Source organism: Euleptes europaea, chromosome 8 (assembly GCF_029931775.1).
Source record: "Euleptes europaea isolate rEulEur1 chromosome 8, rEulEur1.hap1, whole genome shotgun sequence".
NCBI lineage: Eukaryota > Metazoa > Chordata > Lepidosauria > Squamata > Sphaerodactylidae > Euleptes > Euleptes europaea.
In genome coordinates this window covers 1,612,185-1,680,869 of record NC_079319.1, presented here as the reverse complement: position 1 = coordinate 1,680,869, position 68,685 = coordinate 1,612,185, and the positions used below count along the sequence as shown (strand labels likewise).

The following is a 68,685-nucleotide window of genomic DNA, read 5'->3' as shown; positions in this document are numbered from 1 at the left end:
GCCCACTGCTTTTCCTCGAGCTTGCCAGGTTTTTTTTTTAACAAGTGGTCCTTGGCCTTTGGAGATTAGATGGGCTGTGCAGATTAAAATAGTGATGCTTTAGCAGAAACTAGCTGCAATGCTGGTTCTATTCTCTCCTCTTTCCCAGCGTATTTTTAGCAAATGACTCCTCTTGTCCACTGCATTTCAGCTTCCTCTGGGTGTGCGCACAGGCCGCCACCTAGGATTGCCAACCTCCAGGTAAAAGCTGGAGATCTCCTGCTATTACAACTGATCTGCAGCCAATAGAGATCAGATCACCTGGAGAAAGTGGCCACTTTGGCCATTGAACTCTATGGCATTGAAGTCCGTCCCCAAACCCGGCCCTCCTCAGGCTCCGCCCCAAAAACCTCCTGCTGGTGTTGAAGAGGAACCTGGCAACCTTACCACCACCCTGTGTCTCAATTCAGAAGTGGCCAAAGGCTCAAAAATTTTGGGGACCCCAGATCTAACCACTGCATGTATGCTGGCTCTTTATTGATGGGAAGCTGATTTTTTTTTTTTTTGAAAGGCAGGTATAAATGTAAGTAACTAGCACACTGGGCCAAGTTGTTACTCCTCGCCAGGCTACTTCTCTGCCCAGCAGGACTGGCTAATCATTGATGGGCACATCTTTCCAAAGGCCTCTTTTTGCTCTTGCCAAGCCATCCCCCCCACTCCCAGCCCTGAAGTCCTCTCTGCTCTGGGGCAAGGATCTTCTACCTCTAGGCCTGTGGCAACAGCCCCTTCTGAGGAGAGTGCCTCCTTTGGGTGGCCCTTGCAGCCCCCTGGCTTCTGCTTCCGGACCTTTGGAGTCCTCTCCACCCTCTGCACCAAATGCCAGGGTCTGGAGAGGAGCCCATGACCCTTCGGCAGCCAAGGAAACAGGGTCTGGTTTCAGCTTCCCAGAGAGGTGACAATCAGGGGAGAGAATTCCCAGCCGCCCTTGGAGCTAGAGGGTGGGAGCACAAACTTGACAGTGATAGCCAAGTGGATGGAGCAAGATGGACAGACGTCTCTGGGACGCATGCCCTGCTGCTGCACCTGCTGTCCCGGGCCAAGTGGTCTATGCAGACTGGTTCAGTTACACCCAGATAGGGTTGTCAGCTCCAGGTTGGGAAATACCTGGAGATTTTTGGGATGGAGCCTGAGGAGGGCAGGGTTTAGGGAGGGGAGGGAGTTCAACGCCATGGAGTCCAATTGCCAAAGTGGCCATTTTCTTCAGGGGAACCAATCTGTATCAGCTGGAGATGAGTTGTAATAGTGGGAGATCTCCAGCTAGTACCTGGAGGTTGGCAACCCTACACCCAGGCTGGAGGGGAAGCTGCGGCTTTCCCCCTAAGCAGAGGCAGTCTGGTTGCTTTGGCTCCAGTGGGACTGAGGCTGAGAACATTAACTAGGAGTTGGAAGCGCCTGGTTAAAATAAACATAACTCACTTTGCCAACAAATGCAAGAGGGTCTGGGGGGATGCTAATCCCTCAGTGTCCTCCCCCCATCTGCAATAGGGGGATACTGGCCTACTTGATAGGTTGTGTGGTGTAGTGGTTAAGAGAGTTGGACTAGTGTTTGGGAGACCCAAGTTCGAATCCCCACTCATGCCATGGACGCTCTCTGGGTGACCTGGGCCCAGTCACACTCTCTTGGCCTAATCTACCTCACAGGATACAATGGAGTAAGCATTGGAGAGAAAGGCAGGGGACAAATGAACTAAAATAAAACATAAAATAAAAACAAGAATGGTCATGTATGTAAGTGCAGCGAGCTCTTAAGAAATGCTAAGCAGACACAGCCGGGCCCTTTTCCCTGGGATGAGTTTTCCCTGGACTCCCAGCCCCCACCTGGCTCTGGGGCCACTTTCTGCAAGTAAAAGGGGTGACCTGCTGCTTGGCCCCCTCCCCTCCCAGCGTTCTGAGTCTCTGGCTGAGTGATTTGGCTGCTGTTTATTTATTTATACATTTATGCATTTACACCCCACTTTTCTCCCCAATGGGGACTCAAAGCAGTTTACAACATTCTCCTCTCATCCATTCTGTCCTCACAACAACCCTATGAGGTGGGTTAGGGTGAGTGTCCGCAACTGGCCCAAGGTCCCCCTGCAAGCTTCCTTGGCAGTGTGGGTATTGGAACCCGAGTCTCCAAGATCGTAGTCTGACACTCTAACCACTACACCATGCTGGCTATCGCCATGCAAGAGAGGCAGTGGGCTGAATAATGCTATGCAAAAGCAGCACAAATCTGGGGTGGTCCCAGGAGCTTGGAAGCTGGTGCAGGGGGTGGGGGCAGCCTTCTTCATGCTGCTTCCTGAGCTGTAGAAGGGATCAAACTCAGGTGCAGAGTTTGGATAGGAAAGCAGGCCAAGCCCAGCCTGGTCAAATGAGATCATAGAATTGCAATGCGATTCAACAAGTATAAGTGCCGAGTTCTACATCTGAGTAACAGAAATGAGGGACATGCCTACTGGATGGGGCATGCAGTGTGTGTGAAGAAGATCTTGGGGTACAGGTGGACAGTAAGTTTAACATGAGCAGCCAGAGTGATGCAGCAACAAAAAAAGCGAATGCGACCTTGGGGTGCATCAGCAGAGGCATAACATCCACATCGCAAGATGTCATAGTTCTGCTGTACACGGCATTGGTCAGGCCGCACCTGGGGTATTGTGTGCCATTCTAGAAGCCTCAATTCAAAAAAGATGTGGGCAGAATGGAGTGGGTGCAGAGGAGAGTGACGAGGAGGATCAGGGGCCTGGAGACCCGGCCCTGCGAGGAAAGGCTGAGGGAGGTGGGAATGTTCGGTCTGAAGAAGAGGAGGAGGTTGAGGGGGGATAGGATTGCTCTCTTGAAGTATCTGAAGGGCTGTAATTTAAAGGAGGGCAGGGAGCTGTTCCACTGCGGTGTAGTGGTTAATATCAGTGGGTTGGAGTGGTGGACTCTAATCTGGAGAACTGGGTTTGATTCCCCACTCCATGTGAAGCCAGCTGGGTGACCTTGGGCTAGTCACAGTTCTCTTAGAGCTCTCTCAGCCCCACCTACATCACAGGGTGTCTGTTGTGGGATGGGAAGGTGATTGTAAGCTGGTCTGAGTCTTCCTGAAGTGGTGGAGAAAGTCGGCGTATAAAAACCAACTCTTCTTCTGTTGGCAGCAGAGGGTAGAACTCACAATAATCGGTTTAAATTATGGGTGGAAAGGTACCGGCTGGATATGAGGAGAACATTTTATACAGTAAGAGTTGTTCGGCAGTGGAACCGGCTGCCTAGGAAGGTGGTGAGCTCCCCCCCACTGGCAGTCTTCAAGTAGCAGCAGGACAAGCACTGGTCAGGGATGCTCTAGGCTGATCTTGCTTTGAGCTGGAGGTGGGACTAGATGGCCTGAGCGGCCTTTTCCAACTCTGATTCTATGACCTTTGCTTTGGGCTGCCTGGCCCAGTCTGGTCAGATAAACTGCTGATTGCCCCGGGTTTTGGAGCCTCTTCGGTCTACCTGCTTGCGACATCGAAAGCCTGGAGATAAGGGAGGGCGCCTGGGGAGGGCTTGTTGGCGGGACCCTCAGCCAGCCTTCCGGAAAGAGCCCCGTGCAACCAGCTCCCCCTGAGGTGCTGCGGCTAAGGTTGCCAGCTCTGGGTTGGGGAATGCCTGGAGCTTTAGGGGGTGGAGCCTGTGGAGGGTGGGGTTTGAGGAGGGGAGGGACCTCAGCAGGGTTCAGTGCCATAGAGTCCACCCTCCCAAGCAGCCATTTTCTCCAGGGGAACTGTTCTCCGTCCATTGGGGCTCAGTTGTCATTCCAGGAGATCTCCAGCCCCCCCCCCCTGGGGGTTGGCAACCCTGTGCCGGGTCCTGACTCTCCCAGAGTGCCTGGCTGGTGTCATGGTGATGTGGATGGAGTAGGCTGAACATCTAGGGCAGGGGTGGTTGTGGGGACTGGAGGCTGGGTTGGCCCAACTGCACCGGCAGCCCTCATGGGGAGTGGTGGTTTGGCAACAGAAGACTGTGTGGGGTGAGAAGAAAAGCCAGAATTCCCTGCATTGCAGAGGAAACTGAGAGATTCTTTGTGTGGTGGCAGTAGGGATGCCAGCCTCCAGGTGGGACCTGGGGATCCCCTGGAATCACAGCTCATCTCCCAACTGGAGGTTTTTAAGCAGAGGCTAGATGGCCATCTGTCAGCAATGCTGATTCTATGACCTTGGGCAGTTCAGGAGAGGGAGGGCATCTTGGCCATCTTCTGGGCATGGAGTAGGGGTCACTGGGGGTGTGGGGGGGAGGTTGTTGTGAATTTCCTGCATTGTGCAGGGGGTTGGACTAGATGACCCTCGTGGTCCCAACTCTATGATTCTATGACTACAGAGATCATTTCTCCTGGAGAAAATGGCTGTTTTGGAGGGTGGACTCTGTGGCCTTGTGCCCCACTGAGGTCCCTGCCCTCCCCAGGCTCCATCCCCAAATCTTCAGGAGTTTCCCACTCTGAAGCTGGCAACCCTACCCCCCATCCCCTACCAGTGGCTGGGATGGGGGGAGTTGGCAACCCTAGGCAGAAGGGGGCAAGGGATCTGGGATGCTCCGCTGCCCCTGCACGGCCTGGCTGTGTAGTGCCCAGAAAGTGACCCATCAAATTGTCATCAGTCAGGACCAGCCAAGGGTACCCTGCTGGCCTGGCACTGGATAAGCAACCCTCTTCATTTGCTAAAGGCAAGCAGTGGGCATAGCTGTCTCTTGAAAAAGCCCTAAAGCATCTCTCTAGGCTTCTCCCAAACTCTGCTCTCAGGCTGGTGTTCACAGCCAGTGCTAAGGCTGCTAACCTCCAGGTACCTCTGCCCTTGGAACGTGCCCTCATTTAACCCCCTGAGCTCCTGCTTTGGAAGCATATCCAGATGACAGGAGCTCCAAGATGACCCGTCTGGGGTAGGAAAGGGCCACCCCCTCGCCCCCGGCCTCGTGGCTTCGGCCTCGCTGAACCATTGAGACACCTCCGCGGCAGCCCAAAGTCTTTTGATGCAATCTGGATGGAGGCAATCGCTGGATCGGGAGCTCCTCCTCGCTGGGAGAGGCCTCCGCCTGCCCAGCCCACACCTTCCCCAGGGACTAGAAGCACAAGGGACTCCTGGCCGTCTTCCTTCCACAAGCACCAGGGCCACCCCGCTGCTCCCGTGGGCTCTGAGTCTCTTCCTTCGCCTGGGCCACAATGAGCACCAGAGCAACTGCAGAACACCCATGGGCGTCCAAAGGGTGAGCAGCACCTCCGCTTTGTCTGCTTTCTGTCCAGGGTTGTGCTCTTTCCGCAAGCAGACTAGAGGCCACGGTGAAGGGATTCCACCCCAGCCCTGGCTGGGCTAATCTTGGGGTGGCTGTTCCAGAGCAGGAATGTCTTGGCCAGCTGCTGACATCTGAGCCGGCCGAAGGACAGTTCCTCCTTTAGGCCGGTGGCTGACAGACCTCACGGCTCTGCTGCCACCTGTCTTTTCCCGGTCCTCCCTCCTCCTTGTGACCTACCGCTGATCAGGGGAGGGTGGTGGGCTTGGGAGGAGGAGGAGGGGGGTGTCCTGGCAGTGACGGAGCCCTGCTCCCCGGGCAAGGCTTCACAGGGCTTGGCCACTGATGCCCAGGCGTCATGAGCTGGTCGGCACTGACAGTTATTCAGGGAAGGTTGTGCAGGTGAAGCGGAGGGTCTAGCCAAGGCAAAAAGGGCACGTTGCACAGACCGGTTCCCAAGAGGTCAAAAAGAAAGGGGAGGTTTGTGCTGCCTTAAAGACGAGCAAAATTGGCACACTGGCTGGAGAGGAAGATTGTGGTGGGGCTGCAGTAATGCTGTGAATGCTTCTCTGTATCTTGGAAACAAGCCTTGAAATAGTCACTTTTATGTGCTCCTGAGGACCAACAAAATTTTATTTCAGCTGTAGCAGCAAATATGATAATTTGGGGACAATCCTCTGCTCCGGTGACCTGTGTTCACTCAACACATTTTTTAAAATTAGGGGGTTTTTTAACCAACCCTACCTTTATTGCCTCAATCTGACCCTCTTCCAGTTTCACTCCTAACCTTTCCTGTGGGACTATCTTGCTGAACGTTGGCTCTGATTTGGGTAAGAATCCTGTGGCAGGGAGTTCTACAGCTGTAGGGCAGCCACTGACCGTGCCTTTGAGGCTCATTCAGGGAGCTGCAGCGATTGCAGCGATAGGAGAGGGTCAGAGGAAGCCGTGGCGAAGGTACAAAGGATCTTTTCAGAGCCCTTTCTGGCAGAAGGTCCTCAAGGCGGTTAAAAGGAACACACAAGAAAAATGAAGCTCTGGGTATATTCATTTATCTCCTGTTCCTTTGCCCGAATGTACAGTCCTTTCATGCTTGCCTGATAAAGCTCCACTCTTTGTATTAATCCTGAACTTGAAAGGACGCAGTGAAGGTTTCTACTGAACATATACTTTGAATAATAGTTCATCATCACCTCCTCAGCTGAGAAAGAATATAATTTATCATCTAATAGTTTGACTCTTGTGTAGATGTGGCATCCCCTGCACAGGAGATCATAGAATCATAGAGTTGGAAGGGACCACCAGGGTCATCTAGTCCAACCCCCTGCACAATGCAGGAAACTCACAACTACCTCCCACACACACACACACCCAGCGGCCCCTACTCCATGCCCAGCAGATGGTGAAACAACATTATAAAAATCTACTGGAGGTTAAGGACCTAAGAACACCAGAAGAGCCCTGCTGGATCAGACCCAGGACCATTAAGTCCAGCAGTCTGTTCCCACAGTGGCCAACCAGGGGCCTCTAGGAGGTTGTTTGCAGCATTAGAATCAGCCAGGGTGAAGGAGAGACCGGGTGACCTTGGGGGGTCCCATCCGACCTGTGTGAAAGCAAGCTTTTAAACTCACCCTGCCTGAACATTTTGGCACGGAGAGCCAGCCGATCAGCTGCCGATGCCGTCTGCACCACCATGCCTTACCAAGGGGCAAGGGTCTCACACGCAGCTGGCTGAGAATGTCTGTGAACTTGTGTGGCCCAAAGAGGCAAATGTTTGGGTCAGGAGGAGGAAACAGTCACTAGGGAGGCAATACTAAATCCAGGCTAACAGTTTCAGGGGAGCCGCACCGCACTAAGAGCATGTGCAAAAGCAGATCCGACTCTCACCCTGCAGGAGCGGGAGAGGTTGGGTGGGAGAACCAGAACTCCACACACGAAGTGCGGGAGCAAAGAGCCCCCCTGTCCGAAATGGTCCTCCTGCTTCTCCTACTAGGGAGAAGGCATTTCCTCCGAGGACTGAGGAGGGCAGAAAGAGATTAGTCTTAGACTATGGAGCCCCTCATCCCTGGTCTAGGAAGGGCAGGGATGGGGGACGTGGGGAAGGAATTGCAACAGAGGGTCAGACTAGATGAAACCAGAAAGGGAGCTATGAGCCGCAGAGGAAACGTGTGACCATTCTCCTGGGGTATCTGCTAGAGGATTATTCTTTTCTCCTAAATTGTGAAATCTGTAGCCGGGGCATTTCCTAAGCAGCCCTTTTGAAGTGGGAGAAAGGTCTTAGCTACCTGGGAAGTGAGCTTTGCACAGGTCTGAAATCAGTGAGGCGGAGTGACTCTTTTGAAATCAGTGAGGCGGAGTGACTCTTTTGGGTTGGCGCATGACAGATTTCCGCCTAGCGTCCCAGCTCGGTTTCTGGAGCTCAGCTCCGAGAACGGAATTCAGTCTTCTTCCCTGGAGCCGCGTGGCCTCGACATTCTCAACCAGCATTTTAGGCAGACGCCTTGTGACTATTCCGCACGGCTCTGCACATGCACAGGAACATTCCTTGCTCTATTGCGAGACCCAGGAGGGCAGCTGCCAGTCAGAGTAAACATGACTGACCTAGATCGGCAGTGTGCTTGGCTGGCGTGTTCTGGGGCTGACTCACAGAGTTGCAAGCAAAGGTCCCAGGGCTGATCCCAGGTAACATTCGGCCCTCCCTCCGGGGTGAGAGGGTTCTGGTCTCTGGGGCAGAGGTGTGCCTGTATGTGCTCTAAGGCAGCGGGGGCCCAGGGAGACACCGATCCAGGGGCGCGAAGGGGCGGCGGCCGTCCTTCCCCCGGTTTCCAGGGAGCTGCAGTTGCCCTCCTGCCGCTGCCTGGGCTTCCGCTGAGTGATTGTGCTGCCTGGGGTCTGGCCCTGGAGGCAGCTGCTCCAGCAAAGGTCAAGCCTGCCCGTCAGGTGACACCCACGCCTGGCTTGGCCCTCCCTTGGCCCCGTTGCCTTATTAGCAGGAGGAGGGGACTGGCAAAGAGGAGGGCTGCCTGGGCCAGCCGGGACCCCTGAAAGCGCTGGGAGAACGAGGGAGAGAGAGCGAGAGCGAGGGGCACGCAGGAGCAGGAGGGGGGGGGCAGTGCTCCACAGCACCCCCTGCAGTCTGGCACAGGTAGGGCGGCCCTTGCCTTGACTTGAAAGGAGGGGGGCATGGGAGAGGATTGGGGCCCCTGCAATTGCTGGCTTGACTTATTGTTTGTTTCTTGGGACGTGCTTACAAGTCCTAGGTGCTGTCCAGTAAGCGCTCCAAGTCCCAGGGTCATATTCAAAGATGCTCCCTAGCCCTCAAGCGCTCCTGCTGTTCAGATTCCCCCCCCGCCCCCCCCCCCCCCGTAGGGCTGTGCAGAGCATGCTGTGCTATGGGGAGGGGAGGATGTTCTAGTCTCAGAATTTTTCTTGGGGTGGTTGACAGGTGTGGGGTGATTTTTGTGGCACTGTTTAGGTCCGCAGAGCCCCTGCAGGTCTCCATGGGGCCAGGAGGCTCTGGTCTCTCTACCTGGGAAACAGCTGTTCTTTTGGACTTTAAAAGGCATGGGGCTGCACCCCAGAGGGCTGCGTGTGTTTGGGTGGGATTTTCCGCTGCAGCGCCCTGAGAAATGAGTCCGGCGTCTTCTGCCCCATTGCAAGGGATCCTTCCCGGGTGCCCTTCTGGGGTCAGTCTACGGCTTCACTGGGGCCTCTACCATATTGCCACTCCAGGGCAACTGCCTGGGCCATGTGTGTCTCTGGGAGGACCCTAAGGGGAGGGGAGCCCCTGGGGGTTTGGGGGCATGGGGTGGGCCCGTTGGCTTTCTCTGGCAGCCTAAGGGAGCTTTTGGGGCTCTCTGGAGACGGGGATTTTGCTGTTCTTGGTGTGTGTGGATGCTTTCAGCTGCCTCTTGGGCTGCATGGGAGGGGCACAGAGGGACGCTCAGCAAAAGGGTGGGGATCGGGGCCTAGCCTTTGGCAAGGTCACCTCAGAATCCATCTTGCAGGCTGGCAAATCCCTGGACGGCTGAGGGAAGACGGCTCTTCGTCTGCCCACGAGGGCCGGTGCGCTTCGCCTCTCCCCTTTCTCGGTTCAGCAAGGGCTGTCCCACCCCATGTTTTACTGCCAGGACCCATAGGTGGGCACCCTCCGTGCACAGATCCTTGCCTCCTCCAGTGAGGACCTTTGTTGCCCTGGCAACCCCACAGGGCCAGAGGCACCGCCTGGGACCACTGCAGCCCTCTCTCGACTTGGCCGGCCCCCCGCAGCCTCGCCACTGCAGCTGGATGCAGACCTCCCTTTGCATGTGCCTCTCTCGTGCCTGGATCAACACCTTTGGGTGGGGAGGGAAGAGGGACCGGTCTTCTTCCTCTGTCCTGGAGCGGTGGGTGGGGTGGGGTGCAGCTCCTGCCATGTTTCTGTCACTGGAGAAACGTGTTTTTCACTGGGGTTTTCCTCTTTTGAAGAGCCAGCGTGGTGCAGTGGTTAAGAGCGGTGGTTTGGAGCGGTGGACTCTGATCTGGAGAACCGGGTTCGATTCCCCACTCCTCCACATGAGCGGCGGAGGCTAACCTGGTGAACTGAATTTGTTTCCCCGCTCCTACACATGAAGCCAGCTGGGTGACTTTGGGCTAGTCACACTCTCTCAGCCCCACCTACCTCACCGGGTGTCTGCTGTGGGGAGGGGAAGGGAAGGTGATTGTCAGCCTGTTTGCTTCTTCCTAAGTGGTAGAGAAAGTTGGCATATGAAAACCAACTCTTCTTTTTCTTTTGATCTGGCTGTATTTCCCTGTGCTGGGCACGAGATGTCCCGATCCAGAGAGGGCACTGCTTGGAGAAGGCCACTGTTGCTGGCCAGATCCCGGGCACTCCCACCAGTTCCGGGGTGGTGGGGGCGGAGGTGGCAACTCTGCTGCCTACACAAGGTACACAAAGCTCACAAAGGGAGAGTGCAAATCTCCAGGAACTGGCACACAGAGTCCATGCCACGGCCTGGCATCGCGCCTGGGTGCAGGATCGGGGCTGAGCCCTGCAACAGCCCCAGCAGAGCCTATCGGAGCCAGCAGGGAGGCACCGCCCATTCCTGCAACTCCCGGGGCTGATAAGAGCTGGCTCCCTCCTGGATGGGGGGGGGGTGAGCCGCCCCCTCTTCTCTCAACCCTTGCAGTGTTTGGTCCCTTGGGTCTCTCCCTCAAGGCACCAGATGACTGGAGGAGCTGGAAAATCCCCAGGTGAGTCCTTGGAGCTCCAGGTAAACAGGGCAGGAGGAGGCGCTCACGGCTGCCTGGTGGTGTATGGGTTGGAGCTGAGCTTTTGAACCCACGTGCACTCACACACAGGGCAAGGGTGCTGCTGGGCTCTTGCAAAGCTCAGCCTGCAGAGGAGGAGCCCGTGGCTGAGTCTGCCTGCCTCCCACGCTGCCTTCTTCAGTGGCAGCCCAAGCCAGCAGCCTTCCTTGGCCTCTGGAGAAGGCTTTCTTTGGAGCAAGCAGAACAAGAGGACTCCCCAGTGCTGGACACACTCACCACCCATACACACCCCATGCCCGTGGGCACCTGGAGAGAGCCCTTGTAGGGTTGCCAACTTCCAGGTGGGAGCTGGAGATTCCTGGCATTCCAAGTGAGCTCCAGGCTACAGAGATCAGTTCCCCTGGAGAAAAGGGCTGCTTTTTTGGGGGGGGGGAATCTATGGCATTGTACCCTGCTGAAGGTCCTCCCCAGGCTCCAGCCCCAAACCTCCAGGAGCTGCCAGCCCTACCTCCCAGCGTGCTCCTGGTGCAAAGACTCACGGGGGCTGGGGCTGGACAGCCCCAGTCATGGTGGGATAAATCGATAGTCCTCCAGGGTGATGCTGAGGATTGGCTTGAGGTCAGCATTCAACCGCTGTGCCGGGTGGCTGATCCCCGACGGAGGTCTGGACATGGTGGCACAGACTGTGTGGGAACTGAGGCAGCCCCACTGAACAGCAGCATTGCTGGGGGCACCAACGATGCCATCTGCACCACCAGAACTGTGCCCCCAATGTCCTCCACCACGTGGCATGGCATGTCACCCTTTTTCAAATAGGAGCAGGGCAATGGTTAGGGTTGCCAGGTCCCTCTTCACCAATGGAGGGAGGTTTTTGGGGTGGAGCCTGAGGAGGGTGTGGTTTAGGAAGGGGAGGGACTTTAACGGCATAGAGTCCAATTGCCAAAGAGGCCATTTTCTCCAGGTGATCTGATCTCTATCGGCAGGAGATCAGTTGTATAGAAGGAGATCTCCAGCTAGTACCTGCTGTCCTATTTGGACAGCAGGCTGATATTCAGCACTTGAAAGTTGCCTCATTTGTGTGTGGGGAAACTGCACCAGGTGAAGTGCTGCCTGTTATGCAATTGTTCAAGGTGCAAAGACCCTCTCAATGAAACGGGCCGGCCCAGCTCCTTCATCTTTGCAGCATGCTCGGAGCTGCCCACAGTAATGAACTCCCAAGAATAGATGAGTTGGGGGCTAGGCCTGGAAGAGTCAGCCAGTGGCGGATAAGCAGGGTAGGCCAGGATCTCTCCATCTCTTAGCCTGTCTTTCCTCCAAAGAGCTCTGGGTGACACATGTCTCTCTCTCTCCCCACAACCCTGTAAGGTAGGCCAAGCTGAGAGAGAAAGCGACTGATCGGTCAGGTTCACGGCTGAGTGGGTTTTTGAACTCTGGTTCTCCCCAGTCCCAGTCTAACCCCCTAACCACTGCACCATGCTGTCTCTCAGCACCTACCCTGTTTCGGCTCTCCTGGATGCTGAGCTGCAGAAAGCAAGATGGAGGGGGCAGATTCTCCTCCCTTTCCCTCCTGCTGTCTCTCCCTTAAACCCAGAGCCAAGCGAAGGAGGCGGTTTGCAGTGCTCAAAGCAAGGCTGGAGAGGGTTTGTGTGCTCCGAATGCAGAGGCAAAGGGCAGGACTGGCGAGAGGGAGTTCCAACAGCGGGTGCTGCATCAGCAGGACCTCTGGAGCCGCTGCCCGCCGGGTTCCCCCATCGCCCCACCTCAGGTTCAAGGTCCCCTCATTAGCCTCGTGGGACTCCTTGCTCAGCGTGCAGGGAGGCCACCGCTCTCTGGGTAGACACCGCTCTCTGGGGCTGACACATGAACACATGAAGGTGCCTTCTACTGAAACAGAGCCTTGGCAGCTGTTCTGCAGCGTCTCAGGCAGAGGTCTTTCACATCACCTACTTGCCTCGTCCCTTTAACTGGAGAAGCCAGGGATTGAACCTGGGACCTTCTGCATGCCAAGCAGATGCTCTACCACTGAGCCACAGCCCCTCTGCCAACTCCAAGCAGGGAAAATCCTGGGGATTTGGGGGAGGAGCCTGAGGAAAGCGGGGCTTGGGGAGTGGAGGGACCTCACAAGGGTCTAATGCCATGGACTCCACCCTCCAGAGTAGCCATTTCCTCCAGGGAAACTGATAAATTGAAAATGAGAGAATAAATCTCTATAGCCTGGAGATCACTTAGAATTCCAGGAGATCTCCAGGCCCCGCCTGGAGGTTGGCGACCATATGTGGGACTGCCACTTTGGAGGGGGGCGGGGAGAAGCTGCTGCCAAGTAGGCAGCACCTAAAAGTTGGCAACACTGCCCAGAAGTCCTCGAGAGCTTGGCTGAGACCCGCTGGTGAAGATGCAGCGGACGTCGGGCGTGCCTTGTTCGTGGGGGGACAAAACGTCCCAGACTGGCCTGCCTGTTGGCTGGGTTTGCTTCTTGCTCTGGGGGAAGCCGCAAGTGCTGAAGCCTTGAATCATGGGCCAGAAGCCCCAGTTTGGCCTGTCAAACCAGAAACTCTCCCCACGGCGCCTCTTGTTTGGCTGGGCTGGGGCAGAGGGAGAAGGCAGCCTCCTCCTCCTCTCTCGCCCACCTTCTTGGGAGCGGCTGGGCGGACGCTTAGCTGGAGCAAAAGAGATCCTTTGGGGATTTAGGGTTGCCAGCCTCCAGCTGGGGCTTGGAGAACTACTGGAATTACAACTGATAGAGCAGGGATGCCAACCTCCACGTGGGACCTGGGGATCCCCCGGAATTACAGCTGTTCTCCAGCCTACAGAGATCAGTCCCCCTGGAGAAAATGGATGCTTTGGAGGGAGGGCTCTATGGCCTTGTACCCCACTGAGGTCCCTGTCCTCCCCAGGCTTCATCCTGAAATCTCCAGGAATTTCCCAACCTGGATCTGGCAACCCTAAGCCACTGGCCAGGGGGAACCTGGCAACCCTATTACATAGATCAGTTCCCTTGGAGGGTGGATGCTGTGGCATTATACCCCACTGAGGTCCCTCCTTCCCCAAACCCCACCCACCCCAGGGTCCACCCCCAAATCTCCAGGCGTTTCCCATCCCAGAGTTGGCAACCTAGGATTGGGCCTTGGTTGTGCCGGTGGTGCTCATTGGAGAATTTGTTTGCCGAAGCAAAAGGCAGCCAACAGGCCCCGGTGCCTTTGGGTCTGGGGGGGCTTCACGCGTGTTTGTCTCCGCCTGACACTCTCAGGAGCCCCAGAATTTTCCAGGCATTCAGTTCTGGAATGCTCTCCCTCGTTGTGATCCTCACAAAGCAAATGTACCTTCTGGGAGCCCAAGACCAGCTCCTGCAGAGGCAGAGGAGGGAGTGGAGGAAAGGGCCACGCTCCAACCGAGCAGAATGAGGAGATCTCTGGGACCACCTGAGCCGGACCATCGGGTGAGGGGAAGGAGAGTGCCCCCCCCCCCACCGGCTGGCCTCAGAACAGCCCTTGGTCTGAGTCTGTTTGCGCAGTCCGTTTTCTGCTTGGAGCTTGATCTCTCTGGGGTGTTCAAAGATGTGCAAACACTGCCGCCTTTTATCTTGGGCAAATTCATTAGGAACACGCCTCCCAGGCAAACCAATACCTGACGTGCTTTGCCGTCTGATAGCGTGGTTTTGGGACGCCAGTTGATAATAGCTATGTTAGGGATCTGTTTTCAGATTAGGGTCAAAGGCCTCAAGCGCTATTTGGCCATTGGACCGGGGCTCAAACCACAAAGTGGGAATTTGCTTTGAGCAGGGATTTGCCTCTCAGTGCGTCCCATGGAAAACCCAACATGTAGGGGTGCAAATATGGATGCAGCATAGAACTCTGCTCATGCATCACTGAAAAGCATCTGCGAGGCACGCCCCCCCCCCCATTGTCATGAACACATGAAGCTGCCTTATACTGAATCAGATCCTTGGTCCATCAAAGTCAGTACTGGCTCTTTCACATCACTTGCCTGGCTCCTTTAACTGGAGATGCCAGAATTGAACCTGGGACCTTCTGTGTGCCAAGCAGATGCGCTACCATTGAGCCACAGCCCCTCCCCACCCATGATCCATCAAGTCAGTATTGTCTACCCAGACTGGTACCGGCTCTCCAGGGTCTCAGGCAGAGGTCTTTCACATCACCTACTTGCCTGGTTCCTTTAACTGGAGGTGCCGGGGATTGAACCTGGGACCTTCTGCGTGCCAAGCAGATGCTCTACCACTGAGCCACAGCCCCTCATGCTGGTATGCAACATTTCCATGACAGGAGAAAAATGGGACAGGGTTTGTTTTAAGTTCCACTCTGGCAACCGTAGTGTTGTATTTACATTACCACCTTCCCTCCCCTTATTTGTTTGTTGGTTTATGGCCCACCTTTCTCCCTGAGACTCAAGGTAGAACGTACAGAGTAGGTCAATCTAATTAATAGTTTAGTACATTCAATAAACAACGCAATAGGATCAGGATTGTAGAACCAACCAGAGATCTAAAAACAGAACTGAAGCAAAGCATAAATATGAACATACCACATTAAACGATGCAAAAATTACCTTTGCAGGGTTGTTGAGCGCACACTTTGCGCGGCACCCTTAATAGGACCCTACTTCCAATAAGCTATACACGGCAGTGTAGACCACAGCCCCTGATCATTTATCCAAGTAAGTTTGCGAACCCTTTTGTACAGTGCAGCCCTGTTGCCTGCGCAGGCAGGCCCTCTTGAATAATTCAGTTTTGCCGAGTTTGCGGAAAGCCAGGAGTGGGAGTACACCACAGCAGGAAAGTGCCGTGCCCCCTGGGTCAACTTGCTCAATCTTCCTTCCCTTTTACCTTGTCCCTGATGGATTGCTGATGGGTACCTGTCCATCCGACAGTCCAGGAAGCCACTAACGAGAAAGGGCCATGTCAAAGGTGCCATGCAAAGTGTGCGCTCAGCAACCCTGCAAAGGTACCCAGAGTGCGGGATCCATTCTCTTGGCAGAGCCACTTGGGCGGGGGGGGGGGGGGTAGCAAAACCTTGTGTATGGAGACCCCCCCCCCAGGGCTGCAGAAAGGTAAGCTGGAGGCCATGGCAAAACGGTCTTGGGACCCTCCTCCTGTCAGTCGATAATATGAGCATATTGAAGTACATGGAACTCTAACTTCATAAAAGTATTCTGTAATTTAAGAGGTACCTCAGCAGGGTATAATGCCATAGAGCCTGCCCTCCAAAAGAGCCATTTTTCTCTTCACCTGGTTGGCCCCTGGGTGAACAGACTGCTGGACTTGATGGGCCTGGGTCTGATCCAGCAGGGCCTTTCTGATGTTCTTATGTTCCAGGGGAACTAATCTTTTTGGTCTGGAGATCACTTATAATTCCAGGAAATCTCCAGGCCCCACCTGGAGATTGGCAGCCCTGCACATAAGAACTGTAGTGGGGGGGGGGCAACACCTTTTAGCAGTGCTGAAACCACCCTGGCTGGAGAAAGAGTCAAGAGGGGGCTGCAGTCTGTCCTTCTGGGGCCCTCCCCCTCCAGGCCCTGCTCTGGGAAATCGGAATTGTTCAGAGTTTAGGGCGGGGGGCTGTCCTGCTCCCCTCCCCTGCCCATTGTGTGGCTCCTTTCAGGCCCATGGGGGTGTTGTTTGCAGAACCAGTTCCTCGGGTTTTCTGGTAGCCAACGTGTTTGCCAAGGGATTTCTCTCTCTGTTCCTTTCTGCCCTCCTAAGCCTAGTGTAGAATTTCCTGGCTCTTCTCCATCACATTTTCTTTTACTCTCGCCCTTCCCCCAGCACTCAGGGCAAGTCCCCCCCTCACTTTATCCCCCCAACAGCTCTGTGAGGTAGGCAGGCTGAGAGAGAGAGTGATTGGCCCAAGGCCACCTGGTCAGGGCAGAGAGGGTCTTGAACACAGGTCTTCTGAAGCCAAGTCCAACACACTAACCACTGCACCAAGAGCCAGTGTGGTGTAGTGGTTAGAGTGTCAGACTAGGATCTGGGAGGCCTGAGTTCGAATCCCAGCATGGTGGTGTGGTTAAGAGCAGTGGTTTGGAGCAGTGGACTCTGGAGAACCGGATTCGATTCCCCACTCCTCCACACAAAGCCAGCTGGGTGACCTTGGGCTAGTCACAGCTCTCTTAGAGCTCTCTCAGCCCCACCTACCTCACAAGGTGTCTGTTGCGGGGAGGGGGAAGGGAAGGTGATTGTAAGCCCTTTTGAGTCTCCCTTAGTGGTAGAGAAAGTCGGCCTATAAAAACCAACTCCTCTTCTTCTTCCCCAGTCTGACACTGAAGCTGGCTTGGTGACCTTGGGCCAGTCCCACCCTCTCAGCCTAATCTACCTCACCGGGCTGTTGTTGGGAGGATAAAAATGGGGGAGAGAATGATGTAAGCCACCTTGGGTACCCACTGGAGAGAAAGGTGGGGTATAAATGTAGTCAATAAATAAACAATCCACCACTCTTCTCTGGGGAGCTGGAGCCCCTTTCCCCTACTGAGCAGCTCCCAAGCCCTGGTAACCCTTGTCCGATGGGCAGCCCCCCAAGTGCCCCTCTGCCCCTTCCTTGCCCTCTTTACCTAGGATGTAGACCCATCCATGGACATCCAGACTTAGTCCAGGTGGGCCTCTCTGATTGTTCTGGTTTGCAGCCGTCTCTGTGAAGATGCCCACAAGATGTGTGTGAGCATGAATGTAGCTATTTCAAATAATACTATCTCACTCTTTCCTGAGTTCAAGTAGGGTTGCCAGCTCTGGGTTGGGAAATACCTGGAGATTTGTGGGTGGAGCCTGAGGAGGGTGGGGTTTGGATAAGGGAGGGACTTCAATGCCATAGAGTCCAATTGCCAAAGTGGCCATTTTCTCCAGGGGAACTGATGTCTGCCACCTGTATAGCAGGAGATCTCCAGCCACCACCTGGAGGTTGGCAACCCTAGGTTCAGTGCAGCTAGGAATGCAATAAACAGGCATGACATGCTACCCTCCCCCCCAAAAAAAAATCCAACGAGAATGCTTGCGCCACAAAACCCCTCTTTTGGTTGCATCTTCTTCCAAGCACCTGCAGGGAGGATGCCCTCCTCACCCCTCCCCACAGGCTGCCCCACATGTAAATGTGCCCGGATCTCTGCAACTAGCCAAGTCGTGTTCCTATAATCTGCAGAATGCGTACCGTGAGAACCACGGCGAGATCCGCACAACCCAGCTGTTCTTCGCCAGCATCTCCAAAACGGGTCCTGTCAGTGACGATTCTCCCACAGGCTGACCCACACAGCCACATGTGACGCAGGGAAGTCGTCCGGATCGGGCTCTGGGGTGAGGGTGAGCTTTTGGTGTGGCCTTGCAAAGATGCAGCTGCAGGGTTCCCAACCTCCAGGTGGGGCCTGGAGTCCTGCTGGAATTATAACTGGTCTCCAGACAACAGAGATCAGTTCCCCTGGAGGAAACGGCTGCTTTGGAGGGTGCCGCCTCTAAGGCATTATATGTGGCCAAGGTCCCGCCCATCTAGGGTTGCCAGGTCCCTCTTCAACCACCGGCGGGAGGTTTTTTGGGGTGGAGCCTGAGGAGGGTGGGGCTTGGGGAGGGGAGGGACTTCCATGCCATAGAGTCCAATGGCCAAAGCGGCCATTTTCTCCAGGGGAACTGGTCTCTATCGGCTGGAGATCAGTTGTAATAGCAGGAGACCTCCAGCTAGTACCTGGAGGTTGGCAAACCTACTCCCATCCCCAAACTCTGTTCTCACCAGGCTCCACCCCTAAATCTCCAGGAATTGTCCAGCCTTGGGTTGGCAACCCTACATAGCTGCCCTCTTTGGAGCTGATCCAGTGCTGAAAGTTCAGTCAGCTGGGAGTCAGCCAGGGGTGCTGTGGCAGAAACGTTTGTGTGAACCGAGCTCCCGGTGCATGCCTCTGCTGTTACGCAACACTCGTGTAGCCCCAGGGAGCTGGTGCCAGGTGCTGTACTAACGAAGGAAGTGGCTGCCTTCGGGTGCAGAAAGCGGGCAGTCTAGTTGAGAGCAAGCAAGTGCTTTGGGGGGTGGGGGTGGGAGGGGGGTGCTACTTCCAGCATCAGGCTGTTCTCCTAGAGGCTCCCCAGCCTTGGCACGAAGAGCTCCTTGCTTCCCTTCTCACCATCCTACATGGGCATCATGCCCAGTGGCGGTGAAAGGCCCTGCGGGGGATGGGGGGGGGGGAGTTTGCTTTCTGCCTTTGTCTCCACCAGGCCCTTTCGGTGGCTCTCCACAATGTGCCTCTGTCTTCCAGCCCCACGTCTCCTCCCTCCTGCCCAGCAGCATTAAAAGGCACTGCTCCTTCCCCTCCCTGCCCATGTGAGAACCGGCCACCTCCTTCCCCGCCTGCTTGGCGCTTGGGTAGGTGCCCTTCTCTGGTGGGGCAGGCAAGGCAGCTGGGCAGCAGGGCTCTGGGTGCAAAGGGATGGGGAGCCTAGGCATAAACTATAGGGGGCTCGGGGGCTCGAGCCCCCCCAAACTTGGCATGGGGGGCTGAGCCCCCCCTGGCAACCAGTGCCCATATGGGGGGGCTCAGTTACAATGGCAGCTGAAGCAGTCCTATCCTGGGGCTCTCTGAGACAAGATAAGTCTATTTGCAAGGTCATCCCTTACCTTGACAACAAGTGGCTTCCTGACCTTCAATTCAGAGAAGCGGGGGGCTATCTCCCCAGTTCTCACCCAGATGTTAATTGAGTCTGCATTCTCTACTTAAGGACAAATGGGCTCTTGCTCTTTTCTACTTGAGACAGACAAACACAGCTACCCATCATCTATCCACAAAGGGGGAAAAGTGAGTGTCTATTTTATTTTACTTTTCAGTTACATTATCATTTCATTGTAGTTTGGAAATGGAACACTGCGGAAGGGTAGTGCCTATATTTCCTTGTTGAAATAGCTTTTTTTTGTTTGCTTGCTTGCTTGCTTGCTGCTGTTGTCATTTTTTGCTAGGCATGGGGTGGGGCTATGATGCTATCATATGTATCCTTGACTGAGAACCTTTTTTTTTCATGGTAGTGAGGAGGGGGGGCTGCTTCAGGTACTCCTAAGCTCTTCTTTCCATTTCCATTTCTCCCCCTAACAAAAGGGAGTTTCCGTCAGGTTGCAGCCGAAGCCTCAGAAAAGAGCTGTCCTGAATTTGGAGGCTCTGTCAGGCAACACCTCCAAGTTTCTCCCTTCAGAGCGGACACAATTCTGAAGTGTCTTTGTAAAAGGTGTTATGGTTCGAGAAGTTTTTTGTGCTTTTTAGTTGGAGCTGCCTGTTTGGACCTTTTCAGCCCGTGTAGTTTTTGGAGAATTGCTGAAATGTGCGTAGTTTCCTGTTCTTGTGTTCTAAGACAACAAGGAGGCTCTCACTTGGGAGGAGGGCCCGATACAACATAAATGTCTCTTGGTCGGACTGACTCCCCACCACCACCACCACCACCACCACGAAGGCCAGGTCTACTCATTGGCTTCTGTGGGCCTCCAGAGGCCAGGTCTACCCAGTGGTTGGGTAGGTGGTAGACCTGGCAGCTGCAGGGTTTTTCCCCCTCCTAGAAAGCCAATAGGTAGACCTGGCCTCTGGGGTGGGGGGAACCCCGTCCCCCTCCAGAGGCCAGGTCTACCCATTGGCTTTCTTGGCGGTAGACCTGCCTCCAGAGGCCCATAGAAACCAATGGGTAGACCTGGCCTCTGGAGGGGGACGTTTTTTTTGCTGCTTGTGTTTGGTCGTATGGACACATTAAACACAGCTCTCCAAAAAAGTAATCTACAGTTCCATCAAGCACAGCTTCTTCTCGCTTCTGCCCAGGAGAGTACAAAGCAACTGCGGAACAACTTTGAACAGTTCTGGTCACGGACAGTCGTGACAGCAAAAGTCTTGGAAATAGTGAGCCCCGCTGTTCCTAGGTGCAGAAAGCCTGCGTGACGTGTTGATGCCGGGTGTAATCCTCATCAGTTTCAATCTCCTAAGGATTTCTACAGGAAAATCTTTTATGAAGTAATTGATAATATCCACAGCAGTTTACGCAATCGCTTTTCCTCAGATGTGTCCCAACACATGAGCAAAATTGAAAAGTTTGCCATAGGAGAGGATGGTAGTACATACATTCTAAACTTTTTACAAAACTGACTTGGTTGCTGCCTGACTACGGCTTCATCGGGATACGTTTTTGGATATTGCAAGGGAGAGGAAAGTCAAACTTTTAGCTCTTTGTGATGTGATTGATTTATTCAGCGGAGAACAAAGAAAATGTCTGCGACAGCTACTACCAGAATTAGCTAAACTTATCAGAATAGCCCTTACTATACCTGTCTCCTCCTGCTCCTCAGAAAGGTGCCTTCTCATGCCTTCGTAGAATACAGACCTTTCTATGGTCAAGCATAAGACAAGGAAGGCTCAATCACATGGCTCTTCTCCATGGACATAAACAGATGTCTCAGGAAATTGATCTCAATGTTATAGCTGATGAGTTCATTCAAAGAACATCAATTAGAACAAACACATTCAGTGTCATTTAAATACAGGGTGTTTTGGAATTGTTACATCTTAACAAGTGAGTTGTACCTAGATGACAATCTGCATACATTTAACACTAAACACATGCCAACTATTGGGGTGGGGAGGTGAAGCGAAATTGGGAAGGACGGGTGGGATATGGCAGGAGTGACTGCTTGTGGCAGCAGCAGAAGGGGTAATATGGGATTAGGAGAGAATTTGATTTTACTGTAATTTTTAAAATTTAAAGAAATAAACAGTTTGCATTTTTAATTAAAAGTTAAAGTTGTATTTCAGCTCTCTGAAGATAATTTGTTGAAGCCCCCCTAAATTTCTGGGGATCCCCTCCCTAAATTCCCCGTGGCCCTGCCTCCATAGATAGTGGCAATGGAGGCTCCTCGCTGTGATGTCACTGGCTCCTCCCTGTGATATCATAGCAATTCGTCTGGCCCAGCCCCAGCCCCCCCCCTGGGAAATTGGAAAGTCTACGCCCCTGGTGGGGAGGGCTCTTGCACGTTTCTCTCCAGCCTGGGAATTCCCAGCCGTTTGGCACCTGCCTGTCTCCCGTCCCGTGCCTGCCCCGGTCGGAGGCTCCCTGCAGGACTTTAACCTCAGCAGCTGCAGCAGCCGGGGCCAAGGTCCCAAGAAGGCGATGCCAAGGAGCGGAGTTGCCCGGGCCATCCTGGCTTGCAGCACCCCCTGGGTCAGGATCGGGGGGTGCCCGAGACGGGTGCAGTCGGCCCAGCTCAGTCCCGCTTCCCTCTTGCTTCGCAGGGCCCTGCAGCAGCAGCAGGCAAGCCAGCCCGGGATGGCGGAGAACGGGCTGGGATGGCGGGACAAGGTGCTGACGCTGGACTCCATGAACCCCTGGATCAAGAAGGTGGAGTACGCAGTGCGGGGGCCCATCGTCACCCGGGCCGTCCAGCTGGAGAAGGAGCTCAAGGAGGTAAGAGAGCCACCTGCCCCTCAGGGTGGCTTCTGGCTGTAGGGGAGGCTGGCCCTTCTCCGAAGTGTACTTGGGTGCTCAGTCAGCAAAGCGGCATTTCTTCCACTTCTGGAGGTGGAGGGGGGTTCTGGTCTGCATTCACCTGCTTTGCAATTGTGCGTCACAACACACCCACTGAGCAGGTGACCGATAGGCCAGCTGGCTGGGCAGCTGAGCAACTGACCAGACAGGCAAGTGAGTGACTTGCCAGCGGGTTGCTGTGTCTGCCAGACAGGGAGTGACTCGCTGGCTGATTTACCAGCTGGGCAGGCAACTCTCTGGGTGGGCAGGCAAGAAAATCACCAGCAGACCATCGGGGCAGGCAGGCAGGCAGAGGCAGGCAGGCAGGCAGGCAGGCAAGGAGTTCTCCAGTTGGCTGACTTGACTGCTGGGCAAGGGAACCTCCAGCTGGGGAAAAAAGCAACTCACTTGCCGACTTGCCAGCTTAGCAGGGGAGCCCGCGGGAGCTCCTTTGCATGTTTACTTAGAAGTAAGGCCTTTTGAGTTCAATGGGGCTTACTCTGAAGCAGGTGTTCCTGGAAGGGCACTGTGGGCCAGGGGGAGAGATGGGCAGGAGGGAGTGCCTTGTCTCCAGAGTCCCCTGCATGGCCTGCTTCCCTGTGGGAATTTTTGTGGGGGTCCCCATAGGAGTTTGGGGGCCTGGGAGTGCTCTGTGCCCAGAGCCCACCACAACCTGGAACTGACCCTGCTGGGGTCATCTGCAGCTTGATGACACGCAGCTCCAAAGCCCCGGGCAATCTCATTCGGCAGCTTCCATGGGTGAGAGAAGAGAACCCTGTGGCACTCCGTGGGGGAAACCCTCCCCATTGATTCTGCTCCTCTGGAGGAAGCTCCTTACATCTGCTCAGAAGACCCCAGAGGGCTGCTCCCATCACCCAGCTCCGTATTACAAGCCAGTGAATAAGAACAGTCAGCCATGTCAAAGGCCACCGAAAGAGCAAACTGTATCGCCAGGGATCACCTTCCCCGTTCCAACTTCAAAGGATGATGGAATAGAGAGCATGCTAATCAAATTTGCACATGACACCAAGTTAGGAGGGGTAGTTAATACCCCGGAGGGTAGGGTCAGAGTTCAGAATGACCTCGATAGACTGGAGAGCTGGGCCATAAGCAATAAAATGGATTTCAATAGGGAGAAGTGTAAAGTACTTCACCTAGGCAGAAACAACATAAGGCACAGGTACAGGATGGGAGAGAGTTGGCTTGATAACAGTACACGTGAAAGAGATGTGGGAGTCTTAGTGGACCACAAACTGAACATGAGTCAACAGTGTGATATGGCGGCTAAGAAGGCCAATGCAATTCTGGGCTGCATCAATAGGAGTATTGTGTCTAGATCAAGGGAAGTAATACTACCACTGTATGCTGCATTGGTCAGACCTCACTTGGAATACTGTGTCCCGTTTTGGGCTCCACAATTCAAGAAGGATGTTGACAAGCTGGAGTGTGTCCAGAGGAGGGCGACCAGAATGGTCAGAGGTCTGGAATCCATGCCCTGTGAGGAGAGACTTAGGGAGTTGGGTTTGTTTAGTTTGGAGAAGAGAAGGTTAAGGGGTGACATGATGGCCATGTTTAAATATCTGAAGGGATGATCATGTTGATGAGGGAACAAGCGTGTTCTCTGTTGCTCCAGAGACTAGGACACAGAGTAATGGATTTAAACTAAGAGAAAAGCGATTCCACCTAAACATTAGGAAGAACTTCCTGACGGTGAGGGCTGTTGGATGGTGGAATGTGCTGCCTCGGAGGGTGGTGGAGTCCCCGCCTTTGGAGGTCTTTAAGCAGAGGCTGGATGGCCATCTGTTGGGAGCTCTTTGATTGTGGGATCCTGCATGGCGGGGGAGGGTTGGGGTCACTGGGGAGTTGGGGGGGAGGCAGTTGTGATTTTCCTGCATTGTGGAGGGGGTTGGACTAGATGACCCTGGTGGTCCCTTCCAACTCTATGATTCTATGATTCAAAGAAGCTGTCTAGGTGTCAAACCAGACTGAAATGGGTCAAAGGCAGAGGTATCATCCTCTTGATGATTCTCAGATGACCCCTGTGCCCTGCTGCACCTGTTCCGTTTCCTCAGGGCATGCTAGGCCGAATAGTATAATATATAATAGTATATATACAATAGTATAGTGTGTATATAATATAATACTATAGTGTATAGTGTAATTTACATGTTTGGAGTGTTAGTGGGACGGTGCTAGCCGCATTTGTTAATATTTTAATATTTCCATGTTAATTTGTTGATATTTATTTGTTTTTATGTTGTTCTTTTTAACTCAGTTATACTGTTTTAATGTTGTGAGTTGCCATGAGAACCCTTTCGATGAGTGGCGACTAAAAAAATCAAATCAATCAATCAGTCATATTAAATGTCTTCATTTTCTACAAACTGGAAACATTGAGAAAGTCTTTTTCATGCTATACATCTAGGATGAGTAAAATTCTTTTTAAGTGAGATTTTTCTTACACAAAAAGAAAAAAATTCATAGGCGTCCCCCCCCCCCCCGTTGCTCCCCCAAATTAACCAGATTGTCCATTGGGATTTTTTAAAAGTCCTTGGGGAAAGAAAAAATGGACCCCCCCCCTCCCCACCATTTTTCCTGTTTTTTTCCCCCCGGGGCCTTCACATCTAGCCTGACACCCCGTGGCAATCCCCAGGTTGCGCCAGTCAAGGGCAATCACTAGGGTTGCCAGTCTCCAGGTACTAGCTGGAGATCTCCTGCTATTACAACTGATCTCCAGCCGATAGAGACCTGGAGAAAATGGCCACTTTGGCCACTGGACACCATGGCATTGAAGTCCCTCCCCTCCCCTCCCCAAACCCCGCCCTCCTCAGGCTCCACCCCAAATACTTCCTGCTGGTGGCGAAGAGGGACCTGGCAACCCTAGCAATCGCTAGTCTTTCCAGTCAGCTAAGGACGATCTCAGGCAGGCCGTGGTCTCCTCACTGTGGCCCTCCAGTCTGATCCAGCTGGGCTCTTCTTATGATCTTTGGTTGCACAGGAGAACTTCCCTGGCGTTTTGGGGGTTTGAGTGGCAAAGCGGCTGCAGCAATGTGGTAAACCCGGAAGTGACGTGATTGCAAGCCACGCTGCTGTGTTTGCGATCCCTGCTCTTGAGCAGCTGGGTGGATTGGTGGGCAATTGCCCACTGAAACCACCCACCTGGCAACCCTAATAGAAAGCCAGAAGTGCCGGCAAAGAGAGGTGGCAGGCCCTTTATTCAAAGGAACAGTCAAAGCTGCAGTCTGAAGGGGCACAGTCCCTCCCTTCCCCAGGCTCCATCCCTGAATGCCCAACAATTTCCTAACCCAGAGTTGGCAACCCAATTCCAGGAGAACTCCAGGCCGCACCTGGATGTTGGCAGTCCTAGATATGAGCCTCAGATCCCGGCCCAGGGCAGAGCCCCCAGACACCCAGTCCCAGGCCAGTTTTTAGCTTCTTGCTGGGGCCGTCTTGTTTCCTTTAGCTGGCCCTGACGCTCTGCCCAGCATGTTGTGGTGGAGGTGTGTGTGTGGTGGTGGTGGGGGGAAAGGTCTCCTTCTCACTTCCAAGCAGGGACTTGCAGGCCATTGGTGGGCTCAGCTGCTCTTTGTTTGCCTTTCCTCTTCACAGGGAGCAAAGAAACCTTTCACAGAGGTGATCAGAGCCAATATTGGTGATGCCCATGCCATGGGGCAGAAGGCAATCACTTTCCTGCGCCAGGTATGATCTTGGGGCTTGGAGGGGGTGTGGGTGCATGCGAGGGGGGAACAATGGGCATCTGAGATCATTCACAGCGTGGCACGCAGAGCCTTGTTGGGGTGCGGGATTTAATATCAAGGCAAGAGCTGTACCTCTTGAATTTCTGCCTGCCCACAGTTGTTACAGGCATGGGAGTCCTACTCTGTCCTCCCTGTCCCTCAATTGGCAGGAATCTTTTCACCAGACACGGGGAACAACCCCTGGAGACCCTCTTGCATTATGCTTCCCTTTCTGGGGTCCTGGAAAGATCATTCTTTTATTTAGGATATTTCTGTGTCGTCTCTTATGATTAAAATCACTTAACAATATAAAAATAAGCCTTTCAAATCAAGCCATTGGACAGAAACAGCATAAAACCATCCAAAAAAGCAGACAGTTAAAAAGCTGAGAAGATAAAACCCATAATTAAAAGCCTGGGTAAAAAGATGTGTTTTGGCCTGGCGCCTGAATGAAAGTAAAATAGGTGCCCAGTGAGGCTCAAGAGGGAGGGCATTCCAAAGGCGAGCTGCCCCCCGAGAGAATGCCCAGTCTGTCGTTGCCACCTGCCTCACCTCTGAAGGCACGGGCACAGAGAGCAGGGCTTGAGAGGCAGAGGGTCTCACACACTCTGGAAACAGTCTGGAAATACCTGCCATGGTGTGGGGGGGGGCATTTTCCTCCCATAGGTTGAAGGCAGCAGGAGAGAATCCATCCCAGGCAGTCTACTTCCATGTAGGCAAGTCTTAATTCAAGTGCAATCCAGGTACACTTCAGCCCCTGGAGTGAGTTTTCAGAGTCCAAATTCAGCCCTAAATCAGAACATATGAGGTGATAGTAAGGAAGAGCAGAGTGCAGAGTAGGGCTGTTGAAAAAAAAATCGATAAAGTTCGGATTCGGCAGAATTCGGCCCTTTTTAATTCAGGACGTGTCGAAGTCCGAACTCCCCCTCTTCGGATCTGTGAAATTCGGCGCCTAGTTCGAGTTCGGGGGGAAATTCGGCCGAATAAAGTCATTAAAAACGCATTTGCGCCTTTCCGGGGCTCCGGGGGGCATTTTTGGGGGTAGAGGTCTCAAACCTTCAGGGTAGCTTGAGTGGACGCTTCTTGCAAGAACTCCCAAGTTTTGTAAAGATAGGGTCAGGGGGTCCCGAGATATGGGGCCCCAAGAGGTTGCCCCCCCCCAAATCTCCCACAGGAATAAAGCCACTTAAAGCACATTGGTGCTTTTCCGCGGCTCCGGGGGGGGGCATTTTTGGGGGTAGAGGTCTCAAACTTTCAGGGTAGCTTGAGTGGACGCTTCTTGGAAGAACCCCCAAGTTTTGTAAAGATGGGATCAGGGGGTCCCAAGATATGGGGTCCCCCCTTTTCCCTTTTGGGATGAATGGGATCAACCAATCCTGTGTATCTCAAGAGCAGCAAATCCAAGGCAAAACCTCCCGTGCTAACCATTGCAATGCAAAGCAACACGCGAGCGACCATGGAAAGGAACAGAGGTGCACTAGGCTAGCTATAGCAAAAAGGAAAAAAGGAGAAGGTGACTTGGACCGTGCAAATGTATTGTGAAAGTCAGATTTTGCAAAAACATTTTTGAGTGAGCAGCAAAACAGACCGTGCAAAAAAAACCCCCAGAGTTTGTATTTTCTGCCCTGCTCCTTCTTCTCATGGTGGAGGGACGCTCCCCCCTTATGCAAACGACCACACCAAACTCAAGCAAGTCTCACCAGCACCACCACCCACCTCTCCAACAAATACGGCGCCATGGTGCACCCCCCAAACGGGGAAAAAATCCAAGACGCAGGGGATCTCATGCAAGCCGCCCCGTTGCATTCAACCCCAGGCTAGGGGCAAAAACAGGGAAAAACACCAAGGAGGAGGCGCGGCCTGGGTGCCGAGCGGAGAGAGACTTGCTAGCTGCCGCACAGATTCAACTTTAAACATTAAAACTTTAAAAGCAGTACACACACACTCCCACAGAGGTGAGCGGTCACACACCCCTCGGCAGAATGGGCGAAAGCCTCCTTTGGCTTCCCCCCCACAGAAACTGCCCCCCCCCACAGACTCTGCTTCCCCCCCCCACATACACACAGAAAAAAATTATAGATTAAAGCCCCAAAAGGGGTCTTACTGTGGATGTCTTCTGTTCCATCAGGAGGGACTTGGAGGACTGGGTAATCCAATAAGATTCCATTTAAGCACGGGAGGTTTTGCCTTGGATTTGCTGCTCTTGAGATGCACAGGATCGGTTGATCCCATTCATCCCAATAGGGAAAGGGGGGCATATCTCGGGACCCCTGACCCTATCTTTACAAAACTTGGGGGTTCTTCCAAGAAGCATCCACTCAAGCTACCCTGAAAGTTTGAGACCTTTACCCCCCAAAATGCCCCCCCGGAGCCGCGGAAAAGGGCCAATGTGCTTTAAGTGGCTTTATTCCTGTGGGCGATTTTTTGGGGGGGGAACCTCTTCCGGGCCCCATATCTCGGGACCCCCTGACCCTATCTTTACAAAACTTGGGGATTCTTGCAAGAAGCGTCCACTCAAGCTACCCTGAAAGTTTGAGACCTCTACCCCCAAAAATGCCCCCCAGAGCCGCAGAAAGGTGCGAATGTGCACACGCACCCTCCCACGGGGATTTCTCTCTCACAGATACTCTCTCTTTCTCTCCCCGGGCCGCGCAGCAGCTGGGCTTACATGCTCAATTGCGACTGATTGGCCAGAAGAAGACCCTGCTTGGCCACCGATTGGCCGCGGGAGAATGCTACTTACTAACTGACGGTTATGCTGCTGCGCCGGACCCTGAATTTGCCAAATTTATTCACCGAACTCCCAAACTCGCTGAATTCGGCTCCCCGAACTTCCCGCCTTTTTCGAGTTCGGCTCCATCCGAACTAAAAACCGCCGAATCGGGGAAAATTCAGCTGTTTTTTGGTTCAGGCCGAACCAAATCAACAGCCCTAGTGCAGAGTGCCTTTGCCTCACCGCTGAAAACCCACCATCAGTATACAGATATCTGGTTGAGGGAAAGGCTGCGAGTCCTCAGGGCCTCGTCCGTGTTCTCCCCTGGCAGGTCTCTGCCCTCTGTATGTACCCGGAACTTTTGAACGACCCCAACTTTCCAGAGGATGCCAAGAAGAAAGCCTGCAGGCTGCTGGAAGCATGTGGGGGACAAAGCATTGGTGAGTATTCTCCACGTCTGATCCGCGGTAGGGCCCCTGACTCAACCTGTGTACTCTGTAATGTGTGAGCAGGTTGTAGACTTTTTGGTGACTGTTCACAATAGCTCAGTCTGGTCCCTTGGATGCAGGTTTGGTCCTTGTGTTCTTGCTAGCAGCCCCCACCCCCAGTGGCTGTACCACTGACCAACCTGACATTTCATGTTGAAAAAGATCTACATTATCATTGTATTATAAATATTAATAATAATTTATGGAGTCCTTTTAGCGTGCCACATACGGATGATGTAAAGGAGTCACTCTGACAATCCCAACAAGGTGCATGACCAGAACCACCTGTTCAATAATCCTCGCTCCTTCTCCTCCCCTCTGCTGTTTAGGTGCTTACAGTGCCAGCCCTGGGATCGAACTCATCCGCCAAGACGTGGCCAACTTCATTGAGAGAAGAGATGGGGGCATTCCAGCCAAGTCAGAAAACATCTTCCTTTCCACCGGCGCCAGTGATGCTATCATGGTACAGGCACCACTGTGCCGGCTGAATGAAGGGGCACTGGAGGGCATATCAGAGGAGGGGGGATGTAATGTGTTGCCCAATGATTAGGAATTCTGTTACTCATGCAAGAAACAGAATTCTGACATGGAATTCCCCAGGAAATTGATAGTGATTGCGGCCCACAGTTGGTGGAAATTTAGTTATGTGGACACATTACATTTGAGGAAGTTCAGCGGTGCTCATCCAATGCCTGTGTGTATCACCCTCCATTCGTCATGTTCTATGCCTGTAGAAGAAGAAGAGTTGGTTTTTAAATGCCGACTTTCTCTACCACTTAAGGGAGAATCAAACCGGCTTACAGTCACCTTCTCTTCCCCTCCCCACAACAGACACCTTGTGAGGTAGGTGGGGCTGAGAGAGTGTGATGAGCCCAAGGTCATCCAGCTACCCAGCTGGCTTCGTGTGTAGGAGTGGGGAAACAAATCCAGTTCACCAGATTAGCCTCCGCCACTGATGTGGAGGAGTGGGGAATCAAACCCGGTTCTCCAGATCAGAGTCCACCGCTCCAAATCACCGCTCTTAACCACTACACCCCGCTGGCTCTCTGTAGGAGACTATTTGAATAGCAGAGTGTGAGAATGTGTCTGTTATGTCTGTAGAAGCTGCAGCCAAGTTAATATTGAGGAGGGCTGGTCAGCCTGTAGACAAAAAACTGGCCTGTGGGCCGTGACAACTCAGTAGCTCTTGCCCTTCCCTGCGCTCCCACTTTGTGTAGGTTTAACTGCCTCCCAGATGACACTTGATCTCCAGACTACAGAGATCTTTTCCCCTGGAGGAAATCGAAGGTGGGCTCTGTAGCGCCACAACCCTACTGAGCTCCCTCCCTGCCCCCAACTCAACCCTCCCCATGCTTTGTCCCCAAATCTCCAAGGATTTGCCAAGCCAGACTTGGCAACCCTCAAAGCTTTTGAGGCCCCCTTTGCTGGTGGCCAGCTCTGGGCACTGAGACAGCTTCTCAAAGGCCCTTTTGTGGCTCTTCTTGGCAGCTGGGGCTAAAGCAAATGGGGATTGTCTGTGTGCAGGACAGGATCCCCAGAGCACGTGGAGGCAAAACCTTGGAGAAGGAGCAGCACCAGGCTTTGCCACGTGTGCTGCCAGTGGGCGCTTGCCAGGATGGCCCACAGCCTGCCTTTGGGCCTTTAATGAAGAGTCTCAGCAAAATCCATCCTTGCAGGATGCAGAAATGTCCTAATTTTTTTTAAAAAAGGGATGTACACAAAAGGATGAGCTAAGGGTGTGGTCTCTTCAGACACACATGGTCTGCATTCATTGAGAGCCAGTGTGGTGTAGTGGTTAGGAGCAGTGGACTCTAATCTGGAGAACCGGGTATTATTCCCCATTCCTCCACATGAAGCCTGCTGGGTGATCTTGGGCTATCACAGTTCGCTTAGAGCTCTCTCAGCCCCACCTACCTCACAAGGTGTGTGTTGTGGGGAGAGGAAGGGAAGGAGATTGTAAGCCACTTTGATTATCCTTAAAAGTTAGAGAAAATCGGCATATAAAAACCAACACTTCTTCTTCCTCTTCTTCTCTGCTCAAAGAGGAGAGAGCACTGTTGGCCAGCCCCCCCCTTGGCTGAGCTGATGGCTAGTGAATAGAGAGGAGACGTTCTTGCTCCCTCAATGGGGCTGCCTTAATTAATGGGCCTGAGAACGGTCAGATCCGGATTTTAATTGGTTGCTCTTTGTTCTTAGCTACCGCTGCTTTAATTGCTGCTCGGATGCAGCCAGGGGCTGCCAACACCACTTCTTGCTGCTACCCACATGATTTCTCATTGCCTCCCCCCTCCAGTACATAATTATCTTTCCCCAGGACTCTTTAAACACAGCATGACAACTGCCATGTGCCTGCTAGGGTGTCCTGGAAGCCCTGCTGGGCAAGCCTGTCTGGCCATACCGCCAACGAAAAATGCTTGTGGTACAATAGGGCTGCCTGTTCTAGGTTAGGAAACTCCTGGAGATTAGGGGAGGGCAGAGTTTGGGGAGAAGAGGGACCCCAGTGGAATATAATGCCATAGAGGCCACCCTCCAAAGCAGCCATTTTCTCGAGGGGTACTGATCTCTGTATTTCCAGGAGATTGCCAGGTCCAATCTGGAGGTCAGCCACCCTAGCAAATGAGGGGGGAAGGAATGTTTGCAAGGGTTATCTCAGCCCAGTGACCTTATTCTGAACTGCCTTAGGCACTGGTGGGCGTGAGGTGGGAGATAGGCAGCGAACAAAATAAATCATAAGGCGTTTTCCTCATTTCCCCCTGGTCTGCCCCTTAGACAATCCTGAAGCTGCTGGTGTCTGGGGAGGGGCTCTCCCACACTGGGGTGCTCATCCCGATCCCCCAGTACCCCCTGTACTCGGCAGGACTGGCGGAACTGAACGCCGTGCAGATCAACTACTACCTGGACGAGGAGAACTGCTGGGCGTTAAACGTGGAGGAGCTGCGGAGAGCCCTGCACGAAGCCCGCAAGCACTGCCACCCGCGTGCCCTGTGCCTTATCAACCCAGGCAACCCGACCGGTATGTAATCTGCTGAGGTTCTGAGATCTGATCAGTTCAGATCTCTAATCTGGATGGGGTCATTTCCCCCTCCCTTATGGATGGTGACGTTCAATAAGTGAAGTCGGTGTTGCTTAATAGTAAGTGTGCCATTCCCACAGTGGGAATGGCCCATAAGGACCTCCTTTGAGGGTCAGGGGCTATAAGGACCTCCTTTGAGGGTCAGGGGCTGCAGGAAGGGAAGGCTGCATTTCCTGAAGGACCCGCTTGTGCGGCAGGAGAGCTGTGGCCCTCTTCTCTAGATATATAGGAGCTTACAAAGCAATAAGACTGATAGGGGGTCTCGTGAGTATTTCACGCAAAAGTGAAACAGTGAGCAAGCACACTTGGTGGTGGCCCCTGGGAGCCAAATAAAGCTGCGTCTAGAAGAGGAGCCAAATCTCTCCCACGGGCAACAGAAATACGGAACTCCCTGATGCTTCAGGCCCTGGCTTATTTTCTTGGGTCATCTGCTGATCACTGTGATCTGTACTCCACCCACTAAAGTTGACAATTTGGCAGTCCTGGGATGAACGAGAGGTGAGTGAAGAGCCCCTGAAGACTGCTGACCTTCCTTGAGCTAGATTTTCGGAGTATAAGCTTTCAAGAGTCAAAGCTCCCTTTGTCAGATATCTCAAAACCTCATATCTCCAAAATCTTGTTGGCCTCTAAAGTGCTACTGGACTTGGATCGAGCTCTTCTACTGCCAACCTGCAGGGGCTGCACCCTCTGACCCCGACCCTTCCCGGGACTCGCTTCAGCCCTGCAATTAACACCCTGAACATGTGAAAGGAATCAGCGGCTGGAGTGAACCCAGGGGCTGATAAGTGACTGTGTAAACTGGACCGAGAGCCTTGCAGCCACCCAGTCTAGCTGCGCCTCTCCACCTCCCCAGAGGTCTCCCCCAACCAACGTCTCTGTCTCTCTCTCCCACCCCAGGGCAGGTCCAGAGCCGCAAATGCATTGAAGATGTCATCCACTTTGCTTGGGAGGAGCAGCTTTTCCTCCTGGCTGATGAGGTGAGTCCCCTCCCCACATTTGCCCATCTGTCCAAGGCCCTCTGCTGAGGAATGGGGCACAGGACTGGCCTGGGAATGTCTGCAGAGAACAGGAACTGAGGACGTGTCTTGGTGGTTTCCTGCTCCAGCGTAGTCTTGTTGCAGAGGCTGAGCCCGTTGCTCTTTGCCCTGCTAGCAGTGGGGGCCCCGGCCGCAGTCCCCACCAGCTCTTTCTCCCACAGGTTTATCAAGACAACGTTTATGCCAAGGGCTCCCAGTTCCACTCTTTCAAGAAGGTTCTTTTTGAGATGGGGCCCAAGTACTCGGAGACGGTGGAGCTGGCTTCTTTCTACTCCATCTCCAAGGGCTTCATGGGCGAGTGAGTAGTCTGCCTCTTCTTGCACAAGAGCCCTGGGCAGAAGTTCTGAATACAAGCACCGTGGACACGTGGGGTGGGGGAGCGGGATCCCGGGGTCCGGGGGTCTGGCCTCGCCTCCATGGAGGTATCAGGCCTTGTGGGTGGAGGAGTGCAGGCACAGAGCAAAAGGCCTGGCCAGTTCAGGGTGAGTCCTGCCGCCCCTTCCCACGGTCATCAGATCCACCTTTAGTAAGCCTGCAAAGGGCTGACCTCCTTGGGTCATCCCCTTTCCTGGAGTTAGGGTTGCCAGGTCCCTCTTTGCCACTGGCAGGAGGTTTTGGGGATGGAGCCTGAGGAGGGCGAAGTTTGGGGCGGGGAGGGACTTCAGTGCCATAGAGTCTAATTGCCAAAGCGGCCATTTTCTCCAGGGGAACTGATCTCTATCGGCTGGAGATCAGTTGTAACAGCAGGAGATCTCCAGTTAGTACCCGGAGATTGGCAACCCTACCTGGAGAGGGGTTGCCTGAGGTAGCACCACTGGAAGAGGGTGGCTTCTGCAGGATTCCTCTCTGACCGTGATTTCCCTCCCCTTGATTGCTGATGGAAACAGAGACAAGAACAGCAGGGCGAACATTTACATTTTCTGCTGTCCCCATTCCAAAATAGCTGCCTTGAGCCCCTGAGGGCACTCTCTCCTCCTTCCCTCATGTTGCCAGGTGTGGTTTCCGGGGAGGTTACATGGAGGTGATTAACATGGACCCAGGTGTTCAGCAGCAGCTGTCGAAGCTGGTCTCTGTGCGCTTGTGCCCGCCAGTGACTGGGCAGATAGTCCTGGACGTGGTGGTGAACCGGCCCGAGCCTGGAGACCCTTCCTACCAGCAGTTCAACCAGGTAAGCAAAATGTGGGCCTCCTAGGCATATAGGGGAGAGATGGAACAGACAATGAGGTGGTGACGGTAGGACTGGGGAGTCCCAGGTTCAGATCCCCATTAAGCTAAGAATCTTGCTGGTCAATCTTGGGCCAGTCACTCTTTCTCAGCTGAATCTACCTCACAGGGTTGTTGTGGGGATCAAATGGGGAGGGAGGAATGCATTTTTGTTAATATTTTTCCTTACCCTTTTTCCTTTCCTGTATCCCCAGTTATATCAAAATCAATAAAAAATATTCTTTAAAAAAAATGGGGAGGGAGGAATGAAGCATGCTGCCCTGAATTCCTTGGAGAAAGGTCAGGGTAAGAATGGTGGATATCAGATGGAGGTTGGGGATGCTTCACTTGCAAGCTGGGACTCAGGTTGACCCCCGTCCCCGGGACCTGCAAATCTTCCTTCCTTGCCTCAGAGGCAGGCATGCAGGGATGCCCCATTCAGCTGACCCAGACTTACAAGCCAAACGTGCTCCACCTGCTATGTTATCCTCTGTGCCCACAACATCCCCCCAGCCATCTATTTTGTGTCCCCCACCCTGCCCCACTTTGCTGCAGTCTTTCCAAAACCTAGTTTGATATGATCCTTTTGGAAAGATCACAGTCAAAACACCATTGGACCTCATGGAGATGGGGAGGTGTGCATTTTCAGAGGTTCCATCCACGTTGCCACCATTTTCCTTGCTTATTTATGCTTTTAAACAAAAATTATATCCTGCTTTTCTCCCTGATCAGAGACCCAGACTTTTCATATCGTCCCCCCTCCTCCACTTAATCCTCACAACAACAACCTTGTTAGGCTGAGAGGTTGTGACAGGCCCGGGGTTACCTGGCAGGCTTCCACGGTTGATTGAGGGATTTACACCCAGTCATCCCAAGTCCTAGTCAGACGCTCTACACACCACACCAGCTTTCCCCCCCATGGCTGGTTCTCAGGCTTTTATAAAAATCTTTGATTAACATATTGACATAGCATTATAACTATTTATCTGCTAGATCCTCTAATTCCCAGATTTTTAAAAGCCTGTAGCCCTATTTAATAGAATCATAGGAAGGAACTACCAGGAAGGAACTACCAGGGTCATCTAGTCCAACCCCCCGCACAATGCAGGAATTTCACAACTACCTTCCCCACACCCCAGTGACCCCTACTCCATGCCCAGAAGTTGGCCAAGATGCCCTCCCTCTCATGAACTGCCTAAGGCCATAGAATCAGCATTGCATGACAGATTTACTGCAGATTCTTGTCTTTCTCCTTATATCCCTGCAATGAAAAGGGCTGAAGACTTGTTAAAAAATGATAGTTGGAAACTCAGAGTAGCTATGGCCTTTTATACACGGTCTGTTTCCACTGAATCTGCTGTTCTACAACTGCACTGTATTTGCAGTTGAATTCTCAAAACACTATGCACAAGGCCTTTTTGCCCCAAAGAAATTCCAGGAGTACCTTGTGATCAATTATGCATCCCCAGCAAAAATGCAAAGCTTCTCAACCACGCGTGAATCCCTCCTCCCTGAAAATGCTGCTTTGAAGTACTTTTTTGAAATACGTCACCAGCCCTTTGCCAGCCCCGCAGCAAGATTCTTTCATTTGGTCTGAACCAAGTGGCCATTTTACAGCCAAAGCAGAGATGGATCTGGACAACTCCCCATCCCCACCAATTTGTTTCTGCATAACTCAATGCAAGGGTCATAAGAACATTAAAATACTTACATGGTCATTTGTGACATTCATTGTTCCATTGATAGTTTTGCACTTGCAAAAAAAAAAAAGGCATTCATGCCTATAAGAGGATGAGTATAAGGGGATGTGGAAAATCAGCCTGGCTCTGTTCCATCCTTCCGAGAACTGAAAATGACCCACACTCGCTGTGAAACTGACCAAATAAGAAGCCACATAGGTTGTTTGTGATTATTTCAGCTTTCTCTCAACTGTTCAATCTGAAACTGACCAACACTCGCTGTAAAACTGACTAAATAAGCAGCCTTATAGTATTTCAGCATTATTCCCTCTCTAGTGCACTGGATAATGGCTTCAAGGGAAGGGGCTGGGTGAGGGGGACAGACACGTGAGAGGGAGAAGCGAGAATGGGCATGGGAAGAAAAACCCGAAGTGACAAGTATGCACAGGACTGGCTTTCGATTTGGGATCAAGGCAGACTGTAAATGCGGGATAAAACAGCACCCTGAAAACGGGAAAACATGAGGGGAGAGAAAGGCAACTTCTGAAGGTTGGGAAATACATGCATCATTAAAATGAAGCATAAGAACATAAGAAAGGCCCTGCTGGATCAGACCAAGGCCCATCAAGTCCAGCAGTCTGCTCACACAGCGGCCAACCAGGTGCCTCTAGGAAGCCCACGAACAAGAGGAGTGCAGCAGCACCATCCTGCCTGTGTTCCACCCCACCCAAAATAATAGGCATGCTCCTCTGATACTAGAGAGAATAGGTATGCAGCATGACTAGTATCCATTCTAACTGCCATGAATACCCCTCTCCTCCATGAATATGTCCACTCCCCTCTTAAAGCCCTCCAAGCTGGCAGCCATCACCACATCCTGAGACAGGGAGTTCCACAATTTAACTATGCGTGGCATGAAGAAGTAATTCCTGTTATCTGTTTTGAATCTCTCACCCTCCAGCTTCAACAGATGATCCCACGTTCTAATATTATGGGAGAGGGAGAAAAACATCTCCCTGTCCACTCTCTCCAAACCATGCCTAATCTTATAGACCTCTATCATGTCACCCCTTAGAAGACCGAAAATAGTCGGAGTGACCGTGACAGGAGCAACCTGTGCATAACCCGTGAACCTGGCCTTGGCCAGGGTGGGCAGGTTAGAAATATGAATACAAACACACACACACACACACACACACAAAAGACCTATCAGACAGATTGATATAATGCTCAAGTGGTCTGTCAGAAAAAGCCCAGTGTTGCATGCGGGGAGAGGGGGCTGAAGTGAGGAAAGTGGGAGAACACCTTCCCTGCGGGTGCTCCCTTGCCACTGGAAATCCTTCTGCCTCTGCAGGGGCAACAGAGGTTCCATGGAGAAGTGTTGCCACGGGGAAGCCATCCTTATCTTTCCTGCTGTTCCTCAGATGCTTGTGTCTGCAGATGTCTCCTGCCTTTTGAGTTGGATCTTTTAGACCAGGGCTGTCTTTCAAGATTTGCTAGTTACGGATTTCAGTTGTTTAAGCTGCTCCATTCAGGAAGGCACGTAAAGCTGTCTTCTTCCAGGAAGCATTTGGAGGAGGCTGAACTTTCCCAGCAGGTTCGTCTGGGCTTGTTCTACTCTTGCGTAGGGCTGCCAGCCTCCAGGTGGGGCCTGGAGATCTCCCAAAATTTCAACGATCCACCCACCCCTGGAGAAAACGGCTGCTTCAGAGGGTGGACTTTATGGCATTGTACCCCACTGAGGAATTTCCCAACCCGGAGGAGCGGGCAACCCGACTCCCCGCCTTGTTCAAGGCAGTGTGTTTGAATGTGCCAGGGCTCCCACATCTCAAGCTCAGCCATTCACCTGGCAATACCCTCACCAGTGGAAGGTCGCTGTTGGGTAGGGTGAAGGGAAGGGGGGGCAGGAGGGAAAGGTGTGTGGGTGAGGTAGGGATGCCGGCTCCAGGTTGGCCCTGGGGATCTCCTGGAACAACAGCTCCTCTCCAGAGATCAGTTCCCCTGTCTAAAACGGCTGCTTTGGAGGGTGGACTCTGTGGCACTGTACCCCACTGAGGTCCCTGCCCTGCCCAGGCTACATCCCCAAATTTCCAGGAGTTTCCCATCCTGGAGCTGGCAACCCAAACCCCACACCCCCACCAGTGGCCGGGGGGGGGGGGCTGGCAACCCTATAAGATGGGTCTATAAGATGCCCATCTTAGGCAAACCCCCGTGTGGCCCTTTCCTATCTTCAACAACATGGCAAGCAGAACTTGGCTAAGATGGTTTCACCCTCACTACCCTCCTGCCGATGTGTTTCCTGAATGCGCCCTGCTGGGTTTGGTCCTCCTTGTGGCCGGAAGCTCTTTCTCCACGCTCTGACCCTGCAGGCCTCCTCTTGCAGGAAAAGCAGGCCGTGCTGGGTGCCCTCGCCGAGAAGGCCCGGCTCACAGAGGAGACCTTGAATCAGGCCCCCGGATTCCACTGTAACCCGGTGCAAGGAGCCATGTACGCCTTCCCCCGGATCCAGTTGCCTCCTCGGGCTGTGGAAGCAGCAAAGGTAAGGCTGGCCCTCCACCCAGGTCCTAAGCCCCATTCCATGGAGATCTCTATTCCTTGAGTGACCCACTGTCTTGATTTCAGTGGGGCAGGAGAGGGGGCAGAGCTCGGGGTGTGTGTGTGAGCAGGAGCTTTCGGCCAATGTTATCTCCAACTGGGGCTGGGGAAAAGACCTGCCCAAGAACTTGGAAAGCTGCAGCATGTCAGAGCTGAGCAGATTTGGCTGAAATGGGAAGAGGATGCATGTGGGAACCAGCCCTTGAGATTCTCCAGGTATTTTGTGCACACCGGTGCAAGTGCATACATGGGGGTGGGGGGCAGTGATGACCAAGATACTTCCTCTGAGTCTTCACATGTGGATTGACAGCACTGATCTGGACTCCAGGTCTCCACTCTGCACTTGCAAATGGATAGTACAGATTGCATGCATTCATGTATGCATTTTGTTCTGGTGCCAAATGTGTGAAAGGAGGCTGTGTGTGTGCTAGGAATAGTCCCACTTTCCTGACCCTGCACATGCATCTGTCCAGTTGAACTGCCTGCACAGGCCGAGGGCTGTTGAGAAGTCTGAAGGCTCCCCACAGCTGGAGGGGCCGAGGGGAGGAAAATGCAGGCCGGGGCTGTCTCTCTCCTTCTCTGGCTCTTTCCGGAGCTGGGGAAACTAGCGGCGAGGCAGCAATAAGACCCAAGGGCAGTATAAACTGTGGAGAGAGAAAGGCGCCTCGGGCCTCTGCGATCCTCTCCAGCTTTCTCTGCCTCTCAGCAGTCAGAGCTCCACTCACTTTTTCCACGAGGGGGTATAACAGGCAGCCAGACCGAGGCAGGCAGAGATCTTCATGCAAGAGAATCCCCAAAACAAGGGAAGGTGTCCTCACTATCAGCGTTCCTGGCATAAGTAGGAAGCTGGAGGAAGCTTGAAGCTGGCGAGGGGTCTGGAGACCAAGTCCTATGAGGAAAGGTTGAAGGAGCTGGGTATGTTTAGCCTGAAGAGGAGAAGACGGAGAGGGGACATGATAACCATCTTCAAGTACTTGAAGGGCTGTCATAGAGAGGAGGGTGCCAAGTTGTTTTCTGTTGCCCCAGAAGGTCGGACCAGAACCAATGGGTTGAAATTAAATCAGAAGGGTTTCTATCTAGACATTAGGAAGAATTTTCTAACAGTTCGAGTGGTTCCTCGGTGGAACAGGCTTCCTCAGGAGGTGGTGAGCTCTCCTTCCCTGGAGGTATTTGAGAAGAGGCTAGATGGCCATCTGTCAGCAATGCTGATTCTGTGACCTTAGGCAGATGATGAGAGGGAGGGCATCTTGGCCATCTTCTGAGCATGGAGTAGGGGTCAGTGGAGGTGTGTGGGGGGAGGTAGTTGTGAGTTTCCTGCATTGTGGTGGTCCCTTCCAACTTTATGATTCTATGATTCTATGAATGGAACCTCCACAATCAGCAGCAAGATATCTGTGGCTCTCAGGCACCAGACTGCCTGTAGAGGATGTGCTGCTTGCTGGCGAATTTTCCTGGAGCGTCTGGTGGATGGCCATCGCCACATCCAAGCAGGCTGGGCTTGTTGGTCTTCTTCAGGGCCTGTGATGGGGGAACGTGAGCCTGAGGCAAAGGAGAGGCAACCGACAGGGCAGCCCTGGGTTCTGGTTGCCCGGCGGTGACAGCCCCTCCCCATATCTTGGGCGATTTGCTCCCAGCAGGTTTTCTGGGCGACGACCCCTGTTTTCTCCCCCCAGGCACAAGGCCAGGCCCCAGACATGTTTTTCTGCCTCCAACTGCTAGAAGAGACGGGCATCTGTGTTGTGCCAGGGAGCGGCTTTGGCCAGAAGGAAGGCACTTTCCACTTCAGGTAATGCTTCTCCTGGTCCCCTGAGACATTCACTCCGACTGCAGCTTGCAACGACCACCCTGTGAGGGAGGCTAAGCCGAGAGTGTGCAGCTGGCCCAAGGTCACCCAGCAAGCTTCCACGGCAGAGCAGGGATTTGTACCTACAAGATGGCTTTGCCCTTCTTATCGGAAGCTTTTTCAGTGAGTTTGCAAATAATGCAAAAAAGTCTGCATGGTTTGGCTGAAGAAGAAAAAAATCAAGATTCAAGGCCAAGAGTTATACAGTATAAAGGCTATGTCAATGCAAAATATGTATATATTTATTTCAGGCTAAAATCAATAACATTTATAAGGCCCTGCAATAGCCTGCCAAACCAATGGGCTCATCATGTAAACCTACAACACAAATAGTCAAATAGTTTTTGTTTTTATCTTTGCATTTATTTTGGATTACTTGCTAACAATCCTTCTGCTGTTGTTTAGGCTGAAATATAACATCTCCTCATTTAAGAGGGAAATACACACGGGGATTAGTTTCCCATTTGTATGGAAGCCTAAACAGATGTGGAAGTACTGCAGTTATCTATCCTCCTCCTCCTCCTCCTCATTATTATTATTATTATTATTATTATTATTATTATTATTATTATTTTATATAAATAAAAATGTAAATGTTCGTTTGTTCAAAATCTTAAATCTCCGAAAGTTCTTCACCGATTGCTTTGAAATTTTGACACAACGTTGCATTCGAATACGCGCATGTTTTTATATACCTATATTATATAGATGTCACACCTGTGACAGGTAAAAACATGCTTTTTTGAAAAACAGCGCCATCTGTTGGACGTAAAAGCAACACACGCTATCTTCTTAGATGCACCAGGAGGAACTGGTAAAACGTTCCTAATTAGACTGATTCTGGCAGCAATTCGATCCCAAAATGACATAGCCTTAGCTCTTGCATCGTCCGGAATACCTGCGACATTGCTACCAGGTGGAAGAACTGCTCATTCCACTTTGAAATTGCCATTGAACATGCAATTCATTGAAACTCCCACGTGCAACATTTCCAAAGCATGGGAAAAGTATTGCAGAAATGCGAATTGTTTGGGATGAATGCACAATGGCGCACAAGAAATCGCTCGAGGCTCTTGATCGATCATTGCAAGATTTGCGTGGAAACATCAGACCATTTGGGAACGCATTAATATTGCTTGCAGGAGATTTCAGGCAAACATTACCTGTAATTCCTTGATCGACACCAGCGGACAAAATAAATGCTTGCCTGAAATACTCTACTTTGTGGCGACATGTTAAGACGTTAAAATTAACTACAAATATGCGTGTCCAGCTGCGAAACGATCGATCAGCTGAGATATTCTCACATCAATTCCTGGAAATTGGGAACGGAAAGGTACGGGTTGATCTGACCTCAGGACGAATTTCATTACCTCATAACTTCTGCAATTTAGTGACGTCAAAAGAAGAATTGGTTGAAAAAGTATTTCCCAATATTCAAACCAATTATAAGAATCACGATTGGCTGAGTGAACGAGCTATTCTTGCAGCCAAGAACAAAGACATCTACGAACTTAACATTATTCAGTCTCACATTCAAAGCGAGACAGTCACATACAAGTCCGTCGACACTGTTGTGGAAGCAGATGAAGCAGTTAATTATCCAACAGAATTTTTGAATTCACTCGATCTTCCAGGGATGCCACCGCACGTACTGCAATTGAAAATCGGCATGCCAATTATCATGTTGCGGAATATCAACCAGCCAAAGCTTTGCAATGGCACGCTGCTTGTAGTAAATAAATTCATGAGCATCGTCGTAGAAGCAACAATCTTGACAGGACCTTTCAAAGGTGCAGATGTCCTCATTCCTCGCATTCCTATGATTCCAACGGATAAGCCATTTCAATTTAAGAGATTGCAATTCCCAATTCGATTGGCGTTTGCAATCACCATCAACAAAGCTTAGGGCCAATCTTTAGAATTGTGCGGTTTAGATCTAGACACGGATTGCTTCTCACATGGACAATTATATGTTGCATGTTCTAGAGTCGGCTAACCAGGCAATTTCTATATCTCCACAGACAATGGAACAACAAAAAATATTGTATACCCACAAGCATTGTGAAATTAAACATATTAGAAACGTGCACTTTCTCTTTTCTTTCTTTTCCATTTAACCAGACTGGGGCACAGCAACGCGTGGCCGGGTACAGCTAGTATATATATAAATTGTTATCCTGCAGTAAGTGTGTAGTGTTTCTTGGCTATTTTTTCATTATTTATATGATTGATCTGTACAGGATAATTGTTTAATATTTTAAATATCTTTTTATTTTTATTTTTTCAGCACACACCTATAGTCATAAAGAGTTTTAGAAACTTATGTCCATTTTTCGTCTGGAGTCGTGATTGTTTTGACCACTGAAGAAGGCCATTTGGCCAAAATGCGTTTGGTCAAAGTTTAATTTTATGTCTATTTGAGTTGTAGGTTTATGTTAGCATGTTGGTTTGGCAGGCTATTGCAAGGCCTTATATATGTTATTGATTTTAGCCTGTAATAAATATATACATGTTTTGCATTGACATAACCTTTATATTATATAACTTTTAGGCTTTGAATGTTGATTTTTTTACTTGACCTTTGGGTACTTAATTCTATTGTGTTTAGGGTTAAGTCTGTTACCCCTTTGTTTTTGGTGTTGGCTGAGGGGGAAACAAGCCATTGCAGGGTCTTCTACAAGATGGCCCTCAGATGACTTGGGTTGATTTGGGGAGGGGGTGCAATGCTGGCTGGGTGGGCTTGCCTCTGGTGGAGTGTGGTGGGCTGGATGGGTCTGTTGGTCACTCTTCATGACTCTGAATGGCTCACTGTTTGCTTTCCCTCCCTCCCAGAATGACCATTTTGCCGCCCCTGGAGAAGCTCCAGATCCTGCTGCAGAAGCTGACCCAGTTCCATGCCAAGTTCTTCCAGGAATACTCCTAGCCTGCAGGGCCCCAGCAACGAGTGGTGGGCAGGGGCGCAGGAGAGATGCTCGGCAGGGGTGGGGCAGCTCCTGCTTCCTCAGTCACCTTCCAGTGATAATCTGGTCACATCACTACCACACTCTGCAAGGCCTGCTTCCACCTAAGCAATAAAAGATGACTGCAAGCGGAATGGCCAGTGCCAGTTGGCTGGACTCTTTACCCAGAAGGCATTGCTTGGACGCTGGGGACGCTTCCTTCGGCTTGGACCTCCTGATGAAATGGAAATAGAAGGCCTCTGCCTGACATCAGGACCTCTGACTAGTAGGTTGTTCTCGCTGGCTGTCTTTGGGGCTGCATGCCCCGAGTCTAGGGTGAACAAATGAACACATGAAGCTGCCTTGTGCCAACTCAGTCCAAAGTATCGTCTCCCCTGCCTCTCTGGGCTATCCGGCAGAGAAAGATCTTACCCAGTACCAGTCTCTGAGATCCTTGTAACTGGAGGGGCTGTTGGGGATTGGGTAGGGTTGCCAGTTCTGGGTTGGGAAATACCTGATGGTTTTGGGGGTGGAGCTTGGGGAGGGCGGGATTTGGGGAGGGGAGGGACCTAAGCAGGGTATAATGCCATAGATTTCACCCTCCAAAACAGCAATTTTTTCTAGGGGAACTGATCTTGGTCATCTAGACAGCCACTGTAATAGCGGGAGATCTCCAGGTGCCACTTTGAGGTTGGCAACCCTAGGATTGGGCCCAGGGCCTCCTCAATGCAAAAGAGGGGTGCTGCCACCAAGCCACAGCACCCTCCAAGAGTTCCTATGGTCGAACCTGGGCTGTTGCACCCATGCCCAGTTACTGTGCCCAGGAAGGAGGGCCAGGAAACTCAGCCTTGTGCTGACCTTTCCCCACTTGACCCTCACAGTGCCAAGGGGGCCTTCTGTCCACAGTAGAGATTCTGCACCAGGAGCCCCAGGGATGACTGATCTCCCTTGGCAGGCCAACCCCTCCAGTATTCCAGGGTTCATAAGAACATAAGCAAAGCCCTGCTGGATCAGACCCAGGCCCATCAAGTCCAGACATCTGTTCACACAGGGGCCAACCAGGAGCCTCTAGGAAGCCCACGAACAAGATCAACTACAGCAAAATTCTCCTGCCTGTGTTTCACAGCACCTAATACAATAGACATGCTCCTCTGAGACTGGAGAGAATAGGTATGCATCATGACTAGTATCCATTTTGACAAGTAGTCATGGATAGCCCCATCCTCCATAAGAACATAAGAAAAGCCCTGCTGGATCAGACCCAGGCCCATCAAGTCCAGACGTCTGTTCACACAGTGGCCAACCAGGTGCCTCCAGGAAGCCCCCAAGCAAGACGACTGCAGCAGCACCATCATGCCTGTATTTCACAGCACCTGATATAATAGGCCTGCTCCTCTGATCCTGGAGAGAATAGGTATGCATCATGACCAGTATCCATTCTGACTAGCAGCCATGAGCACCCCTCTCCTCCATGAACATGCCCACTCCCCTCTTAAAGCCTTCCAAGCTGGCAGCCATCCCCACCTCCTGGGGCAGGGAGTTCCACTCACAAGCTCTGCGCACAGAGCAGGAGTGCAGAGAAGAGGCTCCGCACCACATGCCTGTCAGTCGGATTCGGTTCTGCTCTGTCTTGACTGGAGGAGTCCAGCAGCAGCCGGGGTGGGGGGGTGTGTGTGTGGCGGCATCGGTGTTCCTGCCCAAGGGGTTCTGAACTTGGATATTGTGCCCTGATGCTGGGCTTCTACATTGCGCAACCTCATTGGCGTGCCTGTGTGGGACACAAGAGGATCAATAAAAGCCACTGGAATGAACCGGAGGGGGGCTTTCTTCTCTGTGGGTTTGCACGCATCGTACCCAACCTGGCCTGGCCCCTGCATGCAACGTGGGAGGCAGCGGGGTGAGGGGGGAGCCCACAGTGCCGGCTTCTGCCTTGTTCAGTCAGTGGAGTCTGCCACCGAGCTGGGCCTTGGCTTCCTGGGGCTCAGGGAGACTCAGCTTGGGACAATCCGTGGTGGAGAGATGGGCAGGCAGCCCACTCTTGGAGACCCGAAGTCCTGTAGTCCTTGGGATGAAAAACTGAAACTTCTGACAGCAGCTCAGTTAATAAGGACCGGGAGGAATGGCGGAGAGGGGTGTGGCCTTGGGCATTGCCTAGGGCTGCCAGGTCCCTCTTCGCCCCCGGTGGGAGGTTTTTGGGACGGAGCCTGAGGAGGATAGGTCTTGGGGAGGGAGTTCAATGCCGTAGAGTCCAATTGCCAAAGCAGCCATTTTCTCCAGGTGAACTGATCTCTATCGGCTGGAGATCAGTTGTAATAGCAGGAGATCTCCAGCTACTACCTGGAGGTTGGCAACCCTAGCATTGCCCCTCTTGTACTTCTGAGTTTCCCTTTCTGCTTCTGCAGGCAGCTGAAGTGCAGCTGGGGGGCGGGGGTGTTGCTGTAGGGCCTGAGAGCATGTCTGCCCCGCAACCCAGAGGCTCAGAGAGCCAGGGCGTCTGAAAAGGCTGCTCTGAGAGCCTCCAGTCACACATTCGAAGGAGCAGCGAGAGAAACAAGCACAAGCAGGGTGGGGTCCCTCCTGCAGCTGCAGCCAGGGAAGAGGAGGCAGAGATACACACCCCTGCCAGGGCTCAAAGGCCGGTCTCCCTTCCCACTCTCCTGAGCAATGATAAAATCAGGTCTTCCAGGGCGCATCAGTTTTCTTTGGAGGGAACGTGACGTGTTTGAGGAATAGTTTTGTTCCCCAAAGTGCAGATCCTGCAGCCCTCTGCGGGTTGTCAGTTCCCCCCATCGGATTGGCAGGAGGTTTTGGGGGCTAGGGTGGGCATGGGCGCACACGATGACGTCAAAGCCAAAGGGGATTGAGTGTTAAATTGGCCACAGCCATGTGGCACTTCTGTAAGTAAAACCAGAAGTGGCGTCATCGCGTGTTGCACGCCCGCGGCCACTGCTCCAGAGCAGCTGGGTGGATTGGCGGGCAATTGCCTGCCAAAACCACCCACCTGGCAACCCTAAGCCCTCATGAGAGCGAGGTAGGCTGTGGAGGCCAACCCACAGATCAGCAGAACTCATTTTAGCCCCTTCCATGCCCACACGCACGTGCACCTTGCCGCATGGAACTGGTCCCAGCCCACATTGTGGCCAGTGGATATCACTCCTGTTCCAGACCCTTGGCCAGACTCGCTGACCCTCAACCCCAGCCAGTCCGGCCGTGCCGACTCCCAGTGGCATAACTTTCCACTCCCTGACCAAAAGGGCTCATCCCTGGGACCAGTGAACACAAATTGCCAGGAGGAGCCGCTTGTACTGGGAAGACAATGGAAGTGTCGAAGAGCCCAAAGTTAAGATAACAGATTTGGTTAAATATTGGCAAATTGTTTCTTGTGATCTTAGGTCAATGATTTTCCAGGGCACTGCCACCGATTCAGTGCATAAGGAAACATTCATTCTTTTCTGATTACATCTCTTTTTCAAGTTCTAATCATTTGTCTTTGGTGGTTTCACCTTCCCAGACTAACAGCTTCCAAACAGCTGAGCTGAGGCAAAAAGCCCATCCAAGACTTACACAATCTTTCACTACCATCAGGGTCTCACAAAGGCATCCTCAAACAGGAGGCAGCATTCGCAAATGCATTTTTAACATAAGAATATAAGAAAATCCCTGCTGGGTCAGACCAAGGCCCATCAAGTCCAGCAATCTGTTCATACAGGGGCCAACCGGGTGCCTCTGGGAAGCCCACAAACAAGATGACTGCAGCAGCATTGTCCTGCCTGCGTTCCACAGCACCTCATATTATGGGCATGCTCCTCTGATTCTGGAGAGAATAGGCATGCATTATGACTAGCATCCATTTTGACTAGTTGCCATGGATGGTCCTCTCCTCCATGAACATGTCCACTCCCCTCTTCAAGCCTTCCAAGTTGGCAGCCATCACCACATAAGTATATAAGAAAGCCCCTGCTGGATCAGGCCAAGGTCCATCAAGTCCAGCAGTCTGTTCACACAGGGGCCAACCAGGTGCATCTAGGAAGCCCACAAGGAAGACTGCTGCAGCAGCAGCATCCTGCCTATGTTCCACAGCACCTAATATAATAGGCATGCTCATCTGATCCTGGAGAGAATAGGAATGCATCGTGATCAGTATTCATTTTGACTAGTAGCTATGAATACCCTTCTACTCCATGAACATATCCACTCCCCTCTTCAAACCTTCCAAGTTGGCAGCCATCACCACATCCTGGGGCAGGGAGTTCCACAATTTTTGAAATTCTTGGCTCACTGCCATCTTGCAGAAGACCCTGCAATGTTCCCCCCTCAGCCAGTCCATGCAGACTTTTTTGCATTATTCGCAAACTCACTGAAAAAGCTTCTGATAAGAAGGGCAAAGCCCAACAAAGCTCAAAAGTGGTCATTAAACATTGGCCTTTTATGCATGGCTGCTTCCCTCGCAGTTACCCCACACACACTACTTTGGGGCTTTGTTTTGATTATGCATGCATTTTCAGACTGTCAGAGGTTGCCTTGCTCTCCCTGTGTGTTTTGCCCACATTTTTTGGAAGCTGTTTAGCCAGCATCCAGAAAAATGTAGGTAAAATGGGGAAAACAGACAGGGAGAGTGAGGCGACCGCTGACGGTCAGAAAATGCATGCACAATCAAAACAAAGCCCCGAAGTAGTGTGTGTGGGGGTGACTGCGAGGGAAACAGCCATGCATAAAAGGCCTTTAAAGCTGACTTTCTGTTTTGCCCCAATGCCACCCAAATGGCAGGAGGCAGCCTGTCAGGTGCTTTAAGTGGGGGCTGGACCTGAGGTGCCGGTTCGTTGTCCCCAGCTGTTGCCTTTTCACTGTAGAACACCCCCCCTTTCACTTAATGGATGGCTCCCACGGTGGAAATAAATGCAGGGGAGGGGTTGCCCTCAACCAATCCCAGGTCAGAAAAAAAAACCTAAAGTTTTAGAAAACTTCAGTGTTACTCCTCTGAAGATGCCGGCCACAGCTGCTGGCGAAACGTCAGGAAAGAAAATACCAAGACCACGGTTACACAGCCCGGATAACCTACAAGAACCGATGAACTCTGACCGTGAAAGCCTTCGACAATATTTTAGAAAACTCCCCCAAATGCTGGCAATTTGAAAATCATCTCCAAACAAAAAGTGAATTATGCAGATTGCAACCTAATGATAATTAACTATCAACTGCCTCAAACAACATTTATTGCAGATAAAATGTATAGAATTAAAAATCTAGCTAAAATCATCAAAGGGCTTCCTCCGTCTTTTTGTCAGGACAGAAATACAAAGAGTTTAAAGATATCGACATTGTCAAACGTCAGGAGCTAAACAGTGGTGTGAAAGTTATGGCTGGCTTGTGTGAAAAGGCAACTGGCAGAGGTCCTGAGAACCACCCCAGAAATGCTAAGTGGTGGCAAAAGTACTAGGATGTATCCAAGAGAAATTAAACATGGCAGGCTGTCTTAACCCCCAAGAAGATGGCTGTCCTATGCTAGGGAGATGATCCAAAGGTATTGTGGGTCACACATAAAAACGAGACCCAGCAGGATGGTGGATTAAGGAGCACAAGTTCAGGGCAGGGAGCGCTCATACGCTGCGTGGTGGACTCTGCATGAGAGGTCACTGGAAGGAGCTAAGACTGAAGAGTTTTGTGGCACTTCGAAGATTAACAAAAGTTTATCCCAGCAGCAGCTTCTGTGGCTGATAAAGAGGTGGTCTCTAGGCCACCAAATGATGCAAATCTCGGGAAGGCCAAGATTTATTTATTGGGTAAACATCATGTATGGAATGGGGAACTTTAATATCACAGAGAGTTTTTGAATCTTTAAAGAAAGTGATTATAACTGCAACTGCGTTGAAGTATTATGTGTGTTTTTTAAAGCAACTAAAATTCCAACAGGCATCATTAAATAAGGCATAGGAGCAGCTATCTTCTAATCTATGTAGAATGCAGAAAAATAAAAAAACAATTACAATGTGCTTCTTGGGTAATACTCAAAAAAGATCCTCTGAAAAACAGAGAAAGAAACACTGATGTTACCTGGGAGGAACCGTGATTTGAATAACAAAACTGAGTGGAAGTTGAAGGGTTAACTCCCCCCCTTTCCCTTCATTACGCAAACCTGAGGCAAACTGAGGCTGCATGAGCTGGGCAATCTCAATTGTATTGACAAACCAAGGTGAGTGATCTTTGTCTTGTCTGTCTGATCCCTAGTCAGCCAGAATATGATGGCGAATCCGCCGCAGGTGTCACTTCCTGGCTCATGATGGTAGAACTCTCTACCCTCTGAGCCGTCTCAACCCTTCCTGCATTGGAGCCACAACATCAGCATACATTCAGAGGGGGATGGTGCTGATCCTGAATGCATGCTAGAGGTGATTTGATATCCTGCATTGTTCACATGAAGCGGAAAAAGAAAGGACGAAAATTGGCACTCTTCCTTTTCCTGTGTGTCCTGCTTGGCAGTTGCCCCATGCGGTATCTCCAAACCCAGTGGTGCTATCAGGGGCACACTTTGGGGAGAAAGTCTGGGCCCTCAACAGCAAGTTGTAGCTTCTCATTTGATGTAGACCTTATGATCGTTAAATTGTGGAACTCCCTGCCCCAGGATGTGGAGATGGCTGCCAACTTGGAAGGCTTTAATTGGGGAGTTGACATGTTCATGGAGGAGAGGGCTATCCATGGCTACTAGTCAAAATGGATACTGGTCATGATGCACACCTATTCTCTCCAGGATCAGAGGAGCATGCCTGATACATTGGGTGCTGTGGAACACAGGCAGGATGCTGCTGCTGCAGTCATCTTGTTTGTGGGCTTCCTGGAGGCACCTGGTTGGCTACTGTGTGAACAGACTGCTAGACTTGGGGGACCTTGGCCCAATATGGCCTTTCTTATGGCCAGACCCCTATAAGACTATTAAGTCCAGAGCCTAAAATGACCTAACTGGACCACTGCTTAGAGCCCTTTAGCCGCTCCAGAGAGTCTCCTGTCAATATTTCACATGAACATTTCTTCCATGGTTGCTGTCTCATCTTACAACACGTCATCCAGTGCCCTGAAGTGAGACATTGTCTGCTTTCTGCAGAAATTGTTGGGTGGCATCACTGATAACATTTGTTAGTCTTGGCCACAAGCCACTGCCATAGGCCATTATAAAATGTGACAAACACAACAGCTCAAATATTTACAAAACTACACATTCACATGTCTGCAAAGCACAGCAGATATCCTTGGAACTCTGTGGGACAATGTAATCATTGACTCCCAGTGTTATGATTATCACGGGGTATGTGGGAAGCGGTACAATATACTTTCCTACACATCTCTAAAGTGTAAAGTCAATTCTTTTTGCTTAAGTTCCTGGCAGGTGAACTGAAGTTTTGCAACATCATCTTGCCATATGAGGGAGCCATGCGATATCGTAGCTCATATTGAACAACGTTGAGGTCACTCGTAAAGGAGCTAGGATTGGCAGGCTCCAGGTGGTGGCTGGAGAACAAGAGATCTGTTCCACAAGATCCAAGAAATCAAAGGGAAATTTAAAGCATTGTTGGGCATGCTGAAAGAACAGTATAGAAATATATTGACTGGACAAAATAAAGAAAAGATGGGAACAATACATTGAAGAATTATACAGAAAATATTAAAGGATGACCAATTCCTTCCAAGAAGAATATTTTAAAGAAGAACCTGCAGTTTTAGAAAGTTAAGTGAAAGCTGCGCTCAAAGCAATTGGGAGAAACAGGAGTAGATGGAATATCAATGGAGCTATTCCAAACCACAGAAATGGATTCCATCAAAATTTTGACAAGAATATGCCAACAAATATGGAAAACAATCAATGGACCACAGACTGGAAAAAATCTAGAAGAAGAATTGCTTTTTATATGCTGACTTTCTCTACCTCTTAAGGGTGACTCAAACTAGCTTAGAATCACCTTCCCTTCCCCTCCCCACAACAGACACCCTGTGAGGTAGGTGGGGCTCAGAGAGCTGTAACTGAGCTGGCTTCGTGTGTAGGAGTGGGGAATCAAACCCGGTTCTCCAGATAAGACTCCACTGCTCCAAACCACCGCTCTTAACTACTACACCACGCTGGTGTAGTGGTTAAGAGCGTGGTGTAGAATTTTTCCAATTCTGAAAAAAGGAAATGCCAAAGACTGCAGCAACTATTGGATTATTGCATTAATTTCTCACTGAGTAAAGTGATGCTCAAAATCTTACAACAAAGACTGATACTATATATGGAATGAGAAATGCCTGATGTTCAAGCTGGATTCAGAAAAGATAGAGGCACTAGAGATCATATTGCAAATTTATGTTGGTTACTGGAGCATATAAAATAATTTCAGAAGAAAATCATTTTGTTTTTCATAGATTACAGCAAAACTGTATGTACAAACTATATGTACAACCTATAGCCTGGACAACAGGTTACTGTTAAGACACATTATGAGGAAATAGAACGGTTTCCAATAGGCAAAGGTTTCAGTCAACGATGTATTTTATCTCCCAATCTCTCCAGTCTATATGCAGAACATATAATATGGAAAACTGGATTAGATTTAAATGAAGGTGGCGTGAAAATTGGAGGAAGGAACATTAACAGTTTGAGATATGCAGATGACATCAGAAAATAGCAAAGACTTGAAACGACCGACACTGAAGGTTAAAGCAGAAAGTGCTAAAGCAATTGGACTCTATGGCATTGAAGTCCCCTCTCCAAATCCCACCCTCCTCAGGCTCTGCCCCCAAATCTGTTGGGGATTCAATGTGAGTTCCATTTCTGTCAGGGCAGTTAAAGGGTTAACTTGTTTATATCAACAGTTTAGATCAGTGGTTCCCAACCTTTTTTTGACCAGGGACCACTAGGACTTTTTTGTTCAGTGCAGGGACCCCAAGGTTCAAAATAAAAATTCTGAGAATTTGAAAATAAACTTTAATCATAACTGTTAGTTAAATATTAAACTTAGAATAACATTTGAATATATATTTTTATAATAGAGAACTTTTAATTGAAAATATTAATTTATTATGGGTTTATAACTTTGTTTCGCGGACCTTAATTTAGTTCTCGCGGACCCCTGGGGGTCCACGGACCCCTGGTTGGAAACCAGTGGTTTAGATAGTCTCAAGATGATGATGAAATAACAGATGTCAGTAGTCTATTGGCTAGCAAATTGCCATTGCAAACAAGCAGAATGTCACAGAGTCAGAATTGTTTTACTGCTCTGTTCCTTTGTTAAGGTTGTAAAACTTTAGGGCAGGATAGCCAGTTGCTTTTTGAATCTCACAGATGCAAATGGCTGTTTCAGCTCTCTTGAGCTGGGACACAGACAAAGGGATTTAAGCCATACTACCTGCTAGAATCTCTAGCAAGTTTTATAGGGAACGAGATAGAAAGATTGCTATTTGTTTTCACCCCATGTAACCTACCCTGTTTAGGAAAGTAAAGGATTTTTGTTTGATTAAGAGAAAGTCTTTGACTCTGTTTTATTGTGTGCTCTGACCTGACTCTTTCTAACCACAATCACGATCCATGGCCCTCAATATCTAACAAAATCTCCAGGTATTTCTCAACCCAGAGTGGGCAACCCTATACGTGTGAAATGTACTGGGCCCTGGGAAGCCCTCCAGACCCCTGACCCTTCTTACAAGGCGTTGTGGCAGATATGACATGGCTATCTGAAACCCAAGGAGGAAACACCTGCGATCGCCACAATGTTGAAGAAAACATTGTGCGCCTTCTCCTGGCGGGACTCCATGGGTGCCCGGCCTCCTCACCTGAGCACTCATTTGAAATATTTATTTAGGTGCTGGGTGGTACCTGGCCTGAATCAATACATATTTTTATGGAAGTGTTTGCTCTCGTCATAAAACACTGGACTTTTCCGTTTCTTGTAAGCAGCAGGGAAATGGTGGGAAGGGGAAGGGAGGGTCAAACAGACCTGCCCGCGATCAGTGGCCACGTCATAAAAGAAGCTGTGCTAGATCTCGATTGGGTCTTGATCTGCCAACATTGCGGCGATTGGCTGGGCTTTTCTGAGTCTGGCAGGACCCACCCAGTGCCAAGAGGATAAAAACTGGTCGGCTGAAAGGAGACGTGAGAGTCCGGAGGAAGCCCGGTGGCTGGGCACCAAGCTGAGGTTGCCAACTTGCCCAGAAGGAGGACTGACGGTCACGTCAAGGTGAGTTTGAGGGGATGTGGTGGGCATGGCCACCCCCTTCCGGAGGACTATGGGGAATGAGAACATGCCTAGGCTATTTGCTAAGGAGCTGTCTTCTTAGCCACGAGAAGGATGCTTGCCCCGCTACGGGGGGGGGGGGGGACAGATGACTGCAAGGCTGCCCAGCAGGGCATTCAGTCAAGGAAGGCATGGTGCCAGAGGGGCATTTAACCCCTAGGAACCCTGTTTGCCCATGGACTTGGCGTAGGAAGGAGCTGAACCCTTGCCCAGAAGCCACCAGCACAGCAACGAAAGGCAGCTGAAGTAGGTCGAATATTGGACATGGGGGCCCCTCCTTACTTGCTTGCCACCCCTTCCTTTCCTGCCATTTCCACCCCTTCTAATTATTACTTTACCATTGCTGGGCACCTCCCCCCATTGACCCCCGTAGAGGACCGATGGCTCCGGCAGATATTAGTAAGGCAGCTGGGGGCACTTTGAGGTTGGGAATCCCCCTCTCCCCTCCCCGGTACCTTCAGTGACAAAACCCATCTACTTGGCTCCAAGGCAACTCCTCTTTTCTCCTCACCATTTGATTGGCCCCCAGCCTTGGGAGGATCATGGGAGTTGCAGTGTCAGAAACGAAGGGAATGGGAACACCCTGGCCCAGATTACCTCCAAAATATACCTGGGCCATTTGCAACGGAAGCAAAGGTTTACTTGCTAGATGATGTTATAGAGCAAAGAGGGTTTAATGCATTCTCTGAGCTCTGCTTCATTCCTTTATCTGTGACTGTTCACTTCCATATGCAGGACCTTAGAGTGGTCCTGGCAGCCACCGAAACTCTTCAAAACGTATGTTTTTAGAGACCCGCTGACACTGAAGTCTTCCTGCAAGTTGAAGCAAAACCTCCGTCACGGCTGCACAGCTGGAGAAGGAGGCAGGCGTTTAAATCCTGGTGTTCTAACTGGTTTCTTTTGGCCTGACCTGGATGGCCCAGGCTGGCCCGATCTCAGAAGCCCAGCAGGGTCAGCTGTGGTTAGTATTTGGATGGGAGACCACTGAGGAATATCAGGGTCTCTACTCAGAGGAGGCAATGGCAAACCACCTCTGAATGTCTCTGGCCTTGGAAACCCTACGGGGTGGCCATAAGTCAGCTGTGGCTTGTCAGCACTTTATACACCTTTTACAGAACAATTGTTTTTGGTAAACAAAATGTATTATCAATATGGGAGGAAAATATGGCCAACCGCCACTTTTTTTGGGGGGGGGGTGCGGTTTAGCCCACAGTGTCTGCAGGGGCAGAGCTCCTATAAAATAATATTGGGAGTGCAGCAAGCAATAGGTTTGGCAAGGGCGGCCAGCAGGGACTGGCCACTAGGGCTTTATGTAAAGCAAGAAAACTCCTGACTTAGAAAACTTGCCTTAAAGGAGATCCTGCAGCCATCAAGGGCGAATTCACATGACACCAGCTAAGACCAATGACAAATGTCCAAGTTTCACCCAAAGCATTCTGCACACTGTAGCTTTGTGACAGACTCTGTTGTAGATCTCCCGCCCTCTGGAAAACTCCAGTTCTTTGCCTGGGTCAGGACAGACCAGTTTAAGGTTTTGGTGGGCCCCGGACAGAGGGTGCCCCATCTGCCTCCCTCCCCAACCCCATTTCCACGCCTGTGCATCCATCGCCCCCTCACAAACCCTCCCATCACCTATGCCCAGGTGCCTGCTGCATGCCCCTTTCCTCAACAGCACTGCCTGGTACATGCCATGCAGCTGAGGGTGCCGCTGCCTCTGTGCATGACTCACGTGGCTTTCCTTCAATCTGCCTCCCTGCAGCCCCAGTCACTGATTCCTCTCCTGACAGGATGGACGTGTTTAACTGGATGTTCCTCTCTTCCTTCAGAGACCTCTGTCAATAGCCAGTCTCTCTTGTCTCTGGGTCACAGACTCCTTGGTGGTGCTGGAGATGAGGGGCTCATGGGGGAAACTTTCAAGGGGACAGGCTGCAATGGGGAGAGGAAGAAGAAGGGTAGGTTTTCATACATCACTTTTCTCTACCTTTAACAAGTCTCAAAGCGGCTTACAATTGCCTTCCCATCCTCTCCCCACAACAGACATCTTGTGAGGTAGGTGGGGCTGAGAGAGTTCAGAGAGAGAGAACTGTGCCTGGCCCAAAGTCACCCAGCAGGCTTCATGCAAAGGAGTGGGGAATTGAACCCGGTTCTCCAGATTAGAGTCCGCCACTCTTAACCACTACACCACAGTGGACAGAGGGAAGGACTAGTGGAAAAACTGCTTGGATACAGCCCACTAAAGAACAATAGGCCTCTTGAGAGAAAGCATCAGCTCTTGACCCTGAGTCCATCCTCCTCCACGTGATCCTTAAACACCACTGACCATCTTTCCTAGGGTAGCACACCCAGGTTTCCCCGCAGGCTGCCAAGGGGAGCCAGACCCCAGGACCCCTCCACAAATCACAAAATCACACAAGGTTGGAAGAGACCACAAGGGCCATCCAGTCCAACCCCCCACCATGCAGGATCCCACCATCAAAGCACTCCCGACAGATGGCCATCCAGCCTCTGCTTAAAGACTTCCAAAGACGGGGACTCCGAGGCAGCGCATTCCACCGTCGAACAGTCCTCACCTTCAGGAAGTTCTTCCTAATGTTTAGGTGGAATCGCTTTTCTCTTAGTTTAAATCCATTACTCCGTGTCCTAGTCTCTGGAGCTTCAGAGAACAAGCTAGTTCCCTCATCAACATGACATCCCTTCCAATATTTAAACATGGCTATCATGTCTCCCCTCAACCTTCTCTCAGGCGCTCTCTCTCTGTGGCTGCATTCAGACATCAGATCGAACTGAGAGTGGGCAAGAACGCAGCTTGCCTGCTCCCCTTCCTCTTCTCAGCCCCAGCAGCAAGGGGCCACGGGAGCACAGCAAGAAGCTGCGTTAGTGCCCAAGCTCGGTCCAGTCCCTCTTGCTGTGACGCCTGACTGCAGCCGTTGCCTTGTCTTGCCCCCCACCCTGTTGGATGTAAATATACACTCTCCTTTGTGACCAGATTTATTATCACAAAGTAGAGACGACGCCAGGTTTAAGAAGCAAAGGGAGAAAAAAGCTTTTTTTTATTTTGCCAGGCAAAAGAGGAAGACATTTCAGCCCTTTTCAGGTTCAAAAGTGAAAGTCTCCTAACAGACTCCGCCTAGTCCTCATATTTATACTTTTTCAGAGTTCTTTGTTCTAAGAGGATTTGAATATCTCCTCCTCTCAAATCCACCCTAACTCTGATCTCATTTTTGTGGTCACATGTATATGATCTCATCTGTTATTTGGTGATATCCTGTACCAGATACGAAAAATCACCTGCTTTGTTCAGTTTAAGTTAGACAGGACTATTTTCTACTGACTTATATAAATAACCACAGCTTACAAATATAATAGAAAAATAACATTTTTCTAATATGCTAGAATTAAATTAATTAAAATCTTACACATCCCACAGTCCCCCCTCATGATCAAAATCAAAATTATTTTGAATCTTGATCATTTTATTATATTAACTTGCAATTTTAAAACAATAATGTAGACACAATGTTTCCCTAGCCACTTTTTAACCCAAAGGACCAAATAATACATCAAAATGGCTTTCTAAAAGCGTTTCAAACATCTACTTTTGTTCTTTAGCTAACAATTGTGCTTTGGTTTCCAAGTTTTCAATCATAAGTCTTGTTGATTTTTGAATAAAAAATTAAGTTCGCCTGCAGGTTCAACCGACCACTTTGAGCCTTTTGCACTTGGACTCTCGCCAGCTGCTATGGCGTTGGCTGCCACGACGTCATTTACTGCCCTTTTGGTCTTGACCTCACACGGTGGTAGCACTTTCTTGCATTTGGACTAATGGACCCAGCCTCCCTTTTTATTTACCTTCACTGCGACATCTGTGGTGAAAAGAATTTGGAACGGACCCGTCTACCTGAGCTGGAGAGTAGTATGCTTTTAAGATTTTACAAACACCCAGTCTCCTATTAAAAAAAGAATGGACAACAGAGTTTAGGGGGAGAGGTTGTACAACACAAGCCAGTTTTTGGGTTTCCTTCAAAGCTGCACTTAAAGTTTTTATATAGTTTTTTATATATCTGTTTTTAACTTCTTTATTGGGTGTTTCCTGATTCTAAAAATGCTAAAAGAGACATTCATACAGAGCCTCAAAGGGCAACAACTTGTGTGGCCCCCGGGCTAATATACGGATGCGTGTCAGTGTGATAGGCAATACATTTGACCATTTTAAATTAGTTTTTACACAAATTTTAATTAACATCTCTTTTTAGGGTCTGATTCATTTTTTTTTACTGTTCCTGATAACTGGGGTCGCCAAGCCATGTAAAAACTATATTTTATTTTCATTTTTTTTTAGAACTGTTCTATAACTTTTCTAACAAATAACCCCCTCTGTCTACATATACCCTTTGATATGCCACATGTTTTTGTTATTTGTTCTGCTGTTTGATAAATGCCCTTTTCATTGTATGATTGCAAGAATATTTTTGTTAACCCTGTTCCCCAGATGACTATTTTAGTGTAATTGTGTGAGGATGTGTGTGATGTGTACCCTTAGGCTTTTTTCAACCACCCCCCTCCTGTTTCTGTAGTCCCTACTTTTGCCATTCAGTTCTTTTTCTTCTTCAGTGCAGGGCCCTGTAGGTGGTAGTGTAAAAACTGGGGTTAAAGTTATTACCATATTACAGGATGTTGATTTTGCTGTAGTCACTTTTGCCATTTTATCAGCTCTGCAATTTCCTTTGGCCTCCTTGGTATGTCCAGTTTGATGTTATTGTCACCTGTAACTAAATATTGTCCAAAACCTGTAAAATTAAATTTCCATGCTTTACAGCTCCCCACTAGCTGTCAGGACTCCTCGTTTTTTTCAGATGTATTTATATGCTTGTACAACTCCAAAAGCATCTTTGCTGTTAGTATAAATGTTCACAGTCTTACCTGCTGCTTTAAGTAAGGCCTGGTTCAATGCATATAATTCGGCTGCTTGTGCTGAAAATGACGCTGGTAATGGCTTTGCTTCAAGCACTTTGCACTCAGTCACCAGGCTGTATCCACTCTGCCTTTTTCCACTCACCACTTGAGAAGATCCATTAATCCAAATCTCGAGATCTGCGTTGTGGATAGGCTCATCCACCCGTGCCATGGTGCACATATTTACAGTCTGTAGACAGTCATGATGTTCCTCCAGGTCAGTTGTTACAGGCAGCAGACTAGCAGGATTTTTGTAAGCCACTTGGCTCCTTTCTGTTGTAACAAAATAGTCACTGCATGAGGGCAAAACACTTTGATTGGATGTTCAATAGTCAATTTTTTTGCTTCCTTCACAGCCAGGGCAGTTGCAGCTACTGCCCTCAAGCATGGAGGCCACTCTTGTGCCACTGGATCCAGCTGTTTTGATAAATAAGCTACAGGTCTTTCAGTTAGCCCACAAGTTTGTGTAAGGACCCCCGCCATGCAACCCTCCTTTTGCAGGTCAGGGATACCCAGAGCTGGTGCTGTCATCAAAGTTTGCTTCAGCTCTTTTTACTTATGTGCATTTTCAGGTTCCCACTACAATACTTCTGGTTCCTCATCATGGCATATTTTTATAAAGTTTCTGGTTAGTTTACTATACTTTTTTATCCACTCATGACAAAATTTTAATATTCCCAAGAAGGACCTTAGCTGTTTCTTAGTTTGAGGGAGTGGCATGCGATAAATAGTCTTTCTTGTGTTATTTTGTGTCCCAATTAAATTACTTCCCTTTGGGCTACTTGGAGTTTTTCTTTTGAGACCCTATATTCTTTCTGTCCTAAGAAATTCAGCAATGAGATCGCTCCCTCTAACACCAGCTTCTCTGTTTTTGCAGAGATTATCTGGATTTTTTCACCCCAGGAGAAACAGGTCCTTAGAGTTGGCATCCAGTGGAATGCTAAAAAGGCATTTTTCAAATTTGTCACACTAAACCATACATGGTGTCCTGATGGGATGTACAGGAAAGTGTGAGGATCTGACACCACTGGATACCCATGTTGAACAATCTCATTAATTTTCTTTAAATCCTTAACTAATTTTTATCCTCTTCTCTTTCCTTTTCTACCTGGCTTTGGCAATGCCAGAATAGGGATGTTGTCTCCCATTTGTCAGCAACTGCTGTACTACTGGTAATTTTAACTGGCATTTACACTCCCAGTCAAAGGTTACCTGTATGGGTGAAATGTTTAATTGGCCTGCATTGTTATCTTGCACTTACAGCATTCGTTTACAAATAATATATATACTTTTTTTTTATTAATGATGCCACTTTTATGTTATAACAACATAAAAACAGAAAAACATAAAATAAAAAGACACTGTCCTTCAGTGTTACTCCTTTGAAGATGCCCGCCACAGCCGCTGGCGAAACGTCAGGAAAGAAAATTCCAAGACCACGGTTACACAGCCTAGATAACCTATGAGAACCAATGAACTTTGACCGTGAAAGCCTTCAACAATACCCTGGCTTTGATTTGACTGTGTTTTAAAACACTTAATATATTAACATGATTTCTCCGTCCCTGGAGAAAACAGGCACCCAGCATCACCAATATCCATCTCATTGAATAACCATAACTATCCTCTCTCTTTATAAACCCTTCTGCTTTCCTCTCTTAAAGTCTTTCCCAACCATACATAACACCTTTCCTCAGCCCTCTTAAGCCAAAACACTTGCCCCTTCACAACACACTCAAAACATGCTCCAACTTTCTCATAACTTACTTATTCCCTCATATTAATACACATTGTCTTTCCACCTTGTAAGCATTTCCAGTCTGTTTCTTTTCTTATAAAGTTTGATACAGTTCACAAGACTCTGCTTTCCAAATTCCAAACACTTTGACTTGGCCCCTCCTCCTGCGTTCAGCAAGAGGGCTGGTTCAGTCAGAGTTAACTTAAAATTCCATTTTTTTTTAAATTTTGTTTTACATTTTAAACTTCAGAGAAAGAAAGGATCTTCTGTTAACAAAACAGTATTGCTGGCTTGATTTACGACCAGTCTGATAGAAAGAAGAACAGAAACACTTTGAAGCGGAGAAAGGAGGGGCATGGGGGATTTTTTTTTTTTTTAGCCGACGCCGTCCATTATCCCAGGCTGGCCCCATAAAAAATAAACACGTTAACATTTGTCAAATAATCACATAACCCTTTATAAAATACTTCACAGAAAGAGGGAACATAAAACAAAGCTGGACAAGACAAATACAAACACAAAACTACTTTCCCTTTTCTAGGCATTTACCTCTTCCAGTGCCCTGGAGGCAACTGGAAAAATTCTGGATCAGCACAGGATTTTACAATCCCTGCTCTGGCTATTGTTTTTTCCATTGACAATAACATACCATTGGCTGAGCCCTCTGTTACAGCCCCCGTTACCATTCCAACTCAGTGGCGTCTCACTGAGCCCCTTATCCATGGTGGCGTTGCTTCTGCCTTCTCCTCTTAGAAGGGCTTACCTCTAAGAACTGCCCCACCATTTAGGGTCCCGTAATTCCTTTCCGCGGTTCCTTACCTCCAGCCCGTTGCTTCTCCTGGGTCGGTTTAAAAGTGGGACTCTGCAATTGCACTCACCCCCAGATGCTGTGTCTGCCAAGCTTGAGGACCAGCGAAATCGCCGGGTGCACCTGTCCTACAAAACTTCAACACCACACATCTGTGAGCAGTTGACAACCAGATGTCCCATTGGGGTGCCATAAATCTGTTGGATGTAAATATACACTCTCCTTTGTGACCAGATTTATTATCACAAAGTAGAGACGACGCCAGGTTTAAGAAGCAAAGGGAGAAAAAAGCTTTTTTTTATTTTGCCAGGCAAAAGAGGAAGACATTTCAGCCCTTTTCAGGTTCAAAAGTGAAAGTCTCCTAACAGACTCCGCCTAGTCCTCATATTTATACTTTTCCAGAGTTCTTTGTTCTAAGAGGATTTGAATATTTCCTCCTCTCAAATCCACCCTAACTCTGATCTCATTTTTGTGGTCACATGTATATGATCTCATCTGTTATTTGGTGATATCCTGTACCAGATACGAAAAATCACCTGCTTTGTTCAGTTTAAGTTAGACAGGACTATTTTCTACTGACTTATATAAATAACCACAGCTTACAAATATAATAGAAAAATAACATTTTTCTAATATGCTAGAATTAAATTAATTAAAATCTTACACATCCCACAACCCCCCACTTGCAGGATGCTGATCGTCTGGACTTGGCTGCTGGCTTTAGGGCTGATGGCAGGGCACGGGGAGGCCCAGAACTGCACACAAATATTTGGAGGTAAGCAGCAGGGCACTGTGGGGTGTGTGTGTGTGTGTGTGTGTGTGTGTGTGTGTGAAGGCTGGTCTGGAGCCACCCCTGGAACTCTTCTTCCTCCTCAAGGCCAGTGTTCTCTGCTGTGCCGTACACAGGTGTTGTGACAAAGGGAAGACCAATTACTGCATGTCACCTTCCCCACGAATACTCTGGGTGACCCAAGGCCCAAGCTGAGAACAGGTTGTCGATACCCCACCCCCTGAAGTGCCTATAAACTTCATTTATGGGAAAACATATATTCTCTCACATGTATGAATACTCACATGTTTATAAGGTGCTATGCTCAGGTATAAGAGCATAACATAAGAGCATATTCTGCACACATATGTAAAGGCATTGCCCCATGTATAAGGGATAAAGAATTAATCTTTGGTTCAGATTCACTAGTGTGTGATCACTGGGTTAGCATAAGCTGGCAGCTGGCAGATAGGACTTCTGACAGCTCCGTCCTCAAACAAGATGGGTTCCCCGCGAACAAGATGGAGTTCTCCGTGAACTCCTTCCCCCCCAGTTTTGCACACGAGCTCCGGCCAGAGATTTACAATTGTATTGGGACCCGCCCGTGTAAATCTTCGATCTGATATCGGGTCCCGCGCACAAAGCCGAGAACTCGGCCATCTCCTCCACTGATTGCTCACAATTGTTTCTGTTTCAGTTTTACTTAAGTCGTTACCGGCAGGAAACGACTACATTGTCTCTTTGTTTCTGTAACCCTATTGTATCAGCCCTATAAATGTATCCCCACTCCCCCTGTCATGTATTCCAACCTTGCATGTCTCTTACTGAAATCACTGACTTCTGAAATAAATATTTGAATCGCTGCTCTGCCTGGATTGAAGGTCTATTGCTGAAACGCTGTGAATTTGCTGAAGCCTGACAGCAGCCATTACTAAATCAGGTGCCAGTGAAATCACCCTTGCTCGGCTGGTACAACTGGCCGCCTTAACAAGGCCTACACCAGTGATTGAGGACACCAGAAGTGTCAGATAAGAATGATAAGTTTCGTTTCTTCACTAGAGATCATATAGCCACCTAAGTGAACGCCTTAAAGACCACTCTAATTGGATATGCTAATGGTTGTATACACACACAGAGACACACAGACACAGACACAGACACAGACACACACACACATGAATCTAATGTGTATTGGCTGTAATGTTCTACGTAACTGTGATTACTGCCCTTTATCCTAAAGTCTATAAAACATGATGTCTTTCTTTGTTCTGGGTGGAATGCTCTGGCTTTTTAAGGGCATCTCCACACACGCTCTTCTTTTATTGGCCAATAAAAGAACTGTTTGATCCTGATAACCTCTCCTGAATTACTTTATTGGGCAATTGAGGTAATTGAGGCATTTCGCCCCATTGCCCCACTAGACCTGGAGAGGGTGACGCAGGGCGAAGGCCTCTGCCCCCTTTGCAGAGATGTGCTGAGCATGCAGAGTCCAATTTCTCAGCAGTTGCCCCAGTTGCCTCAAAGGGCTCCCCTGAGAGGCAGAGGAGGAGGAGGAGGGGGCCATGAAAATTGCGAGAGCTGCCTAGTCCAGGTTGGGAAATTCCTGGCGAGTTGGGGGTGGAGTCTGGGGAGGGTGGGGTTTGGGGAGGGGAGCGTCTACAGTGCCATAGAGTCCAATTGCCAAAGCAGCCATTTTCTTCAGAGGAACTGATCTCTATCGGCTGGAGATCAGTTGTAATAGCAGGAGATCTCCAGCTACCATCTGGAGGTTGGCAACCCTAGAGATGAGAGATCTCACAGGGGTATAACGCCATAGAGTCCACCCTCTAGAGTAGCCATTTCCTCCAGGGGAACTGATCACCAAAGTCTGGAGAGCAGTTGTAATTCTGGGAGACCTCCAGGCCCCAACTGGAGGCTGGCAGCTCCAGAGGTCACTGAGTACCCTTTGCAGATCAGCCTGCCCCGCATCTGTGTTCTCAGGGCACGTGAGTGAAATTATTGCCAGCCTCCAGGTGGTGGCTGGAGATCTCCCGCTACTACAACTGATCTCCAGGCGACAGAGATCATTCCCCTGGAGAAAATGTCTGCTATTGGAAGGGGCACTCGATGGCATTATAGCCCATTAAAGTCCCTCCCCTCCCCAAACCCCACCCTCCTTAGGTTCCACCCCCCAAATCTCCAGGTGTTTCCCAACATGGAGCTGGCAACCCTATTGCCAGATGGAGCTCTCCCTCCCCCTTCTGCAATAACCCCACTGAAAGGGGGTGTCCCTATTGCTTTGCACATTCCCCCAAGGATGGGGGTGTTCTCTGTTCTTGCTCAGCAAAGGCAGGGGGTCCTGACCCCTCTTCTTCCCCCTTTCTGCTGTGCTCTGACTCCAGGTCCCAACTTGGCCAGAGGTAGGCCAACCTCGCAGTCCTCCACATACCCAGTAGCATCTGGGATCGTTGGCCTGTCAAGCAATGCTGTGGACGGGAACTGTGATGGGCAATGGTCATCCGGGTCCTGCAGTCACACCTGTGGGGATCTCAATGCCTGGTGGTCGGTGGACTTGGGCAGAGAGTATGCCATCTCCCTTGTGGTGGTGAAAAACCGGGAGGACTTCTGTGGAAAAAGAATGCGGGGGGCCACGATCCACGTGGGAGACCAAATGGGCGACTTCAGTGCAAGAAGCTTCGTGTAAGTCTTACATATGTCTCAGGTTCTCCGACACACACTCAAAGCAGCTCTCTCCGAGAACATACAGTCCAGATCTCATGGCGTGGAGCAGCCCTCTCCCGGGCGACTGAAAGGATGAATGTGCCCAACATTTCCAGTCAGGCCTCTGAGAAGAACAGGGACTCCAGTCCAGGGGGTCTATGGAGTTGCCGTTGAAGGTGATCCAGAAACTTCAGTCAGTGAAAAACTTTGTGGCTCATTTACCTTCTGGGGTTAGTCACATTTTACACCAGTGTAAGAGCCATTGCATTGGCTGCCCATTTGTTTCTGGGTCCCACTCAAGGTGCTGTTTATGAAGATAAACCTACATTTACCTTTATTTCTTTATTTGTTTATTTATATCCTGCTTTTCTCCCCAGCTGAGACTCAAAGAGATTTCAGAACATCATTCTCCCCTGCCCCGTGCTCTCACAACAGCAATCCTTTGAGGTAGGCCAGGCTGAGAGCTTGTGGTAGGCCCGAGGTCACCAAGCGAACATCCATGGTAGAAGTGGAAATTTGAACCCAGGTCACCCAGGGTCCTAAGTCTGCCACTCTATCCCTACACCACACTGGCTCTCATGCCCTGGTGCTTGCTTCTCTACAGGACCAACCCAACATTCCCAGTGTACCCCTGGGTAACACCTCTACTCATCAGACCAACGCCTCCTTCTTTATAAATGCCTTTAAGCAGACAGATCAGATCAGCTTTGGACCCCTCCAGAACCTTTTCAGCAGCTGGCTCCTATGGGGTAGAATGGCCTTCTTGTTGTAGCCAAGGAAGACCCCCATATTATTAGAAATTGATTTGTATGCTAATGCAAGAGGGCATAATGCTAGGAAAGGATTTCCAGTCATATGAAGTTGTTTTGATCTCTGTGTTGTGTAGGTTCTACGTGTTTGTTTTATTCTGGTATATTTTTGAGAATCATTTTAACACACCTTGAGTCCATTTTAGGACAGAAGTGAGCTAAAATTTCCTTGTGTAGATGCAGTGAACATGGATAGTAGAAGTGGGAGGGGCTGTGGCTCAGTGGAAGCGCATCTGCTTGGCATGCAGAAGGTCCCAGGTTCAATCCCCAGCATCTCCAGTTTGAGAATCATTTTAATACACCTTGAGTCCATTTTAGGACACAGCTAAAATTGCCTTCAGAAAATGCAGTGAATGCAGAGGAAGTGGGTGACAGATTAATCGATCCATTCCTGTCCAAGAGGCTGTGTCAGGGAACAGAGCACCCTATGATAAGGTCTAGCGCAGTGATGGCGAACCTTTTAGAGACCGAGTGCCCAAACTGCAACCCAAAACCCACTTATTTATCGCCGAGTGCCAATGCGCCAATTTAACCTGAATACTGAGGTTTTAGTTTAGAAAAAACAACTCATACGTTAACATCTTTTGCCTTAAAAGAAAAATACAATAGCAGAGCTTTCAATGATACAAACAACTTTTTATTGAAAGGCAAATCCAAGGCAAAACCTCCCATTCACAAATGGCCAATAACCCCCATGCAACTCCAAAAAAGAACAAGAATTTAGACAAGAAGCCCACCCCCTCCCGGGCAACTGGGAGGGGCTTCCAGTTTTGTTGGGGGAAGCGATGAGATGTTTAACCCTTTTTCTCCTGGGTCATTTTCCTGACCTAATCTGCCTCTTCTCCTGAAGCTCTTGGAAACCCCCCTCCCGCCCCGCATGCCCCAAGGTGAGCCCGCTTCCCCCCTGCGGGACCCCCAGGCCCCACCCGCAGGCAGGCACCCCTGCCTGGCAGGCCTGTGCCATCGGTGGGGGTGCTGAGGCCGGACCGGAGGTCTGCTCCCCAGCCCTGAAAGGGGCCGCTGCAAGCAGGCCACGTGCTGTCCCACCTCGCAGAGTTGTTGGGAGGGAGGGAGGAGCCCTGACCCGCGCCCCGGGGGGGAGAGGGAGGAGTGGCAGGACCCTCTGGAGCTCGGCAGCCTCTTCATCGGCAGGCTCCCCTGGCCGGGTAGGGGGGGGAGAAGAGGGGGGAAGCCCCGGCCGCCCCCCGCCCGAGCCAGATGCCCAAGCCCCGTGGGCTCCACCCCCGCAACGGCGGGGGAGCCGTGCAAACCGAGGCCGGCGCCGGGAGAGGCCTCCATGCGCGCGCGCCCACCCCCTCCTCCCCTCCTCCCTCCGGGGGCCCCTCCACACTCTGCATGCGCCCAGAGACGCACGCGCCATCCCCTGCCCACCGGACTCACCGCCTGCTGGAAGGAGCCCCTGCCTGTGGCAGCGGCGGCAGCAGCGGGGGTCCCTCCGTTCTCCTCCGGGCTGAGGCGGCGGGAGCTGCCAGCGGAAGCACGCGGTGGTGGGTGGGGGGACGGCCAGGGAGAAGCCGCGCCTGGGGAACGGGGCAGACTGCACGCCCCGCCCCTGCTGGCCCCGCCCCATCCCCATCGGGGCCTCCTTGAAGGGGCGGGGGGGCTTCTGGTCCCGGGTTTTGTGAGTAGGCTGAAGACGCGTCTTCTCCTGCCCTCCTCACGCCCCCAGCCAAGTCCTCTGACCGCGCCCAGCGCCGGCCCGCCCGACTCTCAGCTGGGCAGAGGGGCTACAGCTGGGGTGCGGCGGCGCGCCACCGCGTCTCTGCGCCCCGTCTTCTCCCGGCTGTCAGCTTGCCGGTTCCTCGCCCCGTCCCTCGTGCGTGCCGGCAGAGAGGGCTACGCGTGCCGAGTCGGGCACGCGTGCCATAGGTTCGCCAACACAGGTCTAGCGTATTGATTGATACAGGAAACAACCACATAAAGGTAAAGGTAAAGGTCCCCTGTGCAAGTACCGGGTCATTCCTGACCCATGGGGTGACGTCACATCCCGATGTTTCCAAGGCAGACTTTGTTTGCGGGGTGGTTTGCCAGTGCCTTCCCCAGTCATCTTCCCTTTACCCCCAGCAAGCTGGGTACTCATTTGACTGACCTCAGAAGGATGGAAGGCTGAGTCAACCTTGAGCCGGCTACCTGAACTGACTTCCATCGGGATCGAACTCAGATCGAACAACCACATGGCTGACCCTATTTCTCCCCCCACAGCTGTGGGACCATCGCAGACATCCGGGATGGTAGCCTGAGTACCATCTTCTGCAACGGAGCCGTGGGCCGCTTCATTACCATCGTCATCCCCAACCGGGTAGAATACCTGCATCTGGGTGAGGTGGAGGTCTACGGCACTAATATACCACCCCAGGCATAGAGATCACAGTGCTGAGTTTAATCTCTCTCTCCCTCTCTTTCTGTGGACTCTAATGATGGATTTCCAACCAACTTCCTGGGCTGTCTCTCTGAGCAAGCTTCTTTGGACTTTGACTGCTGCTGGCCAAGACTGCTTCTAGCCAGAGGGTTTGCTCCCCTCTTGGCACTCAAATGGAGCATCCACAATGGCGCCTCTTATATTTGTGCGCCTTCTGTCACCTCCCATGGTTTCCTGTGGCGTTTGCTCCAGTGTTTTCTCCTTCGCTCTCATGTTTCCGTCAGCATCTGTTTCAAAGCAGATTTCCCCACAGTGCAGATAAGAAGCTGCCTCTGGTACTCTTGAAAATCTGGCCTGCCTACTTTAAACTCGGTTTAAATCTTAATTTTTCTCATTAACATACCTGGGAACTCTTTTGTCTGTTTTATGTGTTACGTTATATCTTCACACCCCACTGAACCATAAGTCCTTATTACTAAGACATATCCTTTACTCAGCCATGCGTCTCCTTGAACTGCTTGTTTTGCGCTGTAAGACCACTGTAATTGATTCACATCATTAGTAAACACATTTAGAAATGTCAATAGTGATCTTCTTCCTTACTCTTTCTTTCCCCTGGAATCTCAGCTCATCTCCAGACTGCAGTGGTCAGTTCCCCTGGAGTTTAGGGTTGCCATCTCCAGCTTGGGACATTCCTGGAGATTTGGGGGTGGAGCCTGGGGAGAGCAGAGTTTGGGGAGGGGAAGGAGCTCAGTGAGGTGTGATGCAAGCACCCACTCTCTACAGTTGCCATTTCCCCCAGGGGAACTGATTTTTGTAGTATGGAGAGTAGCTGTGATTCTGAGAGGACTCCAGGGCCCACCTGGAGGTTGGTAACCCTACTGGAACTTTAATAAAAGATTGGCAGGAGGTCAGACAATGACACCAATCAATAACAGAAGAGGTGCCTTCTTTAACACAGTTCTGTTTGGACAAGAGAAGCTGTA

At 50.7% G+C, this 68,685-nt stretch overlaps 2 protein-coding genes across 2 annotated transcripts; both read left to right on the top strand.

The window, feature by feature from the left end:
• Positions 1 to 8,366: 8,366 nt before the first annotated feature.
• On the top strand, positions 8,367 to 43,287 carry GPT (glutamic--pyruvic transaminase). The gene is made up of 12 exons (XM_056854850.1): positions 8,367 to 8,401; positions 21,745 to 21,916; positions 25,586 to 25,675; positions 28,758 to 28,866; positions 29,244 to 29,377; positions 31,684 to 31,927; positions 32,885 to 32,964; positions 33,186 to 33,322; positions 34,018 to 34,192; positions 38,290 to 38,445; positions 40,175 to 40,287; positions 43,180 to 43,287. The coding sequence occupies exons 2-12, from the start codon at positions 21,779 to 21,781 to the stop codon at positions 43,268 to 43,270; spliced, it is 1,467 nt and encodes a 488-aa protein (XP_056710828.1). The 5' UTR covers positions 8,367 to 8,401; positions 21,745 to 21,778; the 3' UTR covers positions 43,271 to 43,287.
• Positions 43,288 to 61,731: 18,444 nt separating this feature from the next.
• Positions 61,732 to 67,702, top strand: LOC130481817 (fucolectin-like). Its single transcript, XM_056854598.1, has 3 exons — positions 61,732 to 61,816; positions 64,192 to 64,489; positions 67,543 to 67,702. Exons 1-3 carry the CDS (start codon positions 61,732 to 61,734, stop codon positions 67,700 to 67,702), a joined length of 543 nt encoding a protein of 180 aa, XP_056710576.1.
• Positions 67,703 to 68,685: the final 983 nt, after the last annotated feature.

Excerpts from the sequence above, each read along its gene's own strand:
- GPT (XM_056854850.1), top strand. The coding sequence starts at position 21,779 with ATGGCGGAGAACGGGCTGGGATGGCGGGACAAGGTGCTGACGCTGGAC. Across the intron at positions 28,867-29,243 it reads ATGTGGGGGACAAAGCATTG|GTGCTTACAGTGCCAGCCCT; the intron begins GTGAGTATTCTC and ends TCTGCTGTTTAG. Across the intron at positions 40,288-43,179 it reads GAAGGCACTTTCCACTTCAG|AATGACCATTTTGCCGCCCC; the intron begins GTAATGCTTCTC and ends CCTCCCTCCCAG.
- LOC130481817 (XM_056854598.1), top strand. The coding sequence starts at position 61,732 with ATGCTGATCGTCTGGACTTGGCTGCTGGCTTTAGGGCTGATGGCAGGG. Across the intron at positions 61,817-64,191 it reads CTGCACACAAATATTTGGAG|GTCCCAACTTGGCCAGAGGT; the intron begins GTAAGCAGCAGG and ends CTCTGACTCCAG. Across the intron at positions 64,490-67,542 it reads TTCAGTGCAAGAAGCTTCGT|CTGTGGGACCATCGCAGACA; the intron begins GTAAGTCTTACA and ends CTCCCCCCACAG.